The 72,089-nt window shown below is 32.2% G+C and overlaps 1 protein-coding gene across 1 annotated transcript; it reads right to left on the bottom strand.

Moving 5' to 3' along the window:
• Positions 1-29,680: 29,680 nt before the first annotated feature.
• LOC134728107 (potassium voltage-gated channel protein Shaw-like) lies at positions 29,681-60,987 on the bottom strand. Its single transcript, XM_063592537.1, has 2 exons — positions 60,100-60,987; positions 29,681-32,180 (listed from the first exon to the last, which is right to left on the bottom strand). The coding sequence occupies exons 1-2, from the start codon at positions 60,697-60,699 to the stop codon at positions 30,993-30,995; spliced, it is 1,788 nt and encodes a 595-aa protein (XP_063448607.1). The 5' UTR covers positions 60,700-60,987; the 3' UTR covers positions 29,681-30,992.
• Positions 60,988-72,089: the final 11,102 nt, after the last annotated feature.

The following is a 72,089-nucleotide window of genomic DNA, read 5'->3' as shown; positions in this document are numbered from 1 at the left end:
AAAAGGGAGACAAATCGAAACGATAACATGGAAGATTCCATTTCTGCTGAAGGGGTGTTATAGGTAATTTTTACGATGAAACATTTATTTTAATCTAAATTATGCATGTGATTTTAAATTATGCAACAACAATAGCCCTCCATATGCAGACAGACATAGAAAGAATCCCATGAGTTTCAAATTAATCAATGAAGCGGGGAATCATTCAATCTGATACCCCTTGAAATCAGGAAAACTACACGCAGGTGGGGTCTCACTAATTAGCGACAAAAAGCGTCAAGAAGCGACAAGAAGAAAAATAATAAGTGACAAAAAGCAACAAGAAGCTATTTAGCGACAAGAATACATTTTGTTATCACATACATTAAAATATTTTTTAGGATTATATTGAAAGATGAAGAAATAAAAAAAAATCGATGAAGAGATTGTGTACTTTTTATTATCATATTGATAGATGTAGAAAATAAACATGTGTAAGAGCAAAGGAAATGTAAACGCTATAAAATGAAAATAAAAACAAAGATTTGTCACCTTCCTTTTGAAGGATTTAATAAAACAAAAACATGAAATATTATTTCCTTCCTAACTGTACAATTAATTTTTCCTGATAGGACCAACATTAGCTGTGGCTTCACTCTAAGGTAATACACAATTAAGAGCAACACATGAGATTAACTAGGTGCGTGTTCTTTGTTTTATTGCAACAATAACATCCATTAACACCTTCAACAATTACACGCACCAGAATATAAAATTATTGTACCGAATAGTGAACACCTGTTGAAAACTCAAGATTGTCATCAGTTTCCTTTAATCTTCAATCTATATGCATAAACATGATAAATATCGTTAAATGAGACAATACACTAAATAAAATGATGAAAAATATTCACATTTTAATTATGTTTTCCTCTTGTTTGATTTCAGTTCTTAATTTGTATTTCACAATTTGTGCATGTATTTTCTGGACAATTATGCACAAATAATGCATTTTGCAAGTTAATTATATATTGTACAAAAATGGTTTTAAAAACAAATAAAAAGACAAAATATACTTCCTGTGATACCTTATAAAATATCATGTAAATAAATGTAGCAATTGAATTAGATTTACAAGTTTCATTTTTCCCCCTTTCAAAATTAACTTTCCTGTCTTTGAAATTGTTTTCTTTTGTATATTTTTTTAATATTTATTTCGAATAAGTAATATAAATAAAAAAAAATGTTTTCTTGTCGCTAAATAGTTTCATGTTGCTAATATTATTCTTCTTGTCGCTTCTTGACGCTTTTTGTCTCTACAATTCTTTTTGTCTCTAATTAGTGAGACCACGCATGGACATTAATACATAAACAAACCGCGACTTGCGATTTGGAACAAGAACGTTTATTAAATGATATGATGAATGGTTCTCCATTTCTTTATGAGAGTACAGTATCAAATATCAGTTTCATACCGGTAAAATATAGAAATACTCCACTTCAGTTCTTGTGACAGAAATAGAATTATCGATCGGCTTTCAGAGAACTCTCGCAAGTTATCAAAATTTGGGAATTCCCTCTGACGTGTTTCTAAATTTATAAAAACACTAAATATAAATACTGTTTAATTCTGATTTTCCGTATTGTTAAAAACACGCATATATAAGTCAAGGAAAATATCACACATGAAGATTATGAGTAAAACCTTACAGAAAAGTTGTTTATGTTCAATTGTTTTGCTTGTTTTTACCTTTTAAAGCAAGACAATCATAAGAATCTGAGATGTTGCCGAATGTTTAGAATAAAACGAATGACGTGAGGGAGTGTGTCATAGGGTCAATGGTAAAAGTCTACAGATTGCTTGACAGCAATCGTATCCCAAAAATATATTTACGTTTGGGTCATTTAATATAAGTCTACCTAACAAATTGAAATGAACATAAACTTTCAATTGTTCAAAAAACAACAACAATGGGAAAAAAATATGTATTATTGCTCTCATAAAATTTTATTAACTATATAAAAGTGGTAATTTCTAAATAAAAACTATTATGTATAAATAAAATATTTGATCTAGGTGCTCTCGTTGAAGTTCGCGTTACATATTAAAATGAATTTCAATGGTCGGAACGTTTGCAAACTTTCAATCCAGGTGTTATCATCGAGGTCCGCGTTCATGTTTCAATTTAATACACAATATGAGGTCAGTCAAGGTCGTTAAAAACTTCGCTTTTGTTGTTGTCCAGTTCTGCAAATAAAAAAAATAGACTCTACGATGTCCGATTAAACAAATAGAATTTAGAAAAATAAAACTTTTAGAATTCTTCGAACCACAACACAAATATTTATCTTTTTCTCCGATGAAAATTATTACTATTTATATTAGAACAAGTCAAAATTAAAGTTGCCGGAGATTGATTTATTATGCATACGAAACTTTAATGCATAATTATCGTTTGTATTTTTCAAAATAACTATTACATCCGATCTATCGGTAAAAACTACCGATATTTCTATGAGACAAAATTTGTCCTTTAATATGGGAATCAAATTTGTAATATAGATTCATGTGTAACACCATGGTTAAAATAAAATCCGTAATTCCTAGATCATAGTCCTAGAAGGTTAACATGTGATGTAGCGACTCTGTAGGATTGCGACGTCATAGACGTTATATCTGCCACTGTACAATATATGAAAAAAATAACCTTCTTAAAACTGCCGGGTAAATGTTTTGGAGGCAGACATATCAAATAAAAGTAGATATCTATGAAGCAAAGATTGCATTTTGTTTCAAACTGTAATATATGTGCACGAAAAAAAAATCACATTCATTTACGGTATGCACGATGACGAAATCGTGTTGATCGCGACGTTCGGGAAAGACGTCGTTTTTTAGCAGCACTAGTTAGCATATCTCGTCTTTTTTCGCTTCAAACCAAGTCCTCGTAAGTACACCAGAGATTACTAAAATGAAAGTCTTGTAGCTCATTGAGATTAACTACCTGTAAATTTTCGATTTTTTTTCAGAATTACGAAAAATATGTTATAATTCCCTGACCTTCCCGAAGCTTATACTTCGTTCATTCGATTGTATGAAAGTTTTTTTAAGAAACCGGTCTATTACTGCCAAAAAAAATAAAAGATAAAAGCGATTTTGGTTTGAAGTAACGAATGTCATTCTTAAAAAAGAAGAAAGTTTTCGCTTTTTATGTCGTCCTGATGCAAACGTAAAAGTTGAAATAAAAATTACACTCTGAGATTACACTAAAGACATTTCGTTAGCACACATAGGACGAGGTTTATAAGTCGTTCATTTGCAAGCCCAAAAAAATAATTATGCAAAACAAATAATAAAACTTCCCCAATTTAAAATTGAGAAAAATCCGACAGGAAACCAAAGTAAGCATGTTATGGAGTATGATTAATGAAAAATCTACTGATCAATAAAATGTTGGGGGTTATAATACCGAAGGGTTGAAAATATGTGAAAATATAGGGGTTCAAATTTTATGAAAAGTACATTTCAATATCTTATGTAATAGGGGTTTAATTTGTTAAAAATAACAGATATAATTCAAATATGGGTGATATATATCTATATGACCATTATGCTATATTGCCGTTATGTAATGATAGATTGTGTTGTGATAAGAATGTATATAGCGGGGGTTATAATTATTTGTTATGGGGGACGTAGAGCCCCCTATAGTAGTTGCAACCTCTCCAACAGTCGTCATTGAAAAATTATAATTCAAAATTGGTTCATTGTCGGAATATGTAACATTTATTTGTTTAAGCTTTAACTCAAATGCGACGAGAGAAATGTTCGCCGAACTTTCTCCTTTTTCGTAGCGAGAACAAACACATGTTTAATTTTCCTACAATGTACAGTATACACTAATGTTTTAGCAGACAATTTATAATTCAGGTATGAAAACATGTATGTTAATTTTACCGACGTTTTATTAACCTTGACAGTATTTTAACGGGGACCACAAAGTAAACTCCCAAATAAACAATGATTCTAATGTATCCGTTAGCTTCAAATAGAAGCAAGATAAGTATGCGTATACTGTTTTGTATATATACATAGTGAATGGTTGACTGTAGAATAATAGTTCTTCTTCCAGCACTCGAAAAAAAAATACACATTGCGCTACAGCCGACAAAGAACGGTTAAGTTTAAATCTATTACTAGTAAGTCATGGACATTTGATGTAAAAATTGTTAATCAAATATTCCTAATCTATCTTCAAGCATATTCATTTTTGGTTTGTTTTAAAGACTGTTAATGTCATAACCAAACTACGTTTCTTACATCTATAATTTCGCGACTTTAGCGTATGGAAGCATCGCACTTTAGCGTGGCCCGTCGCACTTTAGCGTGACCATCGTACTTTGGCGTCCCCATCGCACTTTAGAGTCCTACATATGTATATAAAGCCTGCATAATATATATACCACACATAACAATGAACCAACAAACATAATATTGAAGACAGTAACAAACGACGATATTTCAGACTAATTAACGATTAAACACCAACCCCTCATTTTCCCTTATAACTTTGGACAGTAGTGTAAAAATATTTTTGAACAAACTAAAATTAGTTAGTGCAAACTGCTACACGTATTAAATCAATACTGACCTCAAAACAGAAAAAAAAAGACATCAATATAAAAAAAACAAATCATAAAAAGCTCGGAGACTTCTCTGAATGCTATTGTCAAAAGCTAGATTTCAAGTGCATGTAACATAAACAGTGTTCTCAAAGTCTTATCTATGTATCAATAAGTCTCAGAATAATTTAGTATAAAGGTGTCGAGAGAAGTCGATTATTATAGGTGCCCGTTTGTTTTCTTATTTAAATTGTTTCTCGTTTTGTCATGTCGATGCCTTTTATATCATACGATATAGGTTTCACAAGGCAAAGTGTTAAAGGAAGTACACTGACCTATATTGCTTACTTTATAGTCCGTCTTTTGGATTCGCATTGACTGTTGACTCACAGGCTATCAAAACATATCTCCTTATTTTCATAAAACAAAAGATCGCGGTACAATTGTGAAAGTGTTGAAACAAAAGAGTTCTTAAATGTCGCGGGTAGTACGTCGAATGAGCTTAGTTTAAACATATATATTGATAGTGGATTGGGAAACAAGTTTTGCAACTTATATTAATCCCTTCCTTTCCAGTTTGCGGGTGCGAGTGCTGCCTTGTAGCGGCATTAGCCACCTCTTTTTCGAAATCTACAAGGGTGTAACATGATTCAGCCATTTATCGTTCTCTTCCGACGAATTTTCATCGTTTCCTCGAGACCGTTCTCGCAAATGGTGTCACGGGAAAGCCGAAAATTTAGTACCTAAAATGTTCATCCCAGTCCGGAATTCAAATCAGGAACCTTTGTGTTAGTAGTCCGATGCACTAGCCACTACACCACGGCTCTCGAATGATCATGAGCTTGGGGAAAGTATATAAGACACTGATCGATAACAGTCTCTGAATCGGGTTATTAAATTGCTTCTAAAGGTTTTAGGAAGTACAATACACTACATTATACGTTATATCACAAATATTTCTGATTTCATATGGTTTCAGAGGAGATCCGGTTCAAAGAAAACCGTCTCCTCCATTAGTTTTATAGATAATAATTTATGTGAAGTATGTTCTCTGGATAAACCCTATACTATAGATAGAAACGGGACTTGATCTACTTTGTCAACAACTAGTATGATCCCTTTATAAACACCTTTAAAGCTATAATCCTAACAGAGTGTCATTAATGATATGATGCCGTTATTCATCCCTTTCTATTTGGTAACTGGCTTCTTTAATAGTCTAAAAGGTAATATTTCATACTAATTGTCTCGGTAACAAAGCCCAACATTTTGATTTATTCTTCGAAGTAACACGGTAACATCCGGGACAATGTACAAGAAAAGTAAAGCCAAGACAATACATTATTATCATCTGATATTAATAGGACAAAACATCGTTGTTTCAGTTCTTGATATGATTGAAATGTATTTTCATAGCCTTACATCTCAGATAGATAACAATCCGACCAATATCTAGAGCAGATAACAGCCGAATGCCACCAATGAGCAGCGGGAAAATTCCACACCTGGAGGTGGGTCTCATCTGGCCCCTAATTAAAAACGCTTACTGGTTCATTGAAAATGGTCGTCATTTAAACTTTAGACTATCAAAATGGTCAGAGGCGCCTGACACTAACTTAGCGGGGTTGAGTACTTTTCTGAGATATTAACGCTCCCCTTTACATGTACATCTAGACAATTTTCTCCACTGTTTGCTATTCTAGTTATAATAACATTTTAAGTTAATTATATTAGTAACAGAGGAAGTAGGATATGCAACCAAACGAAATATCGAGGTATATAAACATTTATACATATTACACAGGTACGACTGTCGTGGAGTTGTCACTGGCTCAAATTTCTTATCAAATACTTATTTATGTGACTGTATCTTATCATCATTTACAACAAATAAATTAGCTCATCCCAAATAGTTCCATCTCTATACCTTCTTTATTATGTACTGTGTTACAACTCTAGAATCTACTGACAAGAAATGGTTATAATAGCTGCTATAGTATAGGCCTTTGAAATCTGAATTTTTAGTGCAGTATAGGTGGCCGAGTGTTGTGGAGTGTTCAATTCAAAGTGCAAGCGATGATGTCTCGAAATCCCTATAACACGAGTCCGAATCCAAAAAGGAACGAAAATTTGCTTCCGCTAATTCCAAATGTAACGTTGTGATAATTATAGTAATTATACATTATATAGTTTTATGTATTTACTTTCGGTTTTCAACACACAGTGGGCAAATAATTTTACATGTTTAAGGCATAAAGTATGAATATCAATGAAACAACTATTCACCAAAGTTCAAATGTAATGGATGTGAGTCATAATAATAGTCATTCCTACGACCATCAACACAAAAACTATTGTTTAGTCGCAATAACAATAAAGATACCACGACCTAAAATCTGAATCAATCATATAGTAGATAAAGGCAACAGTAGTATACTGCTGTTCAAAACTCATAAATCCATGCACAAAAAACAAAATCGGGGTAACAAACTAAAACCAAGGGAAACGCATTAAATATAAGAGGAGAACAACGACGCAACACTGAAATGTAACACACACAGAAACGGACCAAGCATCAGACATAATCCCACACGAATAATAAATATAACATCAAAACCGAACACATGAATTTGGGATAGACAAGTACCGTGACACGTCTTATCGCAATGTGAATGTACACTCAAATAATGTCTTAAATTCTTGTTGTTAAGATTTCAACAAGAAGACTGAGAGATGACTCGATAAAAATGTGTTTTACTTAAGAGCTCGATGCACTTGCTAAGATTATCTTCAATTTTCGTATTTGTTATGATATGACAGCCAATTCTTTTATTTTCTATTGTCATTTTGTCGTATCTCTACTTGACAATCATTAATTTTTTCTATCGGTCCGGAATACAAATTTGATAGTAATAAAAATCTGATTTTACTAGAGGCAGCTTTTTCAATATTATTCAAACGACATTTCTTATGTTTGGTGCATTCAAATTAATGTTTGTGACGTCAAACGAGAGCAGCAAAAGTAGACCATCATTCAATAGAAAAGTTTATGAGGTTAAGCTTGAAAGAAAACAATGTCTCCTGCTGAGAGCATTTTATCTCTATTTGATTTTTTTTTTAAAGTCTAAATATAGACCATTAAATCGGAAATCATATACAAGTACATTTACATCAATCATTTCCTTTAATGAATGGAATAAATGTGTATCAAAAATCCTTTATTCCGAACCATCTTACAGAAAATACCATCGGTAAAACGACAAACAATTATTTATTGAATGTCGAACACGCAAAGATAAAGGATTACTGATCACGTTCACAATATAAAGACTCGTGTGCTTGTCACATACATTGTAGATCATACCGTGTTCGTGAAACGTACATCTATTGGATTATACTACACTATATATAAAGACTCGTGTTCTTGCCATATATATCATACTGTGTTTATGTAACTTTTATCTAATAAATCATAGTACATTTATCTTATATGCTGAAACTACTTTTTTTTTAAACACACAAAGTAGGCTGGAGGACGACATTTTGATATACCTTTCGAGAAGGAATTATTTTGGCAGAATATTTATGTTCAACTGTAACTTGTCAGTGAACGGTTTTTTGATTTCGCGCGACAAAATCATGTTAATGAATATTTGTACAAATTTATTCACTTCATTTTGTTTGTAGGAATATTTTCTTTTCAGCAAGATCAGGATACTCATTTCCAATTCCCCATATCTGTCTGATTATAATTTAACCGAATAATTCCTTTGGACGTATCTGCCAGGTGAAGTACGCGTCTACTTCCTTTGAACACAACTTATTGGTAATAAGCTTCTAATTACATTTGTAGGGACTGACGTTGTTAATAATATTTTTAACGTTTTATAGCTACTGTATGTCTTTGTGTATATTAATTTTACTGTTTATTCCATTTGACGTGACTTGGTACTTTTACATACCGTGATTTTGTTATTTTGCTTTGGCGAATTTTTGTATTGTTGTCGTTTGTTTTTGCTAGTGTGCTTTGTCTGTATACCTTTTTTGTGTTGTTTTTTTTTACGTATTTGTTCGTTTTTGTAGTGGTTACGTTTATAACACAATGGTGACTGTTGTTCTCCCATTTTTAAGATGTTTACCTAATATGTCTGTGTATTCTTCACACATCGTTGTCAATATAATAGAATTTCATGCGACTGCCATACAAGTGAGAGGTTTATCTAGCTTCACCATTTTCTACATTTGAAAACGCCTGTACCAAGTCAGGATCATGGCTGTTGTTATCCATTCGTTTGATATTTTTGAACTTTTTATTTTGCCATTGGGACTTTCCGTTTTGAATTTTCTCGGAGCTAGTTATTTTTTATATCTGTCAGGGTATAATTTCAGCGGCTAATTTTTTTGGGCATATCTGCCAGGTTAGCAGGTAAGCGTCTGATTCCTCTAGGCAGGTGTTTTTGAGCTTTTGGTTTTGCCATTTGATATTATAAGGGACTTTCCAATTTGTATTTTTGTTATTTTACGTTTGACAACACAAACGTCAACAGAAATAATCTTAAGACCTAACGTGCACAATGGTACATCTCCGCAAAATTGTATGATACAACATTATTTGTAAGTAGTTTTGTCATTCTAAATTCTTTTAGAACCAAACACTTCCCTATGGTTCAGACAGTACAATTGTTAATCGATTTAAATACTTATGATTTAAAGGAAAATCTGAAGTGCTTCCTCATTATCAGATGGATGTTCGTCTGAGGTGAATGCAGTAGTTGCTAAATGCATTCAAACAAAACTTCCGGTATTTACATGCCAATGGACTACTATGATAAGTTATATAAGAAGTGATTTAATCCATTAACAAAGAATTATGAAACATTATGAGCTACAATCCATCAAGTACCAAGCTTACTTTAATATTATGTCAAAGTTTTTCTTAGTTTATTAATTTATTTATTTTTGGCGTGTACCTTCTTGTAGCTGTTTGTTGTTTTCACGGTTCTGATGCAGTTGAATAAAAAAGATGTGAAAATTATTTAAAACCTGGAAGATTGGTAAAGCGCGAACCATACAATCCAGAACTGAACACTTTGTCTGAATGTATCATAGATATTCAAAGTTGCGTTCAGAAACTACGATGTTCTATGAGCACAAGGCCTAGGGTTTCTAACCTAATCAGGAACCCGAATGTTGTAGATGCTATATCCTCTCTGCATGACAAATATGTTGTTGTTCCAGCAGATAAAACCTCAAATCTTGTTGTCTCCGTATGTAAGAACAATTGTTTACAACGTTTTACAAAACAGCTTGGAATAAACAGCACAACTGTAATCCTACATGTTCTTTAACATCATTTACTAAAAAAAAAGGCAACAATAGTATACCGCTGTTCAAAACTCATAAATCCATAGACAAAAAACGAAATCGGGATAACAAATTAAAACCGAGGGAAACGCATTAAATATAAGAGGAGAACAACGACACAACACCGAAACGCAACACACACACAGTAACGGACCAAGCATCAGACAAAATACCACGAGAATAACAAATATAACATCAAAACCAAATACATGAATTTGGGATAGACAAGTATCGTGCCACGTCTTATTTTAATATCTCAAAAATAAGAGAAAACAAACGACACTTCGTTAAAATGCAACACACACAGAAACGAACAATAATATAACAATGACCATCTTTCTGACTTGGTACAGGACATTTTTAAAGGGTAATAAAAATGGTTGGTTGAACCTGGTTTTGTGGCATGCAAACCTCGCACTTTAATGGCAAAGTTAAATATAACATTAAAATGACAACATAATATTACAGGACTACAATACAAATAACAGGAGAACTATTAGACAAAGAAACACATGATTAATAGATAACAAAAAGCATCAGGTTTAAAATTCAATACGCCAAAAACGCGCCTCGTCCACACAAGACTCACCAGTGACGCCCAGATATAAAAGATCGAAAGTGAAAAAGGTTGTGCCAAATACGGCATTTTTTTATGTCCGGGATAAGAACATCCTTATTATATAGAACAATTCATGCTATTGCAAACAGTAAATTTTATCAAATGAATATGAAAGAGATATACATAATACAACTGAAGTGTTAACTAATTACAGAAAATTAAACCCGAATTCATACTGCTAAGACAACACAGAAAAGCCACACCCGAATCAGTCCAGGCGTCAACGCAATAAATCATAAAAAATGATGTCACATACGGTGGCGAAAAGTCACAAACGTTACGCCACATTTGAATTTAGGTAATTTAGAAACAGCATGACGTCACATATAAAAAACTATAATTAAAAAGTAAGATAGAATTAGGATTGATTTTAGATTATATTAGAACTAAATACTGATATTACATTTAAACAAAATGCATATTTCAATACTTTATATTAATAGCAATTAACTGTAATATATATATGTACAGTTTGCTACGAATGCAACTAAGTAAGTAGTTTTACAAAATCACAAATCTGTCTTTCTGTCATATGGGATTAACATCAATGAAAACAAAGAAAATCTACCGTAATTATACTGGACAGAGAAACTTCACAAAACCCCATATACAGAACTATACATAGCTGGATCATCAAGATGTTCGCATAAACATCTTTCTTCATTGTTGGCTTGTATTATTTCTACAGTAAAAGATAGCCTTAAAAAATATTGTGATGAGTTATATTTAACAAGTGGTATCAACCAGATGAGGATTCTCAAAAATGATAAAGTTCTACTACGTGTACTACAACTCAGATCACAATATCAGACATTGTGTAGCATCATCAACCCCTTTGAAACTTCTACGCTGTACACTACTATTATCCATATTCCAATGTTATGTAAGAGTGTACTTATTTTGCACTTCGAATTTTCCTCCGTCTTTTTGTCACCGTTCCTGATGTTCATTGTTTTCAACTTATAGTTGATGTATTTTTGTGTCTGTTTAATTTGTAACCCTGATTTGTTTTCACACAATCGATTAATGAATTTTGAATACCAGTAAACTACATTTGCCTCTATTTATCTTTTTGGGAAAGGCAATTCATTGATATAGCGAGTGCTATCATTTATTGTTTTATTTATTACAAATATTGTGGACTATTTCTTACATACAATATTTCACTTTCACTTTGGTAAAAGTGGTAAACAGGGTTGACAAAATAAAATATTTACAGTTTTTCTATGTTGTGATGTTATGCTATTGGTTTAGAAAAAGGGAGAAGGTTTGCTACCATTAAAATGTTCAATCCCGCTTCAAATGTTTGCACCTGGTGTTAGTCAGAAATCTGATGTACAGTACTTGTCGTTTGTTTATGTAATACATATGTTTTGAAACGTTTGATATATGTTGAAATTTTTCCTATCTATTAAAAACACATGAAACAGACGACACCAATTATCAACATGATAATCTTACAGAAGAAATAGACCACATTATTACCACACTATTAAAGTTAGATAAAAAGAAAATTCAGACGAGGTGGTCCGAACCTCCCGAATGCCCCATTCTACGCATGTGTTGATCCTATGACTTGGTAATGCACGAAATACATAAAGCTGAGCACATAAAAAAAGTTTCTCAATCTGATTTATTTTTTGTTGTCTATTTTTTGTTGGAGAGGAATGTTTCAATTTGTTATGACTGAAACATGTGCAATATTATCAAATAAAAAGCACAGAGATTTTGATTATCAGGATAACGTTAAGTTGTGGCACAAGACGTCATCTACTATATTACATCAGAGGCGGATTTAGGGGGGGCAGGTGGCCCGGGCCCCCTTTTTGGAAAAAAATCTGGTTGCTTATATAGGGAATCACTGAAGCGTGACTGGAGCGGGCCCCCTCTTAGGTCAGTCAGTGGGCCCCCACTTATGGAAATTCCTGGATCCGCCACTGTACATGAAATTCGTGTAATTCATTAGCCTAACAGATGTCCCTCTAGGAACTTTGTTATAGACAATATCTTAACATCTGTTGCTGAAGGAGGAAATAGTCTACACCATCTATTCCGTTGGGAACATCTACTGTCATATTTATTCCAGTGGAAATAATATTCCAGAATACTTTTTCCATTTGGAACTTATATATCGTGACATCGTATCCTTAAACAATTCTTCGTGCTTTGTTGTTCATTTTCACTCTGTTTTTATGTTGTCTAGTCTATTGTGTCCTTTTCTTTATTTGGACATGAACACGTCTGCGGATCTTCCTTCCTGATATCCTGACACAAATGTTTAATGAATAACCATTATGATATGTTTATCTCCTGTTTTGTATTGCTAACCACCTGATGTAAGTAACATTGATATTACATAGGAATGTAAAGTCTGAGGATTAACATTTAAGATCATCATCTTACAAGTTCAATAACATCGTTTGCTACATACGAAAATGTCCGTCCTTGTCAGAATGTGACAGGTGTTTTCCATATGTTTGATGAGCTTAAGCTTTTGATTTTGCTTTTTGTTTATTGACTTCCATTGACCTATAATGGTTTACTTTTTTTTAAATTGCTATTTAGATGGAGAGTTGTCTCATTGACAATCACACCACATCTTCCTATATCTATTTCCAATTTGAATTTTCCTCGGAGTTCTGTTTTTTTTTTTCTATTTTACGTTTTACAACACTCACTTCAATAGAAAGTTATATTAGATCAAACGTGCACATGGTACATGTGCAGATACTTTCTATAGAAAAACTCTCCGCAAAATTGTATGATACAGCATTAATTATTTGTTAGAAGTCGTGTCATTCGAAATTATTTCAGGACTAAAAACTTCAACATGGTTCAGACAGTTCAATTGTAAATCAATTTAAGTACTTAGGAATAAAGGAAATTTCCAAGTGCTTCCTCATTCTAAGATGGATGTTCGTCTGACGGGAATGCAGTGGAAACTAAATGCATACTAACAAAACTTCCGGTATTTACATGCTGATAGACAACAAGGACAAGTTATATAAGAAGTGATTAAAACCCATTAGCAAAGAATTATGAAATATTATGAGCTAAGATCCATCGAGTGCAAAGCTAAATTTAAAATATTGCCAAAGTTTTATTTGTAATTAGTTTTTTTTCATATTGCTTGTTCTTCCTTGTAGTTTTGTGTTGTTCAGATATATACTTGTCAACAAAAGAAACGATACAAGACTTTTTTTCAAATCAAAGATACAGTTTTCCGTTCATGGGACCAATATTGAAGGTAGTAATACTTAATCATTATGGAAATATAAATCCGTTTAAAAAAAAATATTGTTTGCTTTCGTGACGTTTTTTTGCGATTTTTTTTTACAAAATTTATATAAAACGACAATTTTAAAAACAGAAGTTCAAATTCATGATGCTAACCTCTCATTTGAAGGTAAAGACAGTGTTTGCCATCAATTATTTTTTTTAAATCATGCAGTTTCTTCGTTTATTTTTTAAGCAAAGTTCGCCCCCACGAGAAATCGTTAAAATGTTTACATTATCATATACTTAGACTGAGGCCGTGTTCACACCAAACGCCGTGTACAGTAAACATGTTTACATTTGGTTTAGTGTAATCTACACTAGTTTCACATAAGATTTGTCCACATCTATACACCTTGTTTAGTTACCTGTACATAAGATGTGTTCACACTTGTAAACTATATGTCATTTAAATGTTCATTACGTAGAACCGAACTCAAATTTTCGAACAACTTTTGTAGCAGTAAGGGAACGACCATTTGACTTAAAAAATAAAAAAAAGGGGGGGATGGATTTTTCCACAATTTGATTGAAAAAAAATCGGGTCATACAGATGATTAGAATGAAAAAATAGTCTGAATCCAAAGTTTCCCCATTCATTAGTGTTAAATGGTGTTGGTACCATCGCAAAAAATTGAATATTAACCTTTGCGCGAGAAAAATTCGGACTCAGACCCCCCCCCCCCTTTTTTTAAAGTAAAGTGGTTGCTCCTGTAAGAAAGTCATTTTGGATGATTTGCAGTAGTTTAAAAATGTCTCGACTACGCATTAAAAATGTAGGCTGCATCTGCGTGCTTTTAGACAAAGAAAAAGAATTGCGATGTTAAGGATCACTACATTTTTATCTTTTCTGTTTGTTTCAAATGGTATTGTTTCTACAAGTTGGTTTTTCTTTTGGCAAAAGGAGAGGGTGATATTTTTTTTTTATTTCTAATTGTATTTTAACGGATCTGAGATTCTACACAAACAAACAATTAACCTCACCCTTTTTCGGTAATGCATTTATGAGTGAATTGTTGTTTGAGTAAAGACCAGTGGCAAATATTTCTGTCAGTGTGTACGTCCAGTCGATTCGGGAAGACCTTTTCTAGGGAATTATGTGTTCGGCAATGATGATGGATGAGTTTTGATACGGGGTTAATAAGGCTACGCAAAGTGTTTTTATAACAAATAAATGTATCAAGTTTAGACAAATATTTCTGTAAAGAACTTAATTAATAAGTGTTAAAAGTATCAATTTTATATAAAAATCGTTCCTTCTTTACATATAAATGGAAAAATTACAGTTCGGAATGTCTAGTTTTGTGTACACTGAACCTACACAAGGCCTACATCGACTATCGACTGCATGTAGACAAAACATGATTTAAACTACATGTAAACATTGAGTTTTATCAATGGGAACGTAATTATGTTTAGTTTATGTGTGAGTTACACTAACACAACACCGAGTTTAGGTCAATGTGAACACGGACTAAATAACATATGATTTTTACCGTATGATAATAGCATTAAATTAAAGTATTTTCCATATTTTTCGAATTGGTGCTTAGCGGGCTGATATTATCAGATTATTACATGACATTTTTCATATCCCATGTATTATCAGCACTAGGTTCAATGTCAGCCCAAGAACCTCATGGCTCGAGGGCTGATATTGACCGAGGGCTGATAAAACATGCGATATGAAAAATTATGTTTTTTTTATCATATGCTTCAACAGAAGAGGAAAAAAGCAGATTCATATATTGATCCTTTTACGTGGTTCCCGAAAAGAAGTTGAAAGAGTAAAAAGTTTACGGACGTCGGACCCAAAATTTGATACATTTGATATGAAATCTTTCTATCATATGCCTGAACAGAGAAAAAAAACTCATTTTTATATGGACGAATCGACAAAAAAAATCAACTATATACATAATGAACATTGTTTGGAATAGTCAACTTGTTAAAAGTAATTTTCTAAATTATGTTTCAGAAAAACTTAAAAAATGCATTTATTTTTTGTTATTATTTTTTTTAAATTAAATTAAATTATTTTACACAATATACTTACCAGTATTCAAATAATTGTTTTGTACACTACTTTGTAATGTTTTTCACTGAAAACGTAGCATGGAGGTGTATTTTCCGGAATTTTCCGAGTTTCACCGGAATGCCATGTGATAACGTTACGGAAAGGCATGTGATAACAATCGAAGCAGGTGATACACTTTTCTTATCAACTGACTTACCATAGACAGTATGTGTAAAGCGATATTCAAAAAGCGGGAACAATCTTAAAACTAATCCGAAAGGTTCCAAATTTACTGTGTATTGTTTTCACATCTAACCCATTGATTGAAGAAAAAAAAATTGAAAAAACAACCTTTCAATCGATTAGTTACAACATGAACATCACATGATAAGCATATTGAATGTTTTTTTTAACAAATTTGAATTTTTGGTCAGTACTTAAAAAATTATGTGTCGATTTTTTATTCAACTTTCCGCAAAACTAATTTGCACCCTATGATCGTTTACACGGAATTTAGATACTTTCCGACAAGTTTTGAATTTCATTATCACATGTGCATACATTGTAAATGTAAGCTTTTTAAAATAGTGTATCTCATTTTGTTTTATATTTAATACTTTTTGATAAATTTTATTTCAAAGTCGTGTATCGTTTCTTTTGTTGACTAGTATAATTTAATTTATAATGTAACGCGTCTTTTAATTGGAGCACAGTATTTAGTATATCATTTTATGATTCAATTCATTATGTAATGCGACTTCTAATTGAAACTAAAACTGAGAGAAACGCATTAAATATGAGAAGAGAACAACGACACGACACTCACACAGAAACAAAGTAAGCATTAGAACAAGAGGCTCTCAAGAGCCTGAATCGCTCACCTTAATTTTTTTGGTTAAATCTCTCATCAGTGATTATTTTGGCTTTTCAATGTATTTAAATGTTCTTTGAATCGTCCTATTTTTTCAAAAGCAAAAAAAATCATTTTCTCCTATGTTCTATTTTAGCCATAGGAGCTATGTTTCTTGACATACAAGGAAATAAAATATAAAATTTATACTAGATACTCTGAAACTCATTTAGCCTAAGTTTGGCTGAAATTGATACAGCAGTTTTAAAGGAGAAGATTTTTTAAAGAAAGTCAACATGATGAACAAATTGTGAAAAAAAGTCTTTAAAGGGCAATAACTCCTTAAGGGGTCAATTGACAATTTTGGTCAAATTCTATATTAATATTCAAGATAATAACCAAAAACTGCATAGTTTCTTTAAAATCATCAATTCAGGGGCATTATACCTGAAAAAACAGTTACCCAATTCGGCTGACAATTTCTGGACAGGTAAACCTTGACCTAATAAAAACTTTAAGTTCTTGTCTTATTTGCTCTAAATCACTGGTATTAAAGAGATAATGGTAACTGCAATTACGATTACCCCAATATGACGACGGTTGATATAGGTAAAATCTTTACACTCATTTTTCTTACATGTAGCATGCTTTTGTCAATAGTTACTCAGCTGCAAGGTTTATCTATCAAGGTATACCATTACATCATATTTGAATCGTAACGGTGCACTGGAATTGTCTAAGCGCTGTGAAAATAGCCGTTGAAAAATTCGGGATGATAATCGTAACTCTATGGTATTTTTCTTCTTTGATAATCGTTATTTTCTTAATCGGATAATAGTACTAGTAACTGAAACATAATAAATGTGTCTTTCAGCATTTCAATGGTATTTTGTGCGTTAAAAATGTAATTTAATAGAAAAGTACGAATTATATGGCAAGCATGCAAATACAAAAATGTTCCTTGTTTAGTACCTTCCATATTTTTCTCTACAATATCTTCCATGCATATGTATGCAGCATATTTTTCATATACCGAGTATTTATGATTTTTTAATAAGTTTGTTTCTTATTTTGCGGAATATAGGTTATTCAATTATTCTCAATTTAGCAGTCATTCTTTGAATAAGTATTTCTTGTAAGAAAATTTAAAGCCACATCAATTTTATTTCTTGATTTTCGGGCTTTTGGCCAAACTATAAAAGAACACAAATCCATGTTTGTCAATGAACTCCACGTTACTTAATTTCATAATACACAAAGAATCCCATGTAGGGCCAATCTTTCTCTAATCTTATTTAAGAATTGAATGCTCCTTTTTGTAAATTTATTGGGGTGTAAAAGCGTTGACCGAAGTACATTTTGTATGAAGCGCGGAAGCGCTTCATTCTAAAAATATACGCACGGTCAACGCTTTTATAACCCTATAAAGTTACAAAAAGAAGCATTCAATACTTATAATTACATTTTTTAGCTAGGATTATAAAAACACGATTTTCATGAAGTTAAATTTTTAAATTCACCTGTGCACTTTATTGTGGGACCTCGTGTCATCATGAATGAAATGTTATTGTCTCATGCAACTGCTTACGGAATAACATGTGATGTGCAATTAGCCAATCAGAATAACGTATTATAATGAAACATACATCTAATGTAATTATATAGCATTAAATGTTTTAAGGATGTCATATTATCATAATTCAAAATTAAATTTGATTTTTTTATAGTTTATATCTGAGATACTGAAATTTCAGTGACAGTCATGAAGTAGCCAATATAAATAAGAAGATGTGGTATGTTTGCCAATGAGACAACTTTCCACAAGAGACCGACAGGACTCATCATTAACAAATATAGGTCACCGTACGGTCTTCAACAATGAACAAAGCCCATACCGCATAGTCAGCTATAAAAGACTCCGAAATGACACTGTAAAACACTTTTCAAAGTTTTCCCTTGTTCATCATAGCTTTTAAGTTATGATATCATCCATGAAAAATGATCGAAGTGACATGAAAACTGTAGCCACTAATTTCTCGTCAAACGGTTTTTGACGAATACTAAATGTCTCTCCTACTTCGTTATGGCATGATAGGGTATGTTCTAGAATTAAATCACCGGGTGCAGAAATAGCCCATATAACCACCTGCAATAAATGAATTTAAACAATATTAACTTTATTTACTATTTACTTCAGAAATTAATTTTTGTTTACTGTCTTAATCAGAAATCTGATATAAGGTGACACATGCGTGTCGCCTGACAATTATTATCATGTATCATAATTTCCATCGCTCATTCACATATTTTGTGGCTTACCTAGTGTTTGGAAATTTCTGTAAATTAACAAAGTTCGTGTTTTCCCATTTCCAATTTTTGAAGCTTGTTCACCCTTCCAATTGTATGATATACTAGTATGTAGCTGTTTTCATAAGAACTATTAATTATATATGCATAAAAAGAAATGTCTTAAGATGTTGGTACGTTTCGTAAATAATTCATCGCCATAATTTCATAATATGCTATCAGATTTACGTTTTTAGTGTCAATATTAATAAAACAGTTTCCAGTTACGATTATCTTTTTTATTTTTAGATACATAATTATGATTATCTTTTTTCCGAGTTACGATTATCATCCCGAATTTTTCAACGGCTATTTTCACAGCGCTTAGACAATTCCAGTGCACCGTTACGATTCAAATATGATGAAATGGTATAGATAAACCTTGCAGCTGAGTAACTATTGACAAAAGCATGCTACATTTAAGAAAAACGAGTGTAAAGATTTTACCTATATCTACCGTCGCCATATTGGGATAATCGTAATTGCAGTTACTATTATCTCTTTAATACCAGTGTAAATGCTGGAGTTTTTGAGATATAAGCCAAAAACTGCATTTTACCCTGTGTTCTATTTTTAGCCATGACTGCCATGTTTTTTGACGAAATAGAAAATAAAACACAAACTTTATGTTATACAACCTACTGATCATTCAGTTGAAGTTTGGTTGAATTTGGTTGAGTAGTTTTAGAGAAGAAGATTTTTTAAAGTTAGCAAATATGATTAACAAATTGTGAAAAATTGTCATTAAAGGACAATAACCCCTTAAGGGGTCAATTGACAATTTTGGTCATATTAACTTATTTGTAGATCATACTTTGCTGATCATTTTTGCTGTTTACAGTTTATCTTTATCTATAATAATATTCCAGATAATGACCAAAAACTGCAAAATTTCCTTAAAATTACCAATTAAGTGGCAGCAACCCAACAGTAGGTTGTTTGATTCATCTGAAAATATGAGGGCTGATAGATGTTGACCTAATGAATATTTGTACCCCATGTCAGATTTGCTGTAAATGCTTTCGTTTTTGAGATATAAGCCAAAAACTGCATTTGACCCCTATGTTCTATTTTTAGCAATGGCGACCATGTGTGTTGATAGATCAAAACTTCGGATACAATTTATAAACTAGATACCCTAAGGAAAATTCAGTTAAAGTTTGGAAGTATTTGGCCTAGTGGTTTCAGAGGAGAAGATTCTTGAAATAGTTTACGACGAGCGACGACGACGGACGACGACGGACGACGACGGACGTCAAGTGATGGCATAAGCTCACATGGCCCTTTGGACCAGGTGAGCTAAAAAAAGTAGTACACACCGTTAAACCCACTATGCCGGTTATTCATTGTGCATTACATTTTATATATGTTTTCTTCTCAGAAAGACAAAGATAGTACAGTCATTCCTTAAGCATTTACTTATGTGATCTAAGCTAAAATGAAATAAATCAAGAATTCCAATTTGATACTTTAAGCTGGAAGAGTATTATTTTAGGATCAAAATAAGCTAAAAATATTGATAGGTCATAGAGCTCCTTTTCGAGATATTTGATTTATAAAATATGGCGAGAAAAGGCTTACTTGGACTTTATATTTGCATTGGTATTATTTAGGTCTCAAATCAAAAGAAAAAAAAATTAGAATCTTTTTATATTTTGTCACATGACCATTTATGAGCTATTAAGTCTTGTGTTAAAAGATAAAGAGGTGTTATGGGGCAACATATGTTACCTTGTATAGTATGGAAAACACTGAGGAGTCCGAACATGTGACATGTATTCCAAAACCTCACCTCAGCACATCCTTCAGTAAAAAATAATTAAAAAAATATAAACCGTGTTTTTTAGACTATTTTCTAAAAAAACGAAATTTATGATTTTTTAGCACATTTGAACGCAAAGATGTCAATTTGTTTCTTTGTTTTTTGGTTCAAAATAATTCATTGCACAGTGATATTACGTTTGGTAATGTAACACAATGTATCACTAAGCGTAACATGACGTTCTTTATATTCTTTATTCAAAGAACGTGTCAAGCTATAAAGCGTTTTACGTATATTAAAATGTCGATTAAATAAAATTGAGAATGGAAATGGGGAATGTGTCAATAGTGTCAATAAGTCTATATTGAATTTACATTCGACCAAAGTTAATTCATTTAGCAGTTATTTTCGAAACAAAACTTAAATAACAAAAATATTGAATCCCAAGGAAAATTCATAACTGAAAGTCTCGTCAAATGACAAAATTAAAAGCTCAAACACATCAAACGAATGGAAAACAACTGTCATTTCGCGATGGAGTAAAGGCATTTCCTTACATATAATATGTTGAATTAATCACGATGTTATAGCTAGCGAAACCTTTGAAAAGGCAAACAGTCATAATTAATAGGTTTCAAATGTTAATTGTTTAAGGAATGACCGAAAAATTCATTCTGTCTATGAAGAAATAACATAAAAATGTGGTGCATACTGAATAACGCGTAGCGGTTTACTTTACAGTATGCACCTTATTTTTTAAGTTATTTCAAATAGACTGACAAAATATAATTGTTATTTTTCATAATTTCATTCTCAATTCCATTTTAAACCGGCGTAAATCATAAATAAACGTTGATGACGTCAGGGTCACATGACAAGATTGTCTATGATATTATACACCAAACGACGTCAGGCAATCAGAAGACGCGTTAAATCCAAATTTAATTATCGGGGTATATCAGTCAACTTTGTGTTGTTATTCTAATAACTATAAAACAATTTTAAAACTATTTCAACAAAATGATGAATAGATACCCGAGCTCGATAGGCGAAATACGTTCCAAAAATCAAAGACAAGTATACAATAATGAACATTTAGAGTCTTTGACCTTTGTTAGTCTTGTATTAAATTTAATTTTAGTTTCTTGTGTACAATTTGGAGTTTAGTATAGCGTTCTTTATCACTGAATAGTATATATGTTTGTTTAGTGGGCATCGGAAGGACGCCTCCGGGTGCAGGAATTTCTCGCTGCATTGAAGACCTGTTGATGACCTGGTGCGTTCTATGGTCGGGTTGTTGTCTCTTTGACACATTCCCAATTTCCATTATCAATTTTATTTCACAATGTATACACATGGAAAACAGTATTGCAACACCTTGATTTTTTAAAACTTGAAAAATCAACCTCTTTTTTTTTGGATGAAATATAGTAAAATATTTGTATAATATTATTGAAACATAGTTTATGATAACATTGGCATTTAAAAGAAAACAAATGTTTAAAAAAGAAAAGATTTATATAACCATAATTTTGATAACAAAATGAAGTGTTTTTTGTACAAAAAAATACATTTTACAACTATTACTGTAGTCGAACATTACAATGTCAGACATTTCAAAATTAATCTTCCGATGACTGTTCACATCATGAGTGATCGTTATACGCCAAAGATTTAGTACTTTGTGCGCAGCCTCCATTCAAACGGATAACCGCATCATAACGTCTTCTGATTCCTGCCATAAATCGACTTATTTGTTTCAAAGGTAGCAGCAACCATTTCTGATGAAGAGCATTGTTTATTTCATGATGTGTTTGAACTGTAGTGTCAAATCCGGGCTACGATCGGGCCAAGATAGATGAATTGAATTCTATAGTAACAATGGATCTTCCTCCACGATGCTAATTTTCAACTTTGGCGAGCTCTGCACTACATTGGATACGGAAAACTGTGTGTCTGTTCGTAAGCAAAGGTATCCGAAATGATCTTATCGCACGATAACCAGTAGCGATTAGTCGATCTCAAACAGTTCTTGTTAAAAGGCTCCTGTATACCCACCACTCTCTTTTTAGGATAGTATTGTATGCAATGGGTTTCCTTCTGACCAACCTTCATTATGCCTAATTTTCCATAGCAAATGGTATAGGGGGTCTTCGTTATCTCGGAAGGTCTTTAACATTGTTTATTGCCTGATTTTTATTCTCAAAACGACTTATAGTGAAATGGTGATGACCAACGATACATGCAGTTGTTATAGCGACATCCCTGGTTCGCTCATGCTGATAATCTGCCATCTTGCTGCAGTTAAGAGTTGTCGAGGACCACTTACAAGGTGTCAATCACATATTTTCAAAAACTTGGTTATTTAAAGTGGTGAAAACAATGAGGATTAAAACACCTGTTTTGCTGTTTACGGGTACAGTAGCTGCATGTGCAAATAAGAACTTATCGAGTCGATATTTATTGATTAAACTCAGGTGATACTTAAATAATGTTTAACTTATTCTAGTTTACCAAATTATATCACAAAAAAATAAAAAGTGTTTTTTATAATTTGAATTTTAATTTGGTGTTGCAATACTTTTTTCCAGGTCAATATAAATACCGTGCAACAACAAGTAGACTAAACTGTCAAGGCTAAAAATATATGCAAAGACAAAACAAAGAGAACACTATAACACGTTATTATAGAGGACAAACACCGACTCTACCTAAAATGTATTAGCTAAAAACTATACTTCAAGACCATTGTGAATTATTTGTGACGTTGAAACGGGAATTTTTCAACAATTCAGGATATCTTACAATGAGATTTTTTTAGAAAAAGAACTTTGAAATAACCCTTGATCATTAACGTTCTGCTAAGACACTGGTAACGTTTTATAAAGTGTGATAAGCAGATGCAAGTTCTTGAATGTCCAACAAGTTTGGAGATGTATATTTCAAATGCAGATGAAGTTGATATATTGCTGCTAAGATGGGAGGAACGGGGCGAAATTATTGATTCAAAATGTCAAATCGTGTTGTTTGTCATAGATTCTTGAACTGAGATGATGTCGAATTCAATGAATAAGTATACAGATGAGATGGATGACGCCGTGTCAATTGTTTCTTTATTAGTCTAGCTCTTGCGGGTATATTAATGGAATCAAATAGGACAAATGTGTTTGTAAATGGAAAGAACATCATCAATATAGCTTAATGTAAGATTAATAATCTGGATTTTTTTATCTTCTTTTTTTACTAGTGTCTGCAGGAAACCCGACTCATAAGAAAATAAGAAAAGACCGACAGGGAGAGATGTACACTTAGATCCCATAAGAATGCCGACAATCTGTTGAACAAGTCTACCTCTTTATTCAACACATGTGTTGATCATTGATCATTTATTCTTCAGTGTAGCATGTCTAATTGTTTTGACACAAGCAATAAATGTATAGCGTATGCTATTATTTACTTTTATGGAAAATTATAGTGGATGATATTTGACTTTCACTTTGGTAAAAGTGGAATACAGGGTTCAACAAATTTACAGTTACTTGTCATGATGTTATAATTTTAAACTTAATTTTAAACTTAAACTGATGATTTAGCCTTAAAGTATAATTTTTTTTCAGGGGCGGTTTTCGAAAGACCCTGGCTATGAGTATGTAAATGCTATGACTTGGTACATGCACGAAATACTACAAGCTTAGCTTGGAAAGGTTGATCTTCATTTATATTTATTCTTGCTTCCTGCTTTTTTAAGAAGTGATTCTAAAAATAAAATGACTACAAAAAGTCATTGGAAAGCACACACATCTAGTTTAGTAGAATAACGGTAGTTGTAGTACCAGGTTAGGGACTCGTATAATTCTTTTGGACAATAATAAAATAGTCACGATATGAAATGAAATGTTACATGAGAATAACTAACGAATGCTTAATCAATTCTTCATGCTTTATTTTGTTTGGGTTTTTTTCACTCTTTTTTGTTGTCTGTTTTTTAGTGTCCGTTTCTTTATTTCGATATGAACATGTCTGCAGATCTTCCTTCCTGACATCCTTACAAAAATGTTTAATAAATTACCATTATAATATGTTTATCGCCTGTTTTATATTTCAAACCACCTGCTGAGAGTAATATTGATATTACATACAAGTATTCAGTCTGGAGATTTACATTTAAGATCATTATCTAAATGCATCAGCCCAGAAGTCCATTAAAACACATAAATAAGTCATTAAATAGTCGTAAGTAGTAATTAATTAGTACCATCACATGAATTATGTGCTGTTCATTTCAGCCAGAAAATATCCACTCCTTCAAAATATCAAAAATAAAAAAAAAGATACCAGAGGGACAGTCAAATTCGTAAAACAAAAATAAACTGACAACGCCATGGCTAAAAATAGAAAAAGACAAACAGACAAATAATACTACAGAAGAAACAACATAGGAAACTAAAGACTAAGCAACACAAACCCCATCAAAAACTTGGGTGGTATCAGGTGCTCCGGAAAGCTAGAGTGTCATACAAATAATAAGGTGAAAATGATATAAAAACTCATCATATTCATTAATACTTGAATTAAATTTGTAAACGACAGACTTTCGTTTTCTCTACTAAAGATACACCAGAAAAGCTCGAATCAAGAGTTAAAATGGCAATATAAAGGAGAAAACGAAGATAATGGTGGACAGGAACTTAAAATATCGGAAAGGTTTTGAAAAGAATATGGCTGCCTTTCAATGTTTTTGTCCCCCGCCTCTGCGAGAGGGCATTATTGTTACCCATGTACGTCTGAATGTCCGTCCTAAAAATAAGTTTCCGTTCTCTAACTTTAGTTTGACTCATCCACATATTATGAAACTTAAGCACAATGATTGTTGCAACAAACAAAAATATATTGGGGTTTTAGTCATTTTTCCGTTCATTTTAAAATGTGCCATGCCAGCGGAGGCATACTTCTGTATCACATGGACACATGCTACATTTAGATTGTTTTATTATTATAATTTTATTCATATTCTTCATATATGTCATCCATCTTCAATAATGATGATGATTTTACATCAGGACAATTCAAATGTAATAAACATTATGTTTAATATACACTGTTAGAATACGCCTTTTTATTTGGAAGGTATTCCCATGAATTTTAACTATTCAATTGTTTAGGTGATGTCTAATATTAATAATGTGTTTTTGTAATTATGAAAACGTTTTCAATGTTCACATAAATCTCACTTTATTTAGATCTTAGTTCATAGTTTGGTATTCGCGTGATACATGTCTCGTCATGGGCACATTGAATGGTTGGATCGGTTCATCGACTGATTAAATCAAAGACTTTAACATTATGCATCTCAGAAGAGGAGAAATCAATGAAAATATTAGATTTGAAATCAAACATTCTCAAACGGTGTTGTAACCAATCGAGCTGAGGCAATATATGCCTAGTATGGAAAACAATAGTGTTTCCAACTATTTTATCATTCACAGAAAATAATATTTCATGTCAACATAAGAAATCTGACTCCTGGTTAAACAATCCAACATGGTCGTTACGTCAATCATCAATGGTTGTAAAACCTCATCAAATTTAACAGTTTGGTTTACAATTTGATGTTTTAGAAGAAATACCGAATCCCTCAGTTCTGGTTTGTAACCCATATTTTTGTCTCAATCAATTTAGGAATTTCGAACAGCGGTATACTTCTGTTGCCTTTATTTGTAAATGATTTATCAAGCCAGAAAGGAGTGCCATCCTCTGCAGACTTACTAGATAACACTTGAGTCAGACTATTGTTTGAAGCCAAATTTAATAAGTAAGCTAAAAATCATTGAAAACCAATACATTGTACCAAACCTATACTCGGAGTAGAAAAAAACTTATTTAGTTTTTCGAGCAACTTTGACATTATATGATCAGTACATTTACTTAGAGGCTGAATCAATGATATTAAATGTCAGCATAGGAGTACCCTCCGAGACAAAACATCAGTTGCATCAATTAAATTTTTGTACAAGAGGGACGAAAGATACCAGAAGGACACTCAAACTCATAGATCGAAAATTAAGTGACAACGCCTGGCTGAAAATGAAAGAAGACAAACAGAAAAACAATAGAACACACGACAAAACATAGAAAACTAAAGAATAAACAACACGAACCCTACCACAAACTACTGGTGATCTCAGGTGTTCCGGACTGGGGAGCGGATCCTGCTCCACATCTGGAGATGTTAAAGATGTCAAAGATTTATCAGAGATACCAGACTTATAACGCAGTTCATCAGTGAGTAAGATTATAAAACAATGTTGAATGTTGTTTCCAATGTTATTAACATTTTTGCATTTTATGTCTGTTTGGTTTGTTCACATATCGTTGTCAATATAATTGAATTTTCTGCGATTGCATAACAGTGACACGTTTAGCTAGAAGGGTTTTATAATCAGGTTCAATCCATCATTTTCTAAATAAGACAATACCAATTAGGAATATGATAGTTGTTATCCATGTGTTTGAGCTTTTGATTTTCATTTGATCGATGACTTTCCGTTTTCCGTTTTCCTCAGAGTTCGGATTTTTTGTTAATTTACTTGTTACACGTTCTGTCAACATAAAACTCAATTGTGGTGGTAACAGTTGGAGGGCCAAATATAAAAGCATTGTTTTCATCATAATTTATTTTCAAACATAACTGGTTTGTTTAAAGCTTTCTCATCACATAAACAAAACTTAATAAATACATATAGCATATGTATCAAAACAAAAAGGTAAATAACATCAGTTTAAATGTATGAACTGTATAAAATTGATAAAATATTTACCATAATCACTGGTATTAAAGAGATAATGGTAACTGCAATTACGATTATCCCAATATGGCGACGGTAGATATAGGTAAAATCTTTACACTCATTTTTCTTACATGTAGCATGCTTTTGTCAATAGTTACTCAGCTGCAAGGTTTATCTATACCATTACATCATATTTGAATCGTAACGGTGCACTGGAATTGTCTAAGCGCTGTGAAAATAGCCGTTGAAAAATTCGGGATGATAATCGTAACTCTATGGTATTTTTCTTCTTTGATAATCGTAATTTTCTTAATCGGATAATAGTAACTGAAACATAATAAATGTGTCTTTCAGCATTTCAATGGTATTTTGTGTGTTAAAAATGTAATTTAATAGAAAAGTACGAATTATATGGCAAGCATGCAAATACAAAAATGTTCCTTGTTTAGTACCTTCAATATTTTTCTCTACAATATCTTCCATGCATATGTATGCAGCATATTTTTCATATACCGAGTATTTATGAATTTTTAATAAGTTTGTTTCTTATTTTGCGGAATATGGGTTATTCAATTATTCTCAATTTAGCAGTCATTCTTTGAATAAGTATTTCTTGTAAGAAAATTTAAAGCCACATCAATTTTATTTCTTGATTTTCGGGCTTTTGGCCAAACTATAAAAGAACACAAATCCATGTTTGTCAATGAACTCCACGTTACTTAATTTCATAATACACAAAGAATCCCATGTAGGGCCAATCTTTCTCTTATCTTATTTAAGAATTGAATGCTTATTTTTGTAAATTTATTGGGGTGTAAAAGCGTTGACCGAAGTACATTTTGTATGAAGCGCGGAAGCGCTTCATTCTAAAAATATACGCACGGTCAACGCTTTTACAACCCTATAAAGTTACAAAAAGAAGCATTCAATACTTATAATTACATTTTTTAGCTAGGATTATAAAAACACGATTTTCATGAAGTTAAATTTTTAAATTCACCTGTGCACTTTATTGTGGGACCTCGTGTCATCATGAATGAAATGTTATTGTCTCATGCAACTGCTTACGGAATAACATGTGATGTGCAATTAGCCAATCAGAATAACGTATTATAATGAAACATACATCTAATGTAATTATATAGCATTAAATGTTTTAAGGATGTCATATTATCATAATTCAAAATTAAATTTGATTTTTTTACAGTTTATATCTGAGATACTGAAATTTCAGTGACAGTCATGAAGTAGCCAATATAAATAAGAAGATGTGGTATGTTTGCCAATGAGACAACTTTCCACAAGAGACCGACAGGACTCATCATTAACAAATATAGGTCACCGTACGGTCTTCAACAATGAACAAAGCCCATACCGCATAGTCAGCTATAAAAGACTCCGAAATGACACTGTAAAACACTTTTCAAAGTTTTCCCTTGTTCATCATAGCTTTTAAGTTATGATATCATCCATGAAAAATGATCGAAGTGACATGAAAACTGTAGCCACTAATTTCTCGTCAAACGGTTTTTGACGAATACTAAATGTCTTTCCTACTTCGTTATGGCATAATAGGGTATGTTCTAGAATTAAATCACCGGGGGCAGAAATAGCACATATAACCACCTGCAATAAATGAATTTAAACAATATTAACTATAGGTACTATTTACTTCAGAAATTAATTTTTGTTTACTGTCTTAATCAGAAATCTGATATAAGGTGACACATGCGTGTCGCCTGACAATTATTAGCATGTATCATAATTTCCATCGCTCATTCACATATTTTGTGGCTTACCTAGTGTTTGGAAATTTCTGTAAATTAACAAAGTTCGTGTTTTCCCATTTCCAAATTTCTTGAAGCTTGTTCACCCTTCCAATTGTATGATATACTAGTATGTAGCTGTTTTTATAAGAACTATTAATTATATATGCATAAAAAGAAATGTCATAAGATGTTGGTACGTTTCGTAAATAATTCATCGCCATAATTTCATAATATGCTATCAGATTTACGTTTTTAGTGTCAATATTTAAAAGTTTGGAAGTTTTGTGGCACTTTTATTGGTTCTCTAGAAGAAGTTCAAAATGTAAAATTTTAACGACAACGACGACGGACGACGACGGACGACGACGGACGCCAAGTGATGAGAAAAGCATAAAGTTGTATAATCACGTCCCTCAATTATAGATGCATAATGTGGGCGAAATAAAAAAAAAATCTAAAAAAAGATATTTTATCAAGCAAGAGTTTTGCATGTAAGCTAATATAGCTGTTTATAACAAGACTGTTACCTGGGGAGTCAAACATAACTTTATATCCCCATTTTAAACAGTTATTCTATATATTACTAGATACTAGTAAGCAATAATACGTCCCCCATTAAAAATATATCAAGCAAAGCGCCGAGGAGTTAAATATCAAGGAACCAATGATATTGTGAGTAGCGAAATTCCTTTCATCAAGGAACAAATGAAAATGGGAGTATCAATCTTCAATGATACTACATCTACCACGTTTGCAAAGAAACGTAGAAAAGTTACTGATTAAAATACAGATAAAATCTATCCATGATATCCAACCTAAAATGGATCTTTCAGGTTTAAGGACTTTAAGAGTCCTCTGATTATGTCAGATTAGTACACACCTTCAAATATTTGAAGGCTAAAAATTCCTTGAAGTAATAAGTACCAGAACAGAAATACACCGGATGTTGTCAGATCCTTGTAAGCAAAGTTTAACACTGGATCTGTATGTTAAAGTGGTACCCAACACTTTCACTAAAATTAATTTGACTTGTTTAATTTTCTTTAAATTTTGACAATATATGAACTTTGACCCTTGAACAAAAATTTCAAAATTTCTAAATTTTGAACCAATAGTTATCAAAAGTACCAGGATTATAACCGTTTTGTCAGAAAAATAACACTGGTCATATAGCAGTTTGACAAACACCAAATTTGATCATTGAGAAGCTTGGTATTCCCTTTACAACACAACATCATTTAAACGTTTAGCTGACTTTACAAAGTTATCTCCCTGTAGTATTAGGTACCACCTTAATCAGATTTTGTGGTTACTTAAATTTACATAAAAAAGTATCAATCAAGAGATAAATACAATTTCATGGCATCGATGAGTACGATCTACCTCATACGCTATTGATAGTTCCGTTCATTTGTTTATGTTTTCTAAATGTCAGAAAGCCTCCTTGAATCGGTTTTTCCCATTCACATTATAAAGTGCTTCCTTCGTGGTAAAGATTGTGTTTCTAAAAGCCGAGTGGTGAGTTTAAAGTCAAACACTCTTTCACAGATTGCTAGTACAATTGAAATCATAGTATTTTGAATTAATGCCCAATGAAATTCAAATAATTTCCGTTAATGTTGTACTGCCATTTTCAATTATAATAGAATCTTCCCTGATTTCTTTCATTGGCAATACATTTTGTTTTTGCGCATGCCCGTTTTGATGAGCGGTTCCATTATTGAAACTTGTTGTAACTTTATCATTGTTTTTAGATGACACAGTAAAAATTTTGGGATAATTTGTTGATGATTTAGGAAGTGGTATGGGATGGTCATTGTCCTCCATTTTATTTCCATTTAATCTTCTCTCAATCTTTGGTATAATGTTTGAACTTGTTCCCTGTCCTACAGAACTAGTACCATCCTTCTTCGGCAACAATACCTTTATTGCCTTGAAAAGTGAACCGCCTTTTGATTTGTCAATGAATTTCTTCCATTTATCCTTGTTAAACTTCCGCTTCCGTTCTCGTAGTTTTTGTCTTGATTGTGCATGAGTGTAGTAAAGAGTGAAATTGTTTACTATGGCAGGTACCGACAAGGCGATTGTCAGCACTCCACTAATTGCACACATTGAACCAACTATGTACCCTAGAGCGGTTTTAGGTACTAAATCTCCGTATCCGATTGTTGTCATGGTGATGAGGGCCCACCAGAAAGCAAGAGGAATATGATCAAAATCAGAAGTCTGGTCTGAAAATATTTCCATATAATATTCCATACTTGCAAACACAAGCACTCCTATAATAACTACTAAAAGTAACAAAAACAGTTCTTTTGTACTAGCTGCAATAGTATACATAAGTATTTTAAGTGCTAGAAAATGCTTCATTATTATAAAGATACGGAATATTCTGAGAACTCGTAACGCTACAAGAACCCGTATGAGCTCGAAGACTTTAATTGGATCTGGATGAGCAAAAACAATAACTATCGCTATATAGTATGGTATTAAACAGGTCAGTTCTACAATAGACATTGGCGACCGGAAGTATCGCCATTTTGAAGGTGCTGCTATAAGTTTGATTAGGAATTCTGTAAAGAAGAATAAGTTGCACAAATTATCAATGATTAAAAGAACATCATATGGGCTAACGTCATCAAATATGTCGAATTCCTTTCGTAGATCGTCACTTGTAACATTGCTGTTTTTGGCATGCACAGTTATGGCGCCAAAGAATGGCAATGTTTCCAGAACAAATACGGTGATGGACACTAGTACGACAAGCAACGAAATTACGGCGTAAACCTGAAAAAAAGAACAACAATGTCAGATTTTTAACGTAAATAATAACAATGATTACAATAACAATACCCATCAAAAAAGATAAGTGTCCAGCTCTTCTTACCATGGTTAGCTTCAAAGAGAAGGAAGTACGAAAAATCAATTGAAAATATATAAAAAGGAAATCTCGGATCCACAATCATATGATCAAACGAAAAATGCAAATTATACAGTTTTAGATGACAGTCTCAACTTTCGTTAAATTGTAATAAAATTGTGTATTACTTATGATGGAATGTATAGATACTTGGGACATATTTTAGTGTGGTTATATTTTACACAGTGACCTGTAGTTATTTTTAACATCGGCCTGGTGTATGCTGATGTACTATGTTTGTCTCATTGACAATCATACCACATCTCTTTATTTCATATTGGCATACCAACAAAAGCATTAACTTCTTTATGTACATTTCATTTATATTTTAAACATATCTTATGATATTCGGAAAATAAAAGAAACGGATGAAAAGGCAGTCAAATCCTGTATATCGGTCTCAGTGACACAGTAGTGGTAAAAGTCGCACTACTGTATCACTAATCACTAGCTTAACTCAAATACCGCACGTGATAGGTGCGCTAGACTCTAATCTTAATTGACTAAAGTTTTCCTATTGAAGATTGGTTCCCTATGGGACTTCCGGTTTCTTTCAGCAATACAACATGACCACAACAAGGTATCAGAATGGTGCTGAAGGTTGCGTTTACATCAATTAGTTAATAACTCGATTCGTCATACATCCTCACCAATACATGTATAAATACATGACTTAATTCATTATTTTTAAAACGCTTTTGTTTTGGATTTTCTTTATGGGTATTTTGGCTCTTCTATGCCAATTAACTATTCTTGTCTATTCTTTTATCTAAGTTTATCTTATTTTTTTTTAAAACATAACAAGATATTTTGAACTAAGCAACAACTTATTCATAGCAGATAATTTTAATTATGTTATAACTAGAAATAGTTTGCACACATGTAAATCAAGCACTGATTTTAAGATTTTCTGAACTACTTCATTAAGTGCATTCTTAAACTGAACGCAGTGATGTCATTCAAAATCAGGTCATTTGAAATAAAGCGTGGTTAAACAGCTTGACAACACTTCGGTTGATACGTATAACTAACAAAAGACAACAGACATGAAGTCGGTGAACTAAAAAAATGAACATTTAAACACAGTTAGTGTCTTTAATTAGTTGACAGTATAGGAATATTTTATCAGGGAAATTTATTGGATTATTACACACATTCAACTTTATCCACGTGTAATTAATGAAATCTCTGTCATTGCAATGATGGTAGAAAACGCCATTTATGTGTCTACTCCTTTTTTTCTGTTAATTTCCAAAGAATTAATATCTTGTATGTAAAATCTTAAAAAATACCAATTCCAAAACGGCACCCACGCTTATTCATGGAACGTTATTCATATCTTTTCTGACTAACGATTTCATGGAACACTAATTGAGCAATAGGTAATAATCAGTGGGACTTTAAACAAAATAGTCTAAGGATTATCATAAAATCACTTGGAGGTTTTGTTATTAAAGTCAATGTGTAAGCCTACAGCTCATGGCTATGATCCTAAAAGCAAATGAAGTTTTGTCATTAAAGCATAAGTATAATCCTAAGTCTGAAGGCTTTACTCCTAAAATCACGTGATCACGCCTACAGGATAGTTCCTCTCCCTGAACAATATAAGCTCCTCTGCTGAATGCCCAGACTCATTCAAAATAAAGTACAATATCATCCATAGTTTAACAATAACACATGCCTAATGTTCGATTTTATAAGTTGCATGCTGACATATTTTTTGAAAAAAAAAGATAAGATAAATTACACTTTAAGTCTTAGATCTTGTTTTATATGCAAGTTGTTCATTTAAATGTAACCATTGATTTCTGTACGTCATAGAAATATTTCATTAAAAATTAAATTAAACTTTTAAAAAAGGTTAAAAATAACATAAAAAATTAAACAAAACGTTTGTGTTGTTGTTTTGTGTTTCTATAGAGTAACGATACAATTATGTTGTAATCGTTTTGTTTAGTACGCCTAGAGATCTATAAAAGGACAACTAAAGGCCCATCTAACATGTCTAAGTAATAATAGTTTTATTGTTTCCTTCAACCACAGATATTATAGAAAAATGGATAACTTGAATAACTATCAATCTATAAACACGGTTAAAAAGTACAGCAAACCCAACAACCCATTAGTACCCAACTACTCAGAAAATATGAAAAAGGATGGCCAAAATAGCTGGCAAACTTTAACTGGACAGTAATATAATGTTGAGAGTTAGACCAGTTAGAAGTGAGTCTTCTTAATCAGACCAACATTGTACTAGCAATCAAGTGATGTCTTGTCTTGCGAATACAATGAAAGTTGTTATGATTGGCAATGCTCTCAATGGATTGTGTCACAAAGTTATGTCAGTTTGCCGATAAAGCATCTTATCCGTCTTCAATAACAATGTCTGAATGTTGAATGATATTATGATTTTATGGACATATATAGAATTATTGTGTAATCCTTACTATATACCTTATTTAGACTATTCAATATACAAATCCCAGTAGGTTTAGGCATCTAAAAATAGATTTTCAACTTCTAGTAACAAGTGAAGACATAACGAAACATTATCCAGACCTCTTTTTAAGAAGATCTAAACATCTAATCATGTCTAATAACCGGTGTACAAAATTCAATTTTTGGTGAATATCCAGACATGTTTTGAAAGTACCTTTTAAGTCCAAAACAATTTCTATTTAGTCTATGCATGAAAGTATTTTCACTGGTATGTTTTGAAAAAAAGATAGAAATAACATTAATTAGCCTATCATCCTGCCTTATTTGTTTCCTTTATCGAACAGGAAAGAAGCAGATACTTTTTTTGTTTATCTCAATTTAATATAGTTATCTACTTGTTGTCAATGTTTGTTGCTCACTATGACAATATTTATCATCAGATGATATCATGGTTATGTTCCTAAGCAACTGTTACAACACATATTTGATCTGATTGTGGGGATCCAGTGTGTCTGTCTTATTTTGGAAATAAAGCTATAAAATAGATAAACTTCAAACAGATTAAAACAAAACAAAACAAAAAAAGATATTTCCTTTGTATCCGTCGTAAATAAACTTTTTTATATTTACCACCAATCGGTGGTTACGAAATATTCACTGCATTCCTAGATTTATTTGTTTGGACAACCACCACCTGATCAAAGATGAGTTTGATTCTAAGTGAAGTTACATTGATTTTTTCTAAATGTATACCAATAAAAATTGGTTTTATGTTTCAAATGACAGAATGTCTCCATTAATTAATGAATCCCGTCAATTATTTTGATATTTATACCAAGAATTCCGTCGTTTAAGGTAAATTAGCTTATTCTGTCTGTTCCAGTTACAAGGTTATTGATTAGAAGACTATATTTCATTTGTGGCTTTAATCAGGGACCAGATACTGGTAGTCGCATTGTACCAGTTATTGTGAACTGTTTTAAAAAGAGTTTTAATAATTAATAAATAAATATACAATATGTTTTAATATTTCATGTTATACGCAATGGTGTATATGAATATCTCGTTGTATAATGTTATACAAGTGGTGAGCCTTTAATAAAATCTTGAATCTTGAATTTATGTTATACATATGATGACTGCTGTTCACATATTTTGACTATTTTATTTATTATGTCTGTTTATTTCACGCATCATTGTAAATATAACGGAAATTGATTAGACTGTCCACAAAGTGAGCGGTTTAGCGCTATAAAATCAGATTAATTCCACCATTTTCTACGTTTGAAAACGCCTGTACCAAGTGAAGAATATGACAGTAGTTTTCCATTCGTTTGATGTGTTTTATCATTTGATTTTGCAATTTGATTAGGAACATACCGTTTTGAATTTTTTTCGGAGTTCAGTATTTTTGTGATTTAATTTTTCAATAATTAAGTGATACAATGTATCTGTTGGTGTATTTTGCTATATAGCAATAAAGTTAAAGAGCAGAAGCATATTCTTTTTTACCAGTTATTGTTAAGATTTTAAAGAGTTTCAATAATTGAGTTGTACAAAGTGTTTGTGTGTTTTGCTTGAAACAAGTTTGTCACAAAATCAATTCATTATCTGTGTGAACAGATAAGTAGAACGTTGCTAAATTGGTTAAGGGGGTGGGGGAGTTGAAAATCTAATATAAATTATTCTCCAAATTCTTAATGATGTGGTTCATAAATGATTCTCGCTTCTTGTTTTTTATACAGATTATACCATTTATTTTCCTATTTGAACGGTTTTCCACTAATCATTTTTGATACCCTTTACACAAGTATATACTTTTTAAAAATTGGGACTTAGATAATGGGAAGTCTGGTTGGCACTCATACCAGATCTTCTTATATCTATAATAGTATTAAACATATGGTAAGATTGGCGGTTTTCAATACCTCGAAATTGGATATCATCTAGCATTTAAAAGGCTTGTGATCTATACACTTGTGGGATCTTATAATGCATTCACTTCAATATAAACAATCCTCCTGTCGTATAATCATCCAATTTACAACCTGATGGTGATAAGTACTACGTCTTATGAGAATAACTATCTTTGATCTCAAAATAAAAAAGACGAATATAGAATGGATATCAGAGGCGTTGGAAATGTACATAGAGCTACATTTGATCAATGTGTTACATTGTAGACATACGAGTATGATATATGATATGAGGATATAATTTAAAACAATGATAAACAATATAGCTCATAATATTTGAAAAACTCTCATTAAGTAAAATGACAAAAATTCAGATATCCTAGACAAATTCAAAACAGAACATCCTTTATAAAGATGGCAAAATCATAAGCTCGTATACACCAAACGAAAGAAAAACTACTGTTATATTCCTGACTTTATGTGGCATTTCCTTATGTAGAAATGGTGAATAAGCGCACCAGGCATATTGCAAGGCGATTCGATGCCAATATATCCCAGTGTCATGATGTCTAATCCCGGCAAAGGAAGAACAAAACTTCGCTTCCGCAAATTGACAGATCTTACATTGTTGGGCTGTTATTTAGACGAATTATATATATGCAGAATGAGTATTCAGCCTTGCATCACAATCACTGGTGATCAGATGAAAAAACATTCTGTCGTATAGTTGTCGCCGGTTTATACATATTGGATGTATAATACATATTGTATGTATAAACTCTCCGTAGACTTATGGTGCTTAACAGTCTCGGTTTTTATTTATATTTTTGGTATAATTTTTCTTACAACTAGTTCCATTGTCAACAAACAACAGAACTTCAATTATTAAAACAAATTATCTTTTTATTTTGAAGTGTTGTGCTTTTAGCACGTTCTACCAGATTCTATTAAAGTGGCTGACATGGATTGTCAATTGTATTACCCTAGCAACTTATTGCAAGACTGTTTAATCCGGAAATGGGGATGTAAATTAGAAGAAAATGAGTTTCAAGAAAGGTGTTCTGTCAACTCTAGGTGTAAATAAAACAAATGTATTTTTTGTTTTAAACAACACAATATAGCATCTCTCTTTAATGTGTATAGTAAGTCACGAAAGGAAATTATAAGCATGATGCTGGATCGTAAATAAAAGTTCAAAAAATATGATTTTATTCTTTCTCTTAGAAAATAATTGTTCTATCTTATCATTACGTCATAGATGCCAGGATTACTTTATTATTAAACAAAGCTATTCTACACCTTATAAATGACAAAAACATATAATTGGATTTCAATATAACTTGGTACGCAGATAATATCAGGCTACAATAATTACTGCTTTATTAATAACGGTGCTATCTTAATTTGTTATGAATTATATCGATTTTGGGAATATATTGGAATTGTTCAAACCACAGTAGGCTATGGAAGTTGACTGGGATCGAACTCAAAACTTTTTTTATCTTTCATTGTTGATCATTGATTCTCGCTTCGATTTGAAAATTATAAATCCCATATTTGCAATAAATGATAATTATAAAATCATAACAGAATTATAGAAAATTCCAATTAATATGAGAAGTATCGAGCTAACCTTGAATTCAAGGATACATCTGAAACCAACGTTTCCGTATAATTATGTTGACCTTCACAAGGATATTGACATCTAAATTAAAACTTTACAAACATTTAAGAGAAGACACCGAAGTTGTCAAAACAAAAAATTACGCAGATGATTTTTTTTTCATCTAAAAATGACGTGCTCTTTTGAAAAGTGATTTTATTATGTTGTTTTTTTAATGATTATTACCACAATTCAATTTCTATCTTTGTTTATGCCTATATCAGCTTATATGACCGTCGGCAGTCTCCGGAGGTCAACTCGATAGTTAATTAGATGACGTCTAGACTAAAATACACACGAAACGATGGTGCAAATTAGCAAACCCATACATTTTAAGGAAGTTCGCTACTCAGTTTCAAAATGTGCTTGTTTTCGAGATATAAGCCATTGAATTTTGGAGGGAAAATGTTCTGTCTTATTTTTTCTTAGCTTTATCATTAACAAGTTGAGGTTATCAAAAACTCATAAAATATAACAAAGATTTAATAAGACTTTTACAGATGGCTCATAACTATACATGTAAAGAAATTATAAAAAGAAATATATGGGTCAATGAACAATTTTAAGCCAATACGCAAATTAAAAACTTTTCAGTTAATCTACAATAGGAATATCGTTAACTAGAACAAAGAAAAACAAACACGGAACATACAATAAAAAATGTTCTTGCTTCTACAAGAAGCTTGCTCAAGTATTGTGTTGATCTCTTACTTTTTAAACAATAAGACTTGCAATCACGTCATAGAATAATTCTTGACATGTTTTTGGTTCATTTAAATCGTTTCATTTTCCTGCTAAAAAAAAATATCATTTCATTAATCAAAGAGTACTTTTAAAAGACTTAAGATAAAACTTAAATGGCATTAAAAGGGTGAATGTCTGCTGTTTGTTCTAATGCATTTATAATTGTCGTCTACTCGTGCTTTTTGAATGTCTCATTCGCTTTTTTTTAGTTCCTGTCGTCTTAATGAATATTTGTAATCAGTCTCTGAACAAAGCAACGTTTAAATCTCGTTTGAATGAGATTTAGTCACATTATTGCATGTCTTACGACCATCTTCCAATCAACATGTCAATGCATTTATGAATGTTTTCCTTTGTGTATCCTGGCTGCCAAACAATCATTTGCAGTGTGTCGTAAAAAACTAATTTATATCAAAGTAAAGTTCACTGGCACTTATTTGTCATTCATTAAAGTAATAATAAACATTAAGCGGCTTTGTGCAGCAATCTGTATGAGACTGCATATTTTTCTGGTAGAATGTTTTGCATATTTACTAACTTATTCTCGTTTAATCATAACCGGATTCTCTGATAACGTGTAATCAAACAGTACCGGTTTGTCTGATATTTACCAATGAAATGAAATGGAAGGAAAATGTATGCTTTTCAATTTTCATGAACAGGTTACCCGTGCCGACAGTAAATTACAACTGCATGTTTCTATTTACAAATCGTTTAACGAAATGTGTTTATTTACTATCTATCAAGTTTTCCATTCTTTTAATTTGTAAAACTATTCGCATATAACGAAAATGTTTGGACTAATTTTAGCGGCAAATTAATTAACTATATTGATGATGGAAACAGGCGTTTTGGAACTTTGTTCGGACAAGTACACAGGCACTTGTTTCTATTCATTGCAAGGTGGACTATGCGTATATATATTGATAGTCGACCTTCTCATAGATAGAAAAAAGTCAAACAAGTGTCTGTGGATAAGTGTATTAGATTCAACTTGAACAACTGTTAACTTGAATACCATACAGTAAAACCAAATCATACGAGGCTGTAAAACTATAACTGTGTACTCGACAACAACTTTTTAATTTTCCTGATTAAACTTAAGGTGGTACCCAACACTTTAACTAAAATTAATTTGGCTCGTTTAATTTGCATAAGATGTTGACAAAGTATTTACTTTAACTCTAAAAATATAAAACATTTTAAAAGTTCGAACCAACCGTTTTATCAGAAAAATTACACTGGTACAAAATGTAATATATCAGTTTGACAAACACTTATTTTGATCATTGAGAAGCTTAATATTCACTTAACAACACAACGTAATAAAAACATTTAACTGATTTTACAGAGTTATCTTCCTGTAGAGTTAGGTACCACCTTAAACTTAACGTTCAGTATTCATTTTGTTGTGAAATTTATTTTAGACACTGGAAAATTTATTCATAAATTTGGTTTGTTCGGATTTGCTATTCCAGATATTCTTTTTCGAGTGCGCTCAAACCTACACACACACACACACACACCAACACATATACATTTGAAAACCAGAAATATATAGATATGCGGCAACAATAGTAGGAACTAATTTGTAAAGTTAATAGCCACAATTTAAAAGACTTTACGTTGCTTTTATTAACTGACATTTAAAAAAAGTCAGTTCGCTCAAAAGTTTAACGTTAATTTTAACTATAAAACTCATAAAATCATTGTTTTATTAATCTATTTCTTGTTTATCTCCTTTTGAAATTATAAAGAAAACCATCATTTCAGGAAACACTCTGAAATTTCTCAATAAGACTGTTGTGATCAAATAATATTACATTCCAGAATTTAAATTTCTTTGTGGCCTGAAACAGTTCCATCTCAAACGAGAAAATCAATTTGATTTATTTAGAGAATCGCTAAAGGGTAAATAATTTCTCGTGATAAAAAGGTATCAATATCACACGATTAATGTAAAAGAAGGTGAATAGATCGTTTAATACAGTCGTTCACGATTTATGTTTGTATGATTAGAGAAGCCATATTTCATCAAGTAAATCGAAAGTGATAATGTCATATATTCTATGGTATTGGGTTGCTGTCAATGACAAACTAAACCAGTGTTTGGCGTCAGGCAATGTTAAACCTGCTAAAAGCATGCACCAACTTCATATAACGTGCGCTTATTTCGACAAGAGTCATGATGGCAATGCATGTGTTAGTTACTGTGGCGAGTCAGTAGATAACAACTATGTAGAGTCAATAGATAGGTGGTAATTGTGTCCGGTAATCATATAATCTGTCTATTCATGCGGGTTCTACTTTAAAAAAAAAAGTAAAAATAAGTCCCTTTGTCGCAACTTTTAGGATCGTAAAGTCTTCAATTTATATAACAAAACAGATACTCGCATAACGAATGATCAAAATACAGGGCCTGGGGGGGGGGGGGGGGCAGGGGTAAAAGGGGGCGGGTAGTTGCAGTCGCTACCTGAATGACGAGTTGTTTCAACCTTACTTATTCTTAGTATAGGATAGAACGAGAAAATTCACACTCACAATTTACCATTCAAGCACTTATGTACTAAAGTCTGAGTATAATTTATAGTCAGTACCTTCCTGTCATTTTGGATTTGAATTATTGGAAAGGTATGTTTTCCTGGATCATTCCGAAAACAGATATCAACAACGTGACCAAATCTTGACATTACAAACTTTTTATTGACTGAGGTTACCCATTAGTTCTATTGATTGTCCTATATTTTATACTCAATGAGATATGTTGTTGTCAAATGACATTTAAAGCCGGCACTGCTTCAAAGGTAGTGTGATGGAAATATTATTCAATACTAATAGAATTAAGCGCTACTTATTTGGACTCGCCTGATGTCCATTTCAACTACAAATGACTATTAGATTATATTCGATGGACAATATATTTGAGAGTTGAATAAACAGAAGTGCTGAAATATGGTGGAAATTTACAGGGAATCAGTCGAACATTTCAACGACAAATGACTCTTTGTTTATTCTTAAAGAACAATATATTTGAGAGTTGAATAAATAGTAATGCTAAACAGTGGTAGAAAAAAAACAGCAAAACAGTTGAACACGGCCTCTAGAGTTAGACATGGTCCACTGAAATTATGCATGTACTTTAAAACTTTTGGCTATTAAAAATATAAAACTTGGCTGATTGATGAATAGTTCAAAGTTGGAGCCATTTTAAATAATAATTCAAAGCTGCTACTATTCTAACAGATAAGTATCAGTTGCATCATTGCTAAGAAATATTTCTTTGTTATCTTAGTATCAGCTATTTTCCATCTATAGCTTTTTTATTCTTCTGTAAAGTAAGTTTTAAAACAAAAGAGGCCTGTTTTATATTGATAAATTGTCCTGTATCTGTATGTTATTAGGAGAAAAAAATGTTTGAATTTGAATGGTCGAAAACAAGTTGTGTTCCCCAACCCCAATAAAGAAACAACATGCCCTACCCCTAGTCACAGAGAAATGGTCGGGAGATTCTTGCCTTCAGTTTTATATTTTGATATGTAACATTTATAATAATAAGATATAAGAAGATGTGGTGTGAGTGCCAATGAGACAACTCTCCATCAAAATAACAATTTTAAAAAAAGTAAACCATTATAGGTCAATGTACGGCCTTCAACACGGAGCCTTTGCTCACACCGGACAACAAGCTGTAAATGGCCCCAAAATCACATGTGTAAAACCATTCAAACGGGAAAATCAACAGTCTAATGTCTGTTTATAATATGTCCTATATTTTACACTGATTACAATAAGCGCCTCATGCGTCAATTCTCTAGTGTGTCATTTAGATGATTTTTTTAGATTTTTAATGGATAATACATACTAAAATATTAATTAATATTAATATAAACTTGTAACAGTGAGTGTACTTTCTATTCAAACGCATGGCTAGGGAATGTGTTATATTGGTATGTGTTATATAAGAACGAATCGTATGAATAGATTGTCGTCATAATAATTGATAAATTGAAAATGTTTCCATTGGACACGTATGATTCCCCCGCTTGTATATAACGTAAAAAAAACGGGCATGTAACTTGAACAAATGGTATAAATAATGCTACCCAAATTCGAACTTGAGTAAAAGTTTCATAACATTTCGTTGCGAAAAACTAAAGTTAGGGAATGGAAACCAATTACAGGACGTTCGTACGATTGGACGGACAAGGGTAACACTAAATGCTCACTCGGATGGCGGCGGGGGCATATACAATTAAGTTGTGACGTTAATACACACGTATAGAACCGATTGCATCGCCCGTTACTCTCGAAGAGTTCAATACCAAAAATATGGAAGCTAAATCAAGTTAAACCATAATGGACATAAAGGATAATGATTGCTATGTTTCAAAATAACAAGGTTCATTAAAAAAAATAAAAGTATATACTAGTATACCAATTTGTCACCAACTTAAAATTCCGTTTCTACTTTTAGAGACATAAAAAGTCGTTAATTTGGCGGGAGATGCTTCGCTCTAAATTATTTATATGACAACTTTTTTCCCCAAAACTATGAAAAATACCAATGATTTGAAAAGATTTTCTAAACGCAATAAAAAGAACATCTTTACATTATTTATATGTAGTTAACTCTTGTCTGCTCAATATTTTTTTAACAACGCAAAATATGTTTTTTACTCTTACGGCCATGTTTATTTAAAACACATAACTTTTTTTTTTCTTTTATTTCAAGTTTAACTCATTCAACTGGTAAACAAATTAAAAAGAACTCAGTACGCATTTGTATATTTCAATCCGCAGAAGAGTCATCGTTATGAAAGGAGATAAACATAGAATTAAACTAAAGACATCAATATGTTAGCATACAGCCTTCAACAATCAGATACAAGCTGTGATTGAATTTTAAAAAGATCAGAAGTCAACGCCTTATTCGCTGAAAAACAAGGTTTCCGAAATACCCATCATGCACCGGAAACGAAACGTGGTCATCAACAGATCATTAAGCTAAGTATTGCTTGGCAACCAATGTCTCAAAGAAACAAAATTGTCTTATAATTGACGTGAAAGTTGAGCAGTGAAACAGTTCTGATAAATTCATAAATAACAAATAGAAATGCATATCTTATTACTTTCAATAGCATCAGGAATTCATAATCATATAAATGTTTAAACGATGTACTCATAATGAAATAATTATAGTGCTCTCATAGGACCGAGAACTAAAAGAACAAAAGATTTGTAACACTTGGCTATTGTGGTGAAACAATTAACCTATATATATATAACTATATACTATAATAGTTTATGTCAAGTTACATTTAATTATTTATAGTGTTGATACACTAGCTTGTAACGCATTGCTCTACTTGTATCTTTGTTTGGGATATCTTTTTGATAAAAATAAAAAAAAAAGACTTTGCTTTTCCCTTAACTCTGATTGGCGGTGATTTTGTTTAAACGAGACACGAAGCCTTTCTATAACTTGCAAGGGTCGTCATTTGAATTTTTAAAATAAGAAGTTGTATTCCATTTTAAATTATTTTAATTAAGTTCTGTAACGGTTTATGAGTTGTTTTCTCTATAAGAAGATATAAAAAAGAAGATGTGGTAGGATTGCAAATATACAAAGCAATATACAAAGGCTGCCTAGAAAACTTGTCTTTTACCAGATTTCGAAGATTTACTCTGATATTTATAGAGAAATGTCATAAAGGAAAACTATATATAACGAATAAAAAGTTTTCTGAGGTTTCAATTTTTATTTATTTCTTGTTTTTGGGGAGGGGGCTCTATAATATTTGAGGATGCAAAGTAAGGACAATTCTGTTATATTGGTATACAGGTCATTCATTCTTATAAAGTAGCTTATACATTCTTATGAGTACCTTCTTATAAGTAGCTTACAACACTCGTGATAAAATTTTTTTATATTTCAATCATTCTTACGTAGTGTCCTTGAATATCTATTTTCAGTATGTTCACCTTTATTATTGACAAGAGAAGAAAAAATGAGGATTTGAATGGGGTTCACAGAATATCTAGTATTAACATGAAAAAGTGAAAACGGGCAAACAAAAGTAAGTGAAGGGTGCTCAAAAATTAAAAGAAATAAATGATCGAAATTTAAAATAAACGGCAAAATACAGAATATATCATTAATGTCAGTCAAAAAATGAACTGAATACAGAATAAATAACCTCACAACAAGACCCTCAGCTCAACAAACATCGTAATTAGTTTTTTTTATCAAACGAATTGTCGTGATAGTTGTAAATAAAAAGAACTTTCTCTTTAATCAACTGGTCATAACTACGATTACATTTCCGGAGATAAAAGCTCTTAATTGGTAAAATTTCAATAGTTTTTCAACATGTTTCATAAAAAAGCTGTCATGAGTTTATCTTCAGTATACAATGATATTGACATTTTTGTACAACGGATTTTAGTCCACAGTTACGATTAATTGTTTACTGATATGTTTTAACAGTAACCTAGGAAACAGAAAAATGGCTGTCATAATTTAGTAAAGTCATTATGATAGTGACATATTGCAAGTTGTATTTCATTTTTGCTCATTTTAAGTTTTAATTAAAAGAAATTGGCATATCATCAGTCATTGCAAACAAACAAGATGACGACACTGATAACAACAAATTTAACAGAACGGCGTAGTTCAAGCTCATCACCATCTGGGTCATAAGATAAAACGAACGTACATGTATAAATGGGAAATCTCGCATGACAATTTAAAACAAATTGCAAGAACGCTATACAAGAAAACGGTCTTGTAAATAGTAGAGTTAGAAATTAAATTTACATTACGTATGCAAGCCGGTACGTTTCATGGGGGAGTTTTTTTTTTTAACTCCTTATAACGACTTAGTATAGTAAACTCGTTAATTCGACTCATGTAAGTCGTTAAAACTACTTATATACGTACAAAGTCATGATTTTCTCTGATTGTTAATGACGTATTTACGCTAAATCAATTGGATGTTGGATGGGTACTGATTGATATTAGGTCTTCGATGCATGATTGGTTCTAATTTTAATAGTTGTTATGGGCTTTGAACTAGCTGTCAATAACTGCGAGAACACTTAGATCTGTACTTGGTGGGTTTTGTTTTTGTTGTTGTGGGGATGTTTCAGTACACTGCCATAGAATTCCTGACTGGAACAAAAACTTGTCTGTATATGATTATGAGAACTTTAGAAGTACATAATGTATTGAATAAGAATAGACACATTTATGAAAATGATACCAATCGAGTTGATTAATCATGATTTGCAGAAATATAATATCAAAAAGTGCTAGAAGTAGAAGATCGGCTTATAATGATCTGTATATATGTATTGCACAATGTCAACCTAGGTTTGTGTTATTAGGTCATATAAGATCATTTCATAATACTTCTATTATATCTTTGAAAAAAACAACCCCATGTTAATTCTAGAAAATCTAAATAACCAAGAATGTCCCGACACACACACAGACAGTATGTGTGACTGTGAACACTATTCAGTGGTCGTCATTTGTTGCTGTAAATCATATTAGGTTTTTTTTAGTACGTAAATCGGGCCATTATTTTTCGCCTTTGAATTGTTTTACATTTTGCTATATCAGGGTTTTATATAGCTAGCAATGTGGTATGGGTTTTTCTCATTGTTAAAGGCCCTATGATTAATATAGTTAGTTGATAATTTCTATGTCATTTGGTCTCTGTTTGAAAGTTTAAATAATAATTTAAGCTGCATAATATAGAAAAGATGTGGTTTTATTGCCAATGAGATCACTCTCCACAAGATACCAAATGACACAGAAATTAACAACTATAGGGCACCATACGGCCTTCAACAAAAAGCAAAGCCCATATCGCATAGTCAGCTAAGAGCAATAATAGTACTTTCCTCTATATTATTTGTTTATTTATTTCTATGCGTTTATAGTATAAACATTAATTCCTTTTACATCGATGTGAGTTATGTTAGGCCGTGTTCACATTGACCTAAATTCGGTGTTGTGTTAGTGTGACTCACACGTAAACTAAACACAATTGCGTTCCCATTGATAAGTATAATTTCTCACGTTTCGTAGTATAGGGAGAAATTATTGTATATACGGTACTAGCGTAGTAATTTTATAAGTTTAAGTCACTAGGTATAAGACACGTGACTAATTTTATAGCGGGAAATGTTTTCCCTGATATTATCACTTTCTAGCCCGCCGCAGACAGGGCAACATTCAAGTTCCAGTAAAATTATGTATATAATTTGATACATGCATTTATATATATTTTTCAAAACAATATATTCGTCTGAGTATGTCTCGTGAGATGACTTGTCGCATGAGGTCGGACCCAGGTTTCCAGTTTACCCCATTAATGGGTTTTGTTTGGTTGTTCCTGGCTGGCGAGGTCGTTGATGATCGAGTTATTTATGTATGTATTTAGTTACATGTTTACATTCATGTCGGCTATATTTTAGCTCTCGTTGGTACAAGGTTTACTTTTTCTAGCTAAGTTGTACCTAACAGGATATTTCAAGGTTTTTTGCTATTAGGAGTCATTGTGGTTATTGTTGTTTTCCAATGTTTATATATATATATATATTTATTGAGATACATGTATGTAAATAAATTAATAAATTCCGTTGTCCACTATGCTTGCTGGGCTATCGGCAATACTATATATATTGTATTCATTCATGTCTTATAATAGATATGAGCGTATAGGGTATACAACTCAATGTTTACATGTAGTTTAAATCATGTTTTCATGATCTACACACAGTCGATAGTCAATGTAGTCCTTGTGTAGGTTAAGTGTACACAAAACTAGGCATTTAGGACATTAGTTTTACCGTGTATATATTTAAGGGGAAACTATTTTTGAGTAAAATTGATATTTTTGATAATTATTAGTATAATTCTTTACCGAAATTGTTGTCTAAATTTTACAGATTGTTTTTTTGTTAAAAAAATTTAACGTACTTTATTAATCCCTGATCAAGACTCAAAGCAGCATCATTGCCGAACCCATAAGGCAGCAACCAATTGAAATTTTCCAGGGGGGGGGGACATATTATAGTTGATTATAAAACATAAAGGCAAGGGGGTGGGGATGGTGAGCTATGGATTTTGTTTTGGAAACGAAAAATGTTTTCAGTTTTTGGCCCTGAAAAAAAATTTGTTTGTTTCACCCTCAGCTGCCTCTCGATTATAATGCTTAAATTGATTTCGACTTGTCACCAAAATTTGTCCTGAAAAAAAAATAGCTCACGCCCCTACCTCTGCTCCCCCCCTTCCACAAAAAATGAAGTAAACAGTTGCTGCCTAATTCATTTGAAAAGGTCTTCCCGAATCGACTTGACGTACACACAAATATTCGCCAATGGTCTTTACTCAAACAACGATTCACGCATAAATGCATGACTAAAAAAGTGTGAGGTAAATGATATGTTTGTCTAGTATCTCAGATCCGTTTAATAACACTTAAAATAAATTTAAAAAAAAACGTTACCCATTCCTTTACCAAATACTCCTTGGAGAAGAAATACCATTTGAAACGAACAGAAAAGATAAAAATGTAGTGATCCCTAATATCTCAATCCTTTTTTCGGCTGTAAGCACCCTGCAGCTAACGTTTTGTAATGCGTAATCGAGACATCTCTAGTGTATTCAAACTACTGCAAATTATAAAAATGGTTTTCATAAAGAATCAACCACTTTACTTAAAAAAGGGGGAGGGTTATTTTTTTTATGTGAGGCAGATTTTTTTTTCGCGCGTACGTTTTTATTCCTTTTTTTCGATGCTGGTGATCAAATACTTTTCTTTCAATGTTTAACACTATAATGTATGGGGAAACTCTTGAATCAGAATATGTTTTTTATCATCTGTATGACCATTTTTTTTATATCAAATTGGGGATCGAAATATTTCCATTCCCAGCCCCCACCCCCCTGAGTGGGTCAAGCGTTTAATTAAAATTCATACGAGAATATGCGAGATTTGGATGAACTGGGGGCAAAGTCATATATATGGTAAACATCAATGAGAACGCCCGCCGCTTTCCCGTTTACCTATGAAGTCGTTGCAATTAAGTGACATCTGTTTTTTGTTTGTTTATGTTTATATCAAATAAAGTAAAACAAAATTTTTGTGAAAAATTTCGAGACATAGTGTTTGAAAATTACGGGAGAAAATTGGAAAAGAAATTTGAAATTACGGCTTGCAAATAACCAAAACGAAAAATTTGATAAAGAAGGACCTCTAAAGAAGGAACGAGATCCTTCAAGTCATTAGAGGTTGTTTAGAACTTTGAGGAAGTTTATGTGCAGAAATGTCATTTTTGGCGATTGAGAATAATTTCCAGAAACATAATGGCGTAATGGCATTAATTGCCAAAACAGTATATCATACATTGGTGACATTACATTATTCATTCTCTCTAGCTTTTGTCGGGAAAATATAGATTTAAACAATCTAAACCATGCATATGATTGTCATGAAAAACGGAGCTTTTTGAAAAGTTGTTGCTGGTCATCACTCATAGTCGCAATGAATGATATTATGCGATGTATTCAATAAAAAATACCCATGGGTTCATAAATGTTATGTTTTCAATATTGTATAAATAATCTGATCGCTAAAACTTGGAACAGTATATACGTTCCTTGTTCAAACCATAAAAAATAAGTTCCCATAACATCAAACAGTTACTGGTCGTCATATGGAATTAAACTCTAAGCAAAAAAGCCGCACCCACAAATAAGATATATATATATACAATGTCTTTACTCTGACTTGCATTTTGAACAAACGAGTAAAAAGTCCTGCGCAATGTAGAACAAAATAGTTTCAATATTCATATATCATTATCATGATCCGTTGAGCTGCATGGATATGCATTTAACTTGCAACTGGACGTTTAAACAAAACGGTTATTGATGACTGCATGAAAATCTTTAACCTCAGACAAAACATGAAATTTTAAAACTGTTAAGGAAAAAACGAAGTCCATCTAGTAGTAAAATACGGAAAAATGAAAATAAATATTTGCAAAATGTTGTCCTGGATACCGTGTGTTTTAGACATAAAGAAGCTTCTGTCCCAATTTCCCGACATTCCATTATGTTTGACAACGATTTTGATATAAAACAAAACTTTAAGCACAGACTGAACCTAAATGCTGAAGTAGTCGGCGGAATCTAGGTTCGCTAAGTATCGCTTTCGCCAAGTATTGCTTTCGCGAAAGAAGGATGTATGCCAAAAGATCCAAGTAGGCAGCTATTTCACTCATAATTCTTAAAGACCTCCTTGCTTCGACAAAATGGCAACAAATGTTTTCTTTTTGTCGAAAGGGGGGGGGGGGGGGTAGTAACTGTAATATAACATTATTTTTTTTCGCATTTAGTATAATTTTTCTACCTACTAACAGAGACATGTATACTAGTATATATATGTCTCTGCTACTAACGTGAATTTTCTGACACAAAAAAAAATATACGCATTACTGTTCATTAAAAGTATATAATCAAATGCCAAACTATATATGTATATATACATGTGTGAAAATTAATTTATTATACTTTCTGAACATACAACAAAAAAAATATCTTAGTAAATCTCATTGAAATTAACTAGATATTCTGTATACAATATCATGTATGCTTAACAATATATCAAAATAAAATGCTGAACGACCCAGATACCCTTCCTTTCAAAAATTGTCAATATCCGATGCATTTGAATTAAGCACAAAAATCTTTATGTAAATTTAATACACGCATGCAATCAGGGCAAGCATTTTGAATATATATTTTAATGGTACCTAACTGTCAGAACATGAAATTGACTTTTAAGGGTATATTAATTGTGTCTTACCGTCGCCTGGTGAGATTAATGATTTAAGGTAAAACTTTATGATACCATATGGCCTAGGTGTTGATTGACTTTTATTTTTATGACCCAAGATCAGTACCTTCTTGAATATACAGACGATCTGCTAAGTGAACATCACAGCATGAATTTGTCCATTTATGCGTGATAAGTCAGGTGACATATGTCAAACCGTTCCTTTTGTAATAAAGATTAATGAACATAACGGTCAAAATAGTCTGTTTTAATATGTCAGTAGAATCTTCAGCTTAAAAATAATGTAACAAACTTTGTATTTACAAACGATATATATAAACTAGTATTTGCATGGCTTTAAAAGATACTTATATTTTCATTTTAATGTATCTATATTACAAAATTGCGTAGCGGCACACTTAGATTAAATGTTGAAGTTGGTCGTTATCTAAATACTCAGAGAGAAAATAGAATATGTTGCAATATGAATGTTTTGGAGGACAAATATCATTTTGTTTTATCATGTCCAACGTATAGATCTGTGCGTATATAATTTTATATTTATTCTACTGTTCTTGGCCAAATCGACACAAGTTATATTTATTTATTTATTTTTGTCATATATTGTAGATATTTTAGTTTGCCCATGGAAGTAATATTTAGAAGGAATAACAACGACTTCACTTCAAAGGTTTCATCTGCGTTACCGCCCATCTTTCAATAACTTGTTAATTGGTTCAATATCTAGCATGGAAGTTTAGTCTCCGCATGTGATCGATCAAATCACTGACACTTATCGGTCATTTTCGTGTTCACGGAGAACTACGAACAGACAAGTTTTTGTCGAATATACTTGCAAAGTAACCCGAATAGTCAATCGTTACATTCCGTTGATGTACTCTGCCGAAAAAAGTCATTCGTTCTATTTTTATTTTAGTCCAATTTATCCATATTTTTTGTTAGTTTGATCCTAATAGTTAAAACCGACAGCTTTCACATACGAAATTGGAGAACAAAGTTGTGTCATTTCAATTTTAATATTAACAGACAATTAAAAAACCATTTCCGTATAGAGTTTAGAAGATGATTGTACAAAAATACGTTTGGACCCCCTTTATTATCAATTAAAATATTCACAATTCTTAACGGTTCTATCCTTCAATTTAAGTTCTTGATACATAAACTAATTTGTGTAAAAATGAATTTACCGTAAGACAGATAGATTCAAGCCCATTTCGTCGGCTTGTTATATGTTTTGCTGTATAGCTTATTATATTAATACAAGCATTCCACAATAAACACTTTTTAAATATATATTTACGAAAATATTATCCCCGTTTTAGTTGTCCAGGTTCAATGATGCAATCAATGACATTTTTGACATATACATAAATTTAGAATACTTGAAAGTAAATATTATTTTATTCAATCTCGATAAACTTTGCACATTTCAACAGTAAAAAAATATATGCCTACATTTGCCTACATTATTTTGTTAAACATCATGTGAAACCTGATCGATTCGTCGGTATTTACCTGTTTAACTCGGGATCCGCTTTTAACCGGAAAATACTTTTAGAACAGTTTAAAACAAACGGTAAAAAGCAAAAATAAGCTAAATCAAATACAATTTTCCATGTTAAACTGCTGTAGTTTGAACAATTTTCATCCGTTTTTCAAGTTTTTTACGTCATACGATTTCTTTTGGAAGGTAGATGTTTTATATGATACAGCGCCACCTTCTTATTAATTAACTGCGGATGTCACACAGGTACTTTATAATTAACAGACTCGATAAAACCACGTGACTGATAAGAAATTCAAGATGCCAGTTTACAACCGCGGTAACGCAGATAGTAACCAAAGGGGTCTTACCGCTGAGACTATAATTGGATAAAATTGTATGACTTTAGTACAGAGCTCAGCATGCTATAAATACATGCTAATTAGTCGTTGTTATTCCTTCTAAATATTACTTCCATGGTTTGCCATAGCATGTATATACTTCTTGAAAATTCATGAATCTGACTACAGTAATAAAGATGCCGATCTGATAAATCAATAAACTGATAATGCCCCCAGTTTATCAAATCTCGTATCTAATTAGTCGATAACGCAAAATCACGATCGATCTTCCACATGCGCATTGTTTCCCTGAACTGGTGTATTGTAAACATGTTTACTCTACACGGCGTTTGGTGTGAACACGGCCTTACACTCGTTATATATATATGTACAACTAAATTTATTTGTTGTTCATAAGTCAAATATGTGAACGGTGTAACTATACTTTTCTACCTCTTTAATTCGTTGTTATCTGCGTTTTTCCAAAAACAACTTAATTTTTACATTTAGTGAAATTTATTGTACCAAGAAATGCTATGCGTTTTGTATATCAAAAACTTCGTTGGACCTGTTAAATGAAACTTCACTTTAATTTCAAGCAAATCAATGGTCCCAACTTTCCGTTTATATACATGTATAGATTAATTGTAAGTCCAAGAGCAGTACAAAGTGTCCGTTGGGGAACTGTTACAGTAATTAAAAGATATGTCCAAAGTTAACAAAGTACAGTTGTCTTCAAAGAACAGATTTCTTTTGGTTAATTAAATGTATTTTTATCTTTTTATTAGTATTAAATGAACTGGTGTAAAGACGTCATTAGTTTCTAGATATCAATAATCTCAATCATAACACGTCTTTATAGTAGATCATCAAGGTTTACTCATTACAACCGCACGGGAGACCTGAATAATACATATTGTCCATCTTCCTATTAAAATGTTGGTAAGTAACTGTCATGGCCATTGACTTGTTATTGAAAACTAAATTAAAATGATATCATTCTTTGATTATGATTGATATTGGGAGATCTTGATTTATGATAGTGTCGTCCTCATTTATTTCATTGAGACATCACTGAATGATCCGTAAAGCTAAATCTTCTTACCAAGTCCATGAGCAACACGACGGGTGCTACATGTTGGACAGGATCTGATCACATGAGCTCGTTTTTCCATAATTGTTTCGGTTTTTCTCTAACTTGTGAATTTTGAATCTACCTTTGATATATCTTTCTTTTCTTTTTACACATTTTCACTGTTTAACCTTATTAATGTGTCAGGGCAGATGCTCTCATTTGAAGTATCCAATATGGATACGTGTAGATTCTACCTCTACATCAAAACGGTAAATGATATTGCTCTTCTCGAGACAGTCAGTCACCGTTATCAAATTTTGAATAAAGGCAGCTAATAAATTAAAAACCGCATATTACGTACCCGTACTTGCATTTTTTTAATTTCGTATAGTTGCATGAATAGTTCTAGCCATATGTGCAACAACCATAGCAGTGCCAACCATGTACCACGTGGTGACCTGACGAATATCATACATTTGAAGATACCGTCAAGATTACACGTCTGAAAGCCGGGTCGAAGTATTTGGAGCACAAAAATCATGCTCAAAACAAGAAATCCACCATTTTGATTGGTTGATTTTGGAGTATGAGTATACAAAACTGATTCGAAAGTTTTATGACTTCAATGCCAGACATGAGTTGAGTTTCAAGTAAAGTTTTAATAAATAAAACCAAGTACACTTAAGTTACCTATTATATAAAAATTTTTGGCTTTTTTTTCTCGAATTGGGAATTAAGTATTACAATCAAATAAGATACATCAATAACAAACTCTAGCATGCTTGTTTGAATAATGTATAACCATTTAAAATGATATGAAAACGTTGTTTTCATTGTTTATTTATTTTTCATTGACCTTTATTATGAAATATCATTGATCATTTTATTGAGAGAAAAAAATAATGGCATCCATGCTTTAACAGAAATTGACTTAATTGATGAATACAATTTACCCATTATCAACTTTTGTTAGCGTGTATAATATGTAAATTATCAGGTCAATCAAAGAATTTTTAATGTTAATATCATCTTCAGAACGTGCTTCAGAAGAACATTCGATTAGAGTTTTATTGATATTGAAATTCACACACTGAGTGGAAACATTCTTTCTAAGTCATCAAAGACAAAGAAAATGTCATTGTTTTTGTTCACTATCTACAAATGTAGCCAGTCATCTTGCTTTGATCTTCTTTTAGATAAAGAAAGGAAAAGGAACATTCTTTTGGAAATTAGGTGCAAATTGCAGTTCTTTAGAAGTCTCTGTTGAAATGATTCCCTTATAATTAAAGGGGCATTATAAACGATGTTGACATACAAACCATTATAGGTCAAAGTACGGCTTTCAACTAGGAGCCTTGGCTCACACTGAACATCACGCTATAAAGAATTTAAAAAAAAATGACAAGTGTAAAACCATTCAAACAGGGAAAACAACGATCTAATCTATATTTCACAAGAATCACTTATGATTCACATCAACAAAAGACAACCACTGAACGAAAGGTTCCTGGCTGAGAGCAAGTACAAAAAGTAAAATCACAAAAATGCTGAACTTAGAGGAAAATCAATTCGGAAAGTCTATAATCACATGGTAAAATTAAATAACAAAACACATCAAAAACGAATGGACAAGAACTGTCATATTCCTGACATGGTGCAGGCATTTCAAATGTAGAAAATGGTGGATTAAACCTGGTTTTATAGCCCTAACCCTCTCACTTTGATGACGGTCTCATCAAATTCCGATATGTTTACATTGATGCGTTAACTAAACAGACACAATAAATAAAATAGTCAAAATATAGATACAGCAGTCATCATCGTATAACAATTTTAAAAAGAACAATTTAACAGAACACAAAAACTTCTATCTACATGCACATTTTGATTATCAATGCAATATCAAAACAGTAACAAAAGAAAACATACACTGAACGAATGCATCTGATCTATTGCACAATATAAATACAATACCATCAAAAGAGGGAGATGTAAAGATTATAACCTTGGACAAAACGGTGTTAAATAAACACGTACACAGGTAGTTATAGTAATTCTGTTGTAAGGAAAACGTGGAGCACGAAAACATATTATGAATACATTTGTTGTTCAAGGTACAAGAACAGAATTGAAAATTTATAAAACACAAATACGATATGAAAAATTGTAATTATAGTAATTCGCTATTTGCAAACAGTTTTGTAAAAACGAGCCCAAAATATAACTGATGTATTCATGACTTGCAAGACAATAATTGACTATCTTGCAGATGAATGCAACCTTTAAGTTGACCCTGAGTTATAGATGGGGTTTTAAAGCGTTTTGAAATTTTGCTTATCATTTCCAGTTAATAAAAATAATAAAAGTCAAAATCGTACTGTGAAATAAGGGAGCCACAAAGAAGAACCATTGCTTTGACTGATTCGGCCCATATGAATTAAGATGATGCAGATCAAATGATGATTTACATTTGTTAATCAATGACAGGAAATGACACTTTCGGCGTATAAATGAAGACCCCTCATCTGACTTTTAGGAGTGAAAATGTAGACCCCTCATCTGACTTTTTCGGCGTGTGAAATCAATGTAGACCCTCTCATCAATATTTTTCAACGTGTAAATGTAGAACCCCTCTTCTGACCTTCTTAGAGTGTAAATGTAGACCAGATTAAAAGAAAACTTTACGAAATACAATATCCTTATATTACAAAAACTATTGTCTTATTTTACTTAATGTCTTGTCTTTAATGCTCTCCTGTAATGAGTCTGCATGTGTTGTTCTTTTATTGAGATTCAATTTAAGATAAAGCTGTTTATGTTTATAGATTTTTACACAAAAAAAGGTGAAAGTCATTATAAACAAAATACAAAACAAGCCAGCACTATTCTGAGCTATGAATATTTCATAATTATTGAACTTTTAGAATAAGTAATACAATATCCTACAATTAAATATCGGCATTTTTCATAATCGAAACCTTGTATTATTGAATAATTAATAAATAACGCAGTATTCTAAAAATAAGCTGTTATAATAGTTACCTTATATGGCAATTATATAACATACACTTGTATTGTTGCTGGATATCTGTGAAAAGTCAATTATGGAATTTCAACTAAAAATGCATTTGTAGATATTATCCTTTAGTTTAAACATATTTATTTATAGTGGATTGGGAAACAAGTTTTGCAACTCCTTTAAAACCTTTTCCACTTTGCGGGTGCGAGTGCTGCCTTGTAGCGGCATGAGCTTGCTCTTTTTCGAAATCTACAAGGGTGTATTTTACGTGCATGAGATATGGCTCTCTTTTAACACGTGTCAGCCATTTATCGTCCCCTTCTAACGGACAATCATCCTTTCCTCAAGCCCATACTCGCACATGGTGTCCAGGGAGAGCCGATTATATTATCTTTTGTGTATAAAAATTAAAATGAGGAGAAGTAACATGATTGCCAATGAGACAACTATCAACCAGAGACCGTCCGGTACCAAAGTTGTATAACACACATACTGCATGGTATGCAATTATAATAGGCCTCGACTGGTCAACAATGTGAACAATTAAACATAGAAAAGACCAGGAGGCCTCGACTGGTCACCAATGTGAACAATTAAAAATAGAAAAGATCAGGAGGCCTCGACTGGTCACCAATGTGAACAATTAACAATAGAAAAGACTATTACGCTTGATGGAAAGACAGGGATACATCGAATATATAGAGCCATCCAAAATTGGCCATACTATTGTTAAAATCTCTAAATAAACTCATGAAGCTGTGACACTTTTAACTTCAGAGAAAGAAATGGACTTCATGAGAATGACCCTAGTGTGAATTACATTCAGAGGAAATAACTTGTTTTTACTTTACGCAGGATGAGAAAAAGACAAATGATATATGTTGTATGATGTGAGCGTCATAGAGAAATTATTTGAAAAAAAATGGTAAAAAACAAGGAAAAGATATGATTATTTTAGTATGTGTACATTGTAACAGATATTTGACATAATATTGAACATAGATGACGTTACAAATGTTAAATAATTTTGTTTTATTTTTATTTATTTTTACAAAAAAAAACAGTTTGAATATTTGAAACTTATAGGTGTCAGCCTGCCTTTACATCGACAGTAATGCTATGCAACATCTTACGCATTGTTCGTAGTTAGTTCCCCCAACATGCATAAAGGACACAATATCATGTCTCACAGAAGAAGTTCATCTGTTGAGATTCTGAGGGAGAAAAACAGTCAAGCAGGCCAGATTTAGAGTTACCTCCCCTTAAAATGCCAATTTAATAAAAAATTTTAACACACAAAAATAATCAACATTTGCAAAAATATTAATATTTATAAGTTATATTCTTAAAAATTGGTTCTTTTAAATGAAAATTCAAATTAAATATCTGTATTCCTGCATCAAATTGTGCTAGCTTGATAGAAAATCTGGACCTTTGGTTCTCTGTTTTTTTACAATCCAAGATTTAGGAAGACATCTTATGCAGGCCAGGATACATTACGCCAATATCAACCCGAGACATCAATATCAGCCCGAGGGCCTTTAGGGCCGAGGGATGATATTGGTCGAGGGTGATACGGCATGTGATACGGATTTTGCAATGTAATATACGCTTTATCATATATTTCAACAGAAGAGTATTATATTTTATGAACTGTTTTCTGATCCATAGCACTGGGTTACCTTCAGTACTGCTTTTGTCTTGTTTCAAAGCTTTAAGTTAACCCTCTTGCTGCGGCAAGTTTTTTTCTTGCTTTGTTACGGGGTATGCGATACGGGGCATGCGATACAGGGTAGGTGATACAGACTGGAAAAAAGAACCTTTATTAGATATACAAAATAGCTGTATTTTGTACTAAATATATGATAAATAAAATTAATAAAAGTGCAGTAACAGAGTCAGTGAGATCATGGAAGTATTATATTGTCAATTTTATAATTCCATGGTGAGATTAACTACAACACAAACTGTTATATTTTACAATATATTTTATGTCAATTAATTATTCAGAACATGTTGTTATTAACACAATTTTGTTATTGTGCCAAATAAACAATAATGAATAATTCATATATATTATAGTACAGGGCACACTTAATGGAATAGTTTGGAGTGTGACCGCGAAATATGGAAATTCACGTGTTATATATTTAGACATGTTTTGTGCTCTGAATTTCAAATATGCTAAACATTCATTCTTATTTTATGTTCTGCTGGGAGTTTTATATTTAGAGATACATTTATCATACTTATTCAGATTCACCGACTGCTAGTTCCAAAACCTCTAAGAAATAATGAATTTGAAAGACGAGGTCCATATCGTCACAAGCGACAAATAACTTGTCATCTAGTTTATAAATATTTGTGACATATAAAGGCTTGCAATTTCAATACAATACATTTAAAAGTATGTTGCATAGTCTAAACAATAGAAATCGGAAGTCTGCGTATCTCTTTTTTTATATTTCTTTTCTTTTTGAGATTTCTTTCTATTTCTGTTGCGAGATACTGAGTAATTCGGTTTTTGGACTTTATATACTGTTTTACGCGCCCTTTTCATTTCATCGAGAATTCACACACCAAATTTGTTCGACAACTTTATTACAGTTAGATTGAAATATCATGCTTTATATAAATCCTAATTCTTTGTATTTTCTTTTTGTAGATATTAGTAGAACAGTTGAGATGATTATATAGATAATACAATAGCGCATGGTGTATGGACTTTAATATTCAATTGCACGGCATACATGTATTTTGAAATGTTATATTAAAACTGTTTGGTGTGTATCTCCTGCCATATTAGTCTTTGTTGTTTCTTTACATAGCATAAGAAATAATTTATGTTCGGACGAGTAAAGCGAGGTAGAACATAAGTATCGTTTATATGTATAGCCCTTTTTGTTAAACTGTTGATCTTGTACGATGAAAATATATATTTTTATTTGACGTCAATAATCCTTTAATCGTGGTCATTATTCAAATGTGCTTAACATTGTTTTTATTTCATGATTTAATAAGTCGTGTATGGGGCTAAGCACAATCGTCTAATTCAGAAAATTTTGGGACGGTCGTATTTAAATAGCTAAAACGTTAGTCAGTACACCTACATGCTTTAATCGGGTTTAGTTTAATAAATATTTGTTCCCTAAGCTTGCTAAATTCAAACATATATCAAAATACTTTTTTTTTTTTATATATTTCGTGATTTTTTATTTGTGTTATGATCTTACCATGGAAGCTCTTGAAGAATAGGGGTCTTGTAATCCGCGCCATAATTTTGGTCTATAACGTTGCCAAAATTTAGCATTGTCCGGCACTTTTTGAGAAGCAAGTCTAGTATGGCGATCATCTTTTTCAAAGTGCTCTATCATTTCTAAAGTCTCTTCATAACTGATATAGTGTACCCAACAACATTTCTGTATATCTTTATCATCTATCTTCCAGAAATCGAGTTCACTTTTCCACAACGGTCCACACACATGTAAAGGTACATGTAGTTTACCTGTTCGATGAAAATTCAAAATGTATGGAAATAAATCCGGATGTCTATCAAAATAAAATTCCCTCTTTCCTGATGATCGGGCTCTCTCTGCTAGCCGAGCGAGGCGAGTCGTGTGTATTTTTGACAGTGTTTTCATCCGTGTTTTATGTTTTGTACCTCCGACGTCGATGATAATACAATCATCGTCGTCGTGTTCTTCATCTTCCTCTATATCATCCTCTTTAGATGAATTTTCATTATCAGAAACGTTGGAATTTTCATCCATTGTAATATTTACAAATTTCTTTTGGGAATTTCCACCCTGGCCCTCAACTAACTTTCGCAACATTTTGAACAATGGTGAAGTTGCTTTTAAAAATTACATAATTTAATTTAAAATCTTAGTAAGGTTAATCCATTATAAAGTCCATAAAATCGCTTTAAGAAATCACCGTTGATTTAAATCCGTTTCACGTTTTTCCTTCTCCATATTTAGTCCTTCCATTCTATACCTAGCCACTCTGTAATTGGTCTGAATCAGTCGATAAACGTACAGAACGTTGATTAATTGTGTGGCGTGTTCCGCTAATGCTGAGTGTAAGAATAAAAGCCGCACACCTGCCCACCGGAAAGATGCTATATTCTACCTGAAGTAAATAAAAAGTTGATAATCATTTATACCTTTTATTGATCATATGTAATCGATGGTAAAAATCCGATTGATTTTTTGATTAAATGTGAAAATTAACTCGCAGTTAAATGTAATAAGTTGTGTTTCATTGGACAAACCTTTCATTATTGAGTATTTATCAAGTTTCTAGCGATGATCAACTGTTTTGTTGATACAAATTGTATTGGGATTTATAAACTGAAAATAATAAGGAATGCAATCGTATATAGATAATTGCAACATAGAAAAAGCTTAGGGTTGAAGGTGTACTATGAATTGGAAATAAGGTACTACTAGGGGGTGTTTAACTACCTTGATTACCTATGGGAATCTTTAACGGTCGGTATATAGTAAGGAAATGAGGAAATTTTGTAACATAAGCCGGGTTTGTTTAAAATTGTATTGGTATCGTTTCGAGATGATTATAAAAAAAGAAACTGTTTTCAGCTCTCACATAGTTTTTGACATATAACATTTGTAAAGCTTCTAATTTTAAACAATCCCAGGTGGATGATTATTTTTAATTTTAGTAAAGACTGTTTGAAAGATTTTTTTTCAAACAGAACAAGTATAAAATACTTTGAGGATCAACCGTTCATTATTTTACGTGAAAATCAGAGCCTGATTCTAAAATGTTTCCAATTTAATATGTTGATAATATCTTGGACCCGGATGAGTTAATGATTTTGTTTATAATGATCAAATCAAAAGTCAGTAACCAGAGCAGGATTTTGAAATATTCTATTTAAATATTAAAATTTGCCAGTTTTTGACTGTAAAAGAGGACGAAAGATACCATAGGGACATTCAAACTCATAAATCTTAAACAAACTGACAACGCCATGGCTAAAAACAAAAAGACAAACAGACAAACAACAGTGCACAAAACACAACCTAGAAATATAAAGTCTAAACAACACGAACCCCACCAAAAACTAGGGGTCATCTCAGTTGCTCCGGAAGGGTAATATGTCCTGCTATACGTGACACCTGGTTAATAGTCTAATTCGGCTGGTCACATTCATGAAGAGGGAACGGAATTGTAGTTACGACATAAGAAACATATCTGGTGATGATCATCTGTGATACGGATATTCCATATCGGTCACCAAACTCGTGATGGCGTCAATATTTTTTTTACGAAGGAATGATTTCAACTTTACCATTAGGAACTCTTGGTTTCATAGGTTCCTTGTTAGCATCAACCCTCTATCAAGAAAATCATGATAGCCAAAACATACCCGGGAATATCGTATCATTTGGGAGATATATACCCCGTATGAAGGCGCTGCTGGAATGTTGCTACATAGAAATTGAAAGTTCACAATTGAGAAGATGATTTTTTCTCTTTTGTCGTAACATTTCGTTTTCAACCGACTATCATTTTCCATTTGTAGATGGCAGTCAAGATATGTGGCAGACTTAGCTGTAGCTGTTGTATCCTTTATCGCAAGTTCAATTGGATAGATGCGTTCCACACAGTCACCAAATTTTGTATTATTTAGTGATAGAACATCATCTATACAGCGGAAAGTAAAGTTAAAGGAAAATGCTAACTTCTTATGTTTCTTCTTACTAAGTTCCTGTATGAATTTAAAAATAAAGGAATAAGTCGTCAAAAAGAGGGACATAATTGGTTCCTATAGGAATGCCGAAAGTTTGTTACAAAAACACGTCCTCCAAATGTAAGAAAAGTATGTTGTCAATCAAAATCTCATGAAAAGTAATGAACCTTGGACAGCAGTAGATGTACATCATAATCAAGAACTGCATCTAAAGAAAAAGACTCAATCACTATAATTTGTTACACAAGAAGTGCATTATAGCTACATTATAAAATTGAGAATCGAAATTGGGAATATGTCGAAGAGACAATAACCCAACCAAAGGTCAAAATGGGTCTTTAATACAGAGAAGAAATCCCACATGCTATGTCGGGCTTGAGCTAGCCCCTAAATAAGAATGTAAGATTTATCAGTGGCTATTATATCAACGCTGTATATAAGCCAAATAAATTCACGAAATAAGAAGTTGAAGAACATAAACAATCATAGTTATAAAAACTATGCTTCATAAAAAAAAGAATGGCCAACGTAGATACAAGTACTTTGTCTTAGGAATTGATAAATCCTACTTTATAAAAGATCACTCTGATTCAAACGAAACATTCTCTGAAACTGTTATTATCAAGATGCTTGGTGTCTTGATTGACAACATATTTGTTACGTTCGGAGGACGTGTTTTTCAACAGACTGTCGGCATTCAAATTGGAACAAACTGTACCCCTCTAACTGCAAACATGTTTTTTTATTATTATGAGGCTGACTTCATGCAGGAACTTCTTAGGAAGAAAAATGAGAAGTTAGCGATATCCTTAAATTTTACTTTTCGCTATATAGATGATTTTCTTTCACTAAATAATACAAAATTTGGTGACTATGTGGAACTCATCTATCCCATCGAACTAGAGATTAGGCTACTACAGATACAGTCGGCCTCATATCTTAACTTACATCTAGAAATGACAATAAGGGTCGGTTGAAAACAAAACTTTACGACAAAAGAGATGATTTCAGCTTTCCAATTGTGAACTTTCCATTTCTAAGTAGCAACATTCCAGCAGCACCTGCATACGGGGTGTATATCTCCCAATTAGTACAATATTCCCGTGCTTGCATTTCCTATCATGATTTTCTTGAAAGAGGGTTGCTGCTCACAAAGAAGCTATTAAACCAAGAGTTCCAAATGGTGAAGTTGAAATCATCCATTTGAATAAATTTTACGGACGCCATCACGAGTTGGTTGATCGTTATAGAATAACCGTTTCACAAATGATATCGGATATTTTCCTTACGTCGTTACTACAATCCCCTTCCCCTTCATGAATATGATCTACTGAATTAGAATATTTACCGGATTTGTTAACAAACAATCAACACAACGAGTGCCACATGTTGAGCAGAATCTGCTCAACCTTCTGAAGTACCTGAGATAACCCCTAGTTTTTTGTGGTGTTTGTGTTGTTTATTCTTTAGTTTTCTATGATGTGTCATGTGCACGATTGTTTGTCTGTTTGTTTTTTTTTCATTTTTGGCAATAGCGTTGTCAGTTTATTTTCGATTTGTGAGTTTAACTGTCCCTTTGGTATCTTTTGTCCCTCTTTTATATAATTATGTGCATTTAAATATGTGAAGCTATGTCAGTCAGTATTTGTACAGATAATCTGTTTTACAACAGTAAACCAAAACATAGCTTAAAAAGTAGAATAAAAAATAATGAAAAGAAATTAGGGCTTACAAGTTCATCAGCATGGCATACCAAAGTACAAAAAAATCTTATGACCCACATTCTAAACTAATTACTAGTACTCTCTCCAAAAAATGTGTTTCTATGCACAACTAGGTGATTAGTTCTAAGATAATTTCAATTTGAAAAAAGTTAACTGGTTTTTACGTTTTACGTATAGATGAGTTTCATTGACCCCTGCCATTGGTGCTAATGTAGGGACGTAGTCTTTCTTTCTGTACCAAGCAAGTTTATAATTGTAAAACAAGAGACAATTGTCACATAAGAAGTCATACATGGAAGATTTTATACTCTAAGCTGCGTACTCTAATATCCTTTCTACAATTATCACAGAGTTCAATGACATATTCAACAGGTTTATGGATACAATGCTTGTTTATTACGTAAGCACTAAGTTTATGATAAATTCTGTATGTCATTTCTGTTTCCTTTGTCGGCTACTTTACATCCTCTAATGACAGAGTGCATGTTGTCCTGTATCCCTGTCGAGTGCTGAGTATCCCATAGATTCAGTTTGTATAATGTTCTATAGATATAGTGAGATGAAGCATGAGTGTCTTTGAGATACCTTTCCATCCATGTCACAGTTTATAAAAGTAAAACGTTTGTTTGAAAACATCACATCGCTCAGGTTGTGCAAAGTAAGCGGAAAGCTGACAGATTTGTCTACAATGGTTATCATGATGGAACGCGGTGTCCTGTTTCCAACATGACTAATTCTTTACAACGGGACACTTTACAAAGAGAAGAAAACAATTATCAATAATATTGATTAAAGTTCTAATGATAAACGGCGAATTTCAACCAATAAAGACTTCTATATTAATTTTTTCCTTCTGAATACTATCTTGGATTAGAACTTCCATGAAGCATAAGCATGTCTGAATTCCACCAAAAGTGGTATATCTACTGACGGAGAGAGAGAATGAGAATACAGAACCTTATGCCTCAGACAGGCATTCTGGAATTCAAACGAAAACGTTGATTTTAATTGTAAATTACAGTGAAACAAAATGGTGACCTTTTTTCGTTCATTGATATGAAAAAGGTGCTCAATATTTTCTATTGAATCAATTATTACAAAACATATACTTATAAGCCATGTGTACTGTACTCATAAGTAACTATTTAGAAAAGGGAGAAGGTTTGGCACTATTAAAATGTTTAAAACCCCTGCAACTGTTTGCACCGGTCCTAAGTCAGGAATCTGATGTACAGTAGTTGTTGTTTGTTTATGTAATTTATACGTGTTTCTCGTTTCTCGCTTTTTATATAGATTGGACCGTTGGTTTTCCCATTTGAATAGTTTAACACTAGTTATGTTGGGGCCCTGTATAGCTTGTTGTTCGGTGTGAGCCAAGACTCCGTGTTGAAGACCGTACATTGACCAATAATGGTTTACTTTATAAATTGTTAATGGGATGGAAAGTTGTCTCATTGGCACTCACACCACATCGTCCTATATCTAAGTCAGGTTTATGCCAGTTGTTATCAGTACGTTTGTTTCTATGTACGTTGCCGTTGGTTTATGTAGCAATTTAGTGTTTCTGTTGTTTTCCTACTATAATTGATGTGTTTCGATTGGTTTTGGTTTTTGACTTTCGCTAAATCTATTTCTGACAATTGCACAGCGGTATATTACTGTTGCCTTTATTTAAGATATCTCAATTTAATTTTCTGTTGTTTGATTATAATAACATGTAAGTTATTTGCATATCCATGTAACGTCGTGATGTTGTCTTCTTTTGAGACAACAAAAAGAATGAAATATTTCCTCAATGATTCAGCCTAGTACCAAAAGTTCATTGACTAAATAATGACGCAAATTTTCACAAATTATCACATATTACCAAGTGTTATTTGCGCATACTGAATGTTCTAAATCAGTATATATTTCATGATTTTAGTTTCCTATAATGAATGAACCAGCTAAAATATTATAACTGCTGTTCACATGCAAGTACCATGGTTGTCTTCTAGCCGCCATGTCATAAAGAACTGTCCCTTGCTGTTGTCTGGAGCTAAGTTTATGGAATACGGGGTATATATCTACCAATTGGTACAATATGACCGTGCTTGCATTTCATAGTTGGGAAGTTGAAATCATCCCTTCGTAAATTTTACGGACGCCATCACGAATCGGTTAACCGTTTCGAAATAACCGTTTCACAAATGATATCGGATATGTTCCTTACGTCGTAACTACAATCCCCCTCACCTTTCATGAATATGAACTACCGAATTAGACTATTTACCGGAATTGATATCACATAAGCAACACGACGGGTGCCACATGTGGAGTAGGATCTGCTTACCCTTCCGGAGCACCTGTGATCACCCCTAGTTTTTATTGGTTTCGTGTTGTTTATTCTTTGGTTTTCTATGTTGTGTCATGTGTTCTATTGTTTGTCTGTTTGTCTGTTTGTCTTTTTCATTTTTAGCCATGGTGCTGTCAGTTTGTTTTAGATTTATGAGTTTGACTGTCCCTTTGGTATCTTTCGTCCCTCTTTTATGAGATGATTAAAATTGTAAGTTGTCTCATTGACAACATATAAGTGCGTTTCGGCAATTAAGTTAATCGACAGGTTATATGTATTCCTACAGGCGACAATTGCACCTATTTAGTATCAAACTTATTTCTGTGTTGTTAGAAATCGGAGATTTCGGTCAAACGTAATAAAGACACTCATAAATTCTATTTTAGGTGGTTCGGGCCTTTTCGAAGTTTCTATAAGAAGTACCGTATTTTTGTTATTTTGTTCTTTCCAGAAAGTGAATCAAATTAGTCGAAAAAAATAAGGGGTCACGAACCATTTAAGCTATAAGAAAACACTTTTAAACAGGCATGTTAAAGGGACCATTTTCAAGGAAATGATAGGGAAAATAGAGGTGTTGACATATTGTATTGGAGTATAAAAAAAAATGTTTACCGAGAAAGTAAATTTATATGCGATTGGAAGGAAACAAGCGGATCTTTGAATTAACTTATTGTTTTAAAAAAAATACCAATTTTAACTATAATTATATTTGCATATTGTATTTATTGATGTGAATATTTATCAATTTGTTTTGCAAATTACTTATAAAGGTTCAATAATTTTTACGATTCCTTTTTTTTTGTATTGTGTTTATTATAACATTTAATTGTCTTGCAAATTCATTTATGTTGTGGCGTTGTCATATTCCAAGTTAACATACCTATGAATGGAATATTTTGTTATCTGTAAAACAAGGTGCGAAAGTTCATTGACTATTTTTAAAAGAGACGCCAATTTCCATACATTAATGACATATTCCCAATTTACAAAGGCTAAAGTGCTAATAGTCCATTATTAACCGGATTATTTGTATTCAGAATATCCCACTACATTAAGGTCGTTCTCAATGTTGACCGCTGATAATATAATTAATGTCTGTGTACGTGCAAGTACCATGTGCGCTCAACACTTATAATGGAACATCGTCCCTTGGTGCTTTCTATAGCATGTATAGATAAGACATACACTTCATGAAATTGTCACTGGATCATTAACATCTTCTCTTTCTTCGGGGGGGGGGGGGGGGGTGTCTGAGATCTTATTAAGTCTGATATTGTTCTTTGCTCGACTTGAGCACATTTAAAGAAAAAATAACATCATCATTATAAAACAAAGCACCCGAAAATCTGTCAAAAAGTATAATCACAAAAATTCTGAACTCCGACGTAAATTCAAAACGGAAAGTCCCTAAATAAATGAAAAAATTAAAAGCTCAAACATATCAAACGAATGGATAACAACTGTTATATTCCTGACTTTTTCTTATTTTACTTGCAAAGAAAATAAATGAATGATACTTCATGATAAGCCATATTTTATCTTTAAACTCATACATAAGAATATATGCATCTATTCATCAATTGTAAAGGAAACAACCTGACCATCCATTTATCAATCATGTTAGCTTATCGTTTACCAGTAGAGACGTGATGATATTTTTTTTTTATAATGATTATAATAATAAGTTAGCAAAGGCACAATCAAAAGCTCAAACACATCAAACGAATGGATAACAACTGTCATATTCCTGACTTGGTGAAGCCATTTTCATATGAAAAGTCATCTTTTCAGATTCTAACTCGACGATTTACTTATAATTTTTTATGCATCATAAATATGACTTACGATTTAACTATATGACATGGGTGAAGAAAATGTTCATAAAATATTGTATTGTGTATTTGTAAATGAATTTTGAAAACATTCATTTATCTCAAACGACAATATTTTTAGTGGAATATTTATATAAACATTTGAAAACAACTGACATTTATTGAGGCCAACGGCCGAAGTGAATTTTCAGTTTTCAAACGTAAATTAAAGCTCATATATCTACCAAAATAAAAGACTAATTGTTTTATTACGTGATCCGATAGAAACAAAACGGTTGTACTTACAATTATTTACCAACACCAGTTGTACATGAAAAGTTTTACAATAATTATACATGGATATATAATACAGGATCGATAATTGGTTAATTTAAACGCGTCCTGAATATGCATAAAAGTCAAATTGTATTTTTAAGGAAAAAGATACTGCATGGCTATGGCAGGTAGGTTCGACCTTATTGGATACGATTATCAATATGTAAGAGTATTATTTGTGTGGTGGTTGTTTGTTTTCTTCAGGCAGAAACAATAGGTTTCTAAATTTTGGAATTTCTTTTTGCGGGTTTGAAATTTAATAGAAACAGGCTGAAAATCGCAGTTCCACTAGCCTTCATCCTGTTTTGTAGCAAGGTTTAGTTCTTTAAATGAAAAACGTTGCCATGGATGTTTCAAAGAAATCAAAATAGTTTAATCGCAGACTGCAAAGAGAACCCCCACAATGAAATGCCATACACATGTTCATATCACTGCATTGATCATGTCATGTTTATTCCAACTTTTAATAATGCAGAAGTAATTTACAAAAAAAAACATGTTTGAGGTAAAATCAAACCGACCTACTTTGTAAGATTATCTCAAATATTGCTGTGTATTATATAATCAAGAGTTTGATTTGATTCCAGTAAGACAACAATAACATCAAAATCACATTACTATCGGCGTTAAAATATGTAAAATCCTTAATTATTTGATGGCTAGAAGTGTCCGAGTGCAATATTTCATCAATAGTGATTTAAAACCCATAAATAGTGTTTATTGGCTTTAATAATGGATATTATCACAGTTAACCTTTTGCCTGAAAACAACGATTGAATTAATTTCTCTTTTGTGTGAGAACTATTTCATGTTATTTTATTGTGCATATCTTCTGAAATAACATGAATAAATATAAAATGAGAATAACATAAAATTAATGGCCATCTGAAGCATGATCTGTATTGAAGTACTAGTACATGACAGGGAAATATCAAAAACATATATTTAAGCAGCCTTAAAATTTCGGACTATTGCAATAGGCATTATCCTTACGTGCAGGTTAGGTATTTTTAACATATCTTGTTGAATTTTTGTATTTTTGAAATACTGAGGCTTTTCTACCTCAGGCATAGATTACCTTAGCTGCATTTAGGAAAACTTTTTGAAATTTTAGTCCTCAATGCTTTTCAACTTCGTACTTTATTTGGCCTTTTTAACTTTTTTGGATTCAAGCGTCACTGATGAGTCTTTTGTAGACGAAACACTCGTCTAGCGTATATACAAAATATAGTCCTGGTATCTTTGATGAGTTTATTGTATAGTGGTTAAACAATGTGGACATTGCTGACGATACAGCCTAAACCACTATAGACGCATATTTCCATATGGTGTTGACTGATCGTACTCGTATACTAATGTGAACTGTGTTTTTCATATGTTTCCAATATGGCCTGGTCATACGTATGTGAACACTATTAACCATATGACTAGAGCATCCATCGGCTCACATTTCGTAATCTTGTTATACTTGCATGTTTGTTACTAGTATCTTGTGTTTCCGTCATACATACTTGTTTATTGCATACAATATGGTCAGACCAACCTTTAATTCATATTTGATTATCTACTTTTCTTAATTAGAAGGCTTGTTTGAACACTGTTTCTTTACAATAGGATTCCAATATATCTATATCAAACTTAGATGCATATTTATACCCCACGCAACGAAGTTACCTTTTAGTGCAGTGCTTACCAAATGTCCAAAAACAATCTCGGTTCATAATACATAGTTAAAAACTATAATTGGCTTGAACAGGTACACAACTATTTAACAAAACTGTAACCCTATTTCGGTTTTGACTTGAAAAACACGATGCTCTTAGACATAAACGATACCATGAATAGGTTTCTGGATTAAAAAGACCAAAAACTCTTTGAGATAACAGAACCCATGAATATGTTCCTGACACAGTGGAAACCATAAATTGGCTCCAGACTTGAAAAGACACAAAACCTTTCGACATGATATAACCTATTAATATACTTATAACTTGAACTAATACAAAAGTCCTTGACATAGCAGAGCCCATGAATTGACTCCTAATTTTAAATCACAGAAAATCTTTGAAATAGCAGAACCCATCAGTTGGCTCCTGTACATAATGTTTTGATAAAGCAGAAGACCTGAAAAGAAGTGCATACATTCCTTGAAGTAACCAAGCAGGTTCTTGACTGGAAAAGACCAAAAACATATAACATCATACAACACTCTGTTACCTAGTAGAACCATCAAATATCCTCCAAACTCGAAATCACACAAATTCTGACATAGCCGTAACCTTGAATAAATTCCTGGCTCAAAAAAGGACCAGCTCGTTGATATCGTATTCATGACTTTAAAACTTTAAAAAACATAAATCAATTTACACAACAGTATCCCTTAATTAGTTTCTGGATTTAACAGGGGCGACAATATACATAACAGTCCTTCATGGAAAAGATGGTCTAAATTTGCAAATAGTGTAATAAGATGTAGTATAACTGCCAATGAGACATCTCTCAATCAAAATTGGCCAAAATGCCTAAAATGTTTACCCGTTACATCTACATCCTTTTCTATACATACTATGTTATGATAAAGCACTGACTTTGAGAACCGTATGCTGTGTAATAAAGTTAAACCAAATCTGTTATTAGAAACAATAACTCAAAGGACGATAGACAATGCCATGAATAAAATATATGAAGATGTAAAAGAAGGGTTCACAAAATACTATTCAGAATGTTAGTTACCCCTCTAAAACTGGGGATGACTTTAGATGCAAAGGGACGGCAAATGGTCGTGTCCTCAAAAATCTTGAAACGCACTGTGAGTTTGAATCATAAACATTCGACCAAAACTTTGAAAATACCTTGTGTCAATAAAAGCACTCTAACGGAAATGCAAAAATTATTCAATTATATAAAACGATTAGGATATAATATTTTATAAATAAAAACACTCATAGGAAATGTCCAACAAATGATTAAACGACTTAAGACGATCAGGTATGTATTCATACATACTAGATTATACGTCATTGATAAACTGACGGCTTTGGTACTATTTATTAATTCTTTCCATTAATGACAATTAAACTTTATTACGTAACAAACATAATCCTAGTTAGTAACTCCTTAATTCCATTTGATCTCAAACTTTCTTGATCTGTATGTTAACAGGAACAGTTTCCTGTTTGACGTCTTTAGAGGTGCACTGGTTGATATTTCAAAGTAGCTTTTATTAAAGGGAAATGCTCCAAAACTGTTACTTTTTAACTTTTTTTTTCAGTTTTTTTTCGCTCTAAGTCCTTATTTT

The sequence above is a fragment of the Mytilus trossulus genome, chromosome 8 (assembly GCF_036588685.1).
Source record: "Mytilus trossulus isolate FHL-02 chromosome 8, PNRI_Mtr1.1.1.hap1, whole genome shotgun sequence".
Taxonomy (NCBI): domain Eukaryota; kingdom Metazoa; phylum Mollusca; class Bivalvia; order Mytilida; family Mytilidae; genus Mytilus; species Mytilus trossulus.
The sequence above is the reverse complement of the archived record's forward strand: the minus strand, read 5'-3'. Positions and strand labels throughout refer to the sequence as shown.

Bases quoted from the DNA above. Each gene is read 5' to 3' on its own strand.
- LOC134728107 (XM_063592537.1), bottom strand. From the start codon at position 60,699: ATGTTGCGAAAGTTAGTTGAGGGCCAGGGTGGAAATTCCCAAAAGAAA. The intron at 32,181-60,099 runs GTAAGATCATAA...TCTTTTTTTCAG, and splicing joins ATTCTTCAAGAGCTTCCATG to GTTTACGCCGTAATTTCGTT.